Source organism: Chenopodium quinoa, unplaced genomic scaffold (genome assembly GCF_001683475.1).
Source record: "Chenopodium quinoa cultivar QQ74 unplaced genomic scaffold, ASM168347v1, whole genome shotgun sequence".
Classification (NCBI taxonomy): Eukaryota; Viridiplantae; Streptophyta; class Magnoliopsida; order Caryophyllales; family Amaranthaceae; genus Chenopodium; species Chenopodium quinoa.
In genome coordinates this window covers 617,423-689,511 of record NW_018742890.1, presented here as the reverse complement: position 1 = coordinate 689,511, position 72,089 = coordinate 617,423, and the positions used below count along the sequence as shown (strand labels likewise).

The following is a 72,089-nucleotide window of genomic DNA, read 5'->3' as shown; positions in this document are numbered from 1 at the left end:
AGCAGCTCCGAGAGCACCTGGCTAATCTCCCAACGCTGGCAAGACCAGCCGAAGGAGAAGTCTTGTACTTATACGTGGTAGTTAGCCCTGCCACGGTTAGTGCGGTGCTGCTAAAAGAAGAAAAGGTCCAGCAACCGATCTACTTCGTCAGTCATACTTTGACTGACGCCGAAACGCGCTACCCCTTGCTCGAAAAAGTTGCATATGCAGTGGTAGTAGCGGCTCGGAAGTTAAGGCCCTACTTTGATTCACTTCATATAGTGGTCTTGACAGATCAACCGCTGGAAAAAGTCCTCGGTAAGGTTGAAAAGTCAGGCAGACTAACAAAGTGGGCCTTCGAGCTCACTGAGTTCAACATAAGCTATCAGCCGAGGGCAGCTATTAAGGCCCAAGCCTTAGCAGACTTCCTGGCCGAATGTTCCTATCAAGAAACACTCGACGAGGGAAAGAAGATTTGGACTGTTTTCACGGACGGCTCAGCCACTGTGAATGGTTCGGGGGCGGGGGTGGTGATCACCTCTCCCAAAGGCAAAAACTTCGAATATGCACTGAAATTTTCATTCAAGGCCTCCAACAACGAAGCCGAATATGAATCAGCAATTTCTAGCTTAGAGTTGTGCATAGCCCTTGAAGCCGAACATGTCTGTTTAAAGACAGACTCTCAGCTAGTCACCAATCAGATCCGAGGCGAATACGAGGCTAAGGAACCCTCCATGATCTTCTATCTCGCCAAAATCAGAAAAGTTATGGCAAAGCTGAGAACCTTTGAAATTGAACTAATCCCAAGGGGTCAAAATGCTCAAGCCGATGCACTCTCAAAGCTGGCAAGTTCATCTCTCATCGAGGTGAACCGATCTGTATATGTGGAAGTGCGCCGAAACAGAAGCATCGACCAAGAGGCTGAGGTCCTATGTGTCGAGGCTGAACCAAGCTGGATGGATACCATCCTCGCTTATAAGATTCAGGGTGAACTTCCCGAAGACAGAATCCTGACCGCGAAACTGAAAAGAATCGGCTCAAGGTTCGTTGTCTATAATGGGGAACTCCTGAAGAAATCCTTTTCAGCCCCACTACTGAAATGTGTGGGTCAAATAGATGCAGATTATATCCTTCGGGAGATTCACTTCGGCATCTGCAGAAATCATATAGGGGGAAGGACCCTGGCCCACAAAGCATTAAGGGCAGGATATTACTGGCCAACCATGATCTTGGACGCCAAGGAGCTGGTGAGAAAATGTGAAAAATGCCAAAAATTCGCACGAGTCATCCATCGGTTGTCGCGGGACCTTCAGCCGATCTTGAACCCTCTTCCCTTTGCTCAATGGGGATTGGATATCTTGGGACCTTTTCCTGAAGCCCCTTACCCGAAAAAGTGGCTAATAGTCGGCGTTGACAATTTCAGCAAATGGATTGAAGCCGAAGCAGCTTCAAACATAACTGAGCAAACTGTCAGGAAATTTATCTGGCAAAGTATCATCACTCGCTTTGGCATTCCGAAGGTGTTTGTCTTTGATCATGGAAGACAATTCGACAACCTGCCGCTGAAGCGATACATGGATCAGTTCAGCATTAAGCTGGCGTATTCGGCAGTCTATCATCCTCAAAGTAATAGCCAAGCCGAAGCCGCAAATAAGCAAATACTCAATGCTCTCAAAAACAGAGTTGAGGATCAAAAGTCCAAGTGGATAGAGGAACTTCCCGGAACTCTATGGTCACTTCGGACAACTGAGAAAGAGGCGACGGGACATTCACCTTTTGAATTGGTGTATGGATCCGAAGCCGTCTTGCCAGTGGAAATAGGCTCAGAAAGTCTTCGGGTCAACCAGTTCTCAGCCGAAGAAAATGAGCATCTCATGAAAGAATCCCTCGATTTCCTAGACGAAATCCGGGATTTGGCAAGGGACAGAATGACAGCATACAAACAAAGAATCAGCAAGTTTTATAACCAAAGAGTCCAGACAAGGTTCCTTAAAGTTGAGGACCTTGTTCTTTGGAATGCTGCCGCTGTCTAGAAAAGTCGCATCCATGGAAAACTCTCGGCTAACTGGGAAGGGCCTTATGAAATATTGGTAGGCGTGTCGCGTACCTAACAAAATATAACCTAACTAACCACTACTATGTAGCAGGGCAAGCAAGGGTCGAATCCCAAGAGACTAAGGTTCAAAAAATAATTAAATAGACTCAAATTCCTACTAAGCAAGAATCAATAATGATCGATTAACTAAGGAACTAATGTATGGAAAATTCGAAAATAAACTAATTAAGATGATTAAATCAAGCAATTAAAAACATCCAAGATCTAGCTTCACCACAACTATTATCGATGCAATTGTAATTCTACCCTTAACATACGATTTCAATTGAACGGGGAAAAGTAAACCCTAATAATTACCAAGGATCTCTCTCGAGTATCAATGGCTTCCCTAACATACAATCAATCCTATTCTCATGGTATCATGCATATTAAAGACATTAAACACGTTACTCTCACTTCCCAATTATCAAACATAACTACTCTCGTGTTATGAATCAAACCCTAAATTAATTTACTCAAATCCGTTTATACCCAACTCTCGCTGTGATAAAAACAATGGAATAATCGCAATACTATAGTTACGTCTAACCTAGCATTGGCATAATCACAATCAATTTAGCAATTCAATTGTTAAAGTTATTAAAGAATTTAAAGATTTAATTCATGCATCAATAATATTTAGGCTACACTAGATCTTGAATTAAAGAAACTACGTACTCACACATGATTAAAGAAACAAAAAACAATAATAAATAATGAAAGCATAATTAAATAACAAAGGATGAAAAATAAATACCAAATCTTGAATAAAATTGAAAGTAGAAAGCTTGAATCTTGAATCTTGAATTACAAAAACTTAGAAAAGTAGATGGAGAACTAGTTCTTAGTAATAGGAATTGAAAAATAAAATAAACTTAATGAATGATCAAGAAAAACAATGCTAAAGAATATATATACAAGCCCAAAAAGATAAGAAAACCGGCTAAGCCTTGGCGCACAAGGATCCCAGGAGGCACGGACGTGCCTCTTCATAGGCACGGACGTGCCTCTAGGCGTATAGAATTGCTGCAGCTTCTGCCTTCCAGGCACGGACGTGCCTGGTTGCTGGGCACGGACGTGCCTCCCCTGCTGCGCGTATTACTCATCTTAAATCAGTCATAACTTCATATCCAGAGCTCCGTTTGAGGCGTGTAATATATCGTTGGAAAGGTCTTCAAGTCTACTTTCCAATGCAATTTGAATCACTCCATTATCATTTGTATGCCAAAAGTTATGAGCATAATAGTGAACAGGTTTCATATTTGTCAAGTATTTCATCAACGTTTTGCTTCATTTTCACTCAAGTTTGTCTCGAACACATGATTTGATATTCTTAAGCAATATATTTTCATACTCCATGATTATTATACTCAAGATTAGCCAACCATACTCCATTTGCATATAAATCACCTGAAATTCATCAAAAACAACGAAACTACCCATGAAAGCATCGAATCATCGAAACTAAACCAAAATACACCAAAATGGACTAAAACACTCGACTAAGCTAATAAAATCGACTAAAAATAAGCTAACAAATATGCACAAAACACGACTTATCAAATATACGACGAGCTCCAACCAGGAACTTATCGACTTCGGCAGTTAGATGGAACCGAATTGAAAACCACTGGAATGCTGATGTACTTAGGAAATTTCATGTGTAAAAGCACAATGTGGGAGAAAAGTCTATGTAAGTACGTCTTCTTCAAATCAATGAAAGGCCTTTGAGCCGCCATTATTCAAAGTTTTCATTTTGTCTTTATTATTTTTGTCTTCATCGTCTTTTGAAAAATTCAAGGTTTACACCCGGTGCTGTCCGAAGTATTGCATAGTGATGCACTGTACTTCGACAAGCCGAAGAACCTGCCGATATGGGAGTAACAAATAGAACCTCGAGGTATTGCATAGTGATGCACTGTACCTCAGACGGATTTGTTGCTCTCGGCGAAGAGGTCATAGGCTCATCTAAGACATAGCCGAAAATAGGAATCGATAAAAGGCCCGAAGCATGGCATAATGATGTCCTGTGCTTCGGCAAGTCAATTCCGGGTAATGATTACACCTCCGAAGTACTGCATAATGATGCCTTGTACTTAGGATGATCATTGCCCTGGCACTGTGTCCCAAATAGTCGTTCCCTCGGATGAATTAAAACCAGGCACAGTATAAGAAACAAACATAAGTGTTCAAACTATTAAGTTTCAAAAATGTTACTAAGCTCAAACCTTCGGCTACACCGAAGGAACGAAAGCAATAAACTCAAAACTCTGAAGTCCTTATCTTCAAAGTTCTGGGGGGGTAAGAAGTACTCACATATCAAGCTCCAAGCCGAAGCTCAATACTCGGGAAATTTTGAGCAAAATCCGAGTAAAAGGGGTAAGGCATAAAGGAATAAGAAAAATTCTCAGCTAAATATTTCCAAGCCGAATTTTGAAGAAATTCATGATAAAGCAATTAAGTTCAAAGCTATTCAAACAGGCAAAGTGAGAGGAAAGAGCTGAGATTCTACTTCATCCATTCAGAAAAACTAGAGCTACAAATGTTGAGTTAGAACTACAAATACCAGGTTCAGAATATCTTACAAAAATTCAAAGTCAGCAACCGCCCACAAAGCGGAAAACACAGCTGCTGAAAGTACACAAAAATAAGATTATAAAAGTTTGTACAAGGCAGACTGAAGCAAAAGACAGGCAAAAGCAGAAGCGGAGATCATCGGTTTAAGCGTAAGTCGATTCGCAGGACTCAGAGGACAGCTGCCCGAATTCCTATGCTTCGGCATCAGGCTGAGCACCTGAAGGGCCAGCCCCAATAGAAGAAGCAGAAGGCTTCTCAGTTTCCTTCGCGGTTCTTTCAGCTTCTTCAGCCTCGGCCTGACGAACAAGGAAGTCAATCTCAGCCTGGCTGGCCTCGTTGATCCGAGGGTTGTCGGGATCCATTGACCAAGCCTCAACCCGGTCCCAGTTGATATCTAGGGTAGCGTGGAGGGCCAAGAGTCGAGTTGACTTCCAGGCATTATCGAACCCTTCAGCATATTCTTCTTCGGTATAGATGCGGGTTTTGAGCAACTCCTTAGCAGACTCAAGTTCAGACTTCCGAGTCTCAAGTTCCTCTTTCAGCTGCTTGTTGGCTGCTTCCAAGTCTTCCTGCCTCTTCTGAGCCTCTTGTCTAACCTGAGCAAGCTGGCTCTCGTGATCTGAAATCAGAAGCTGCCGAGACTCAACATCCTCCTTCAGTTTCGCCTCGATACGGGCCTTGAATTCAGCAATGCTTTCGGCACCGTACTCCTGGAGAAGGGCATGGCCCTTCTCCAGCCAAGGAAAGATAGTCCGCTCTAGATTCTGGCAGACTAAGAGGAAGTTGGCCTCCATGTTTTGCATGTTCAGTCTCAGCTCAGACGCCTCCTCTTCAGCCCTAACTTGTTTCGGTTCAGCAAGTCGAGCTCGGGCCTCAACTTCTTCCGCCTTCTCGACCCTGGTTAACAGCTCGTCCTGCATTTCCATAGAGAGGAAATGATTATGCACGACCTGCAAAAAGTTAGCCGAAACCCAACACTTAGAAAAATTTTCTCAAAGGAAGAAAAAGAGAGTGAAGATGAGAGAGGAAGAAGTAAACAATCTGAGGAATGTTTAAAGTGATAGAAGATTACCTGCATCAGCAACCTCTGGTTTTCCAGAAGCGGATCTGGCACGCTAGCCGAAGGCTCAGCAGCCCCTGCAGCAGCACCCAGCATCCAAGCCCTGGCCCTGTCCAAGGCTGAAAGGTTGCCCAAATTGCCGAAATAGGCAACACCTGAATCATGCTTAGACTCAAAAACTTCTCGAGCATGTGCCGAAATAGGAACCATGGGCACCAAGCCGAAACCCATCTCAGCGGATTGAAAAGTTTTGAAAGAGTCCGCAGCCGAGCTGGAGGGGATATCCCTAGGCTTGAGCACTTCAGCTTCAGCTAGCTGAGGCTCATTCTCATTAACAACAAGCCCAGGATCTTCAACCTGGACACCTAACGCATCTTCCTCGTGCCGAACCTCCTCAAAAAATGGCTCGGCGACATGGTGAGGAGGCGAAGAGCTAGTTTGCAACTCGACCACCTCAACTACAACTTCCCGAGATGGGGAAGTGACTTTTGTGGTCGCCTCTTCCCGGACCTCCTCAAGCCGAGGCCGCTTAGCAGGTATCTCGGGCGCCTTGAATTGGCCGGGACGGACCAAGGGTCTCCTTCTCCCGCCGGCCATCGATTCTTCAGGAGCAGATTCGGGGACAGGGAAGGCTTCGGCCAAATCCTCTCTCTCTACTTCCTCTTCGTCGGACTGAAGCAGAAGAGATCAAAGGGGGGGCAGATACATGTGTGAGTAAAAAAAAAACGCATAAAGTATACACAGGTCTCACAGCCGAAGCCTTATACTTAGCAAATTTGCACAAGTCAGACAAATCACAACAAAAGATTGATAGAGATTCTACAATCGTTCAAGTCCTAACATGCTGAACAAATAGAATGAGACATGCATCCGAAGATTTGTACTCGGAAAAAATTCTTACAAGTTCAGAAATTTGGGTATAGCATGCATACTTAAGCTGAAGCTACACACTCAGAAAAATTGTAGAATTTCTTATGTAATAAAGTAGCCGAAGATCTGCACTTAAAGCAATTTCTGGCAAAATTAAGAGAGCAGTAGAAAACTCACCGAAGTATCCAGCAAATACTCGTCGTTGTTGGCTTCTTTCTTATTAGCCTCGTATCTTCCTGGCTCAGCAGCTGAGACAGAGGGCCCCGCTTCGGCTTGCGGAGTAGAAGCAGCTTCAACAGTAGCAACTTCTTCAGCCTGGTGAAGGAAGAAGGGGTCAATCTTTTGATGCCAGGCCTTCTGACTTTGATACTCTAAGGCGCTGACAATTTCAAGTTTCCTCGGCTGGAGGGCAAGTGGCCGATCTTTAACCTCTGTTATCTTCGGCGTATTAGTGAGTGGTACCTTCTCGTCGCTGATCCCGAGCACTTCGTAATCAATGCCCGAGTTCGCTTCGTACAACTCTGAAAAGTTAAAAGAAAACAAGGATGAGTTCAGCTGAAAAAAGTAAAGTTCGCAAGTCAGCAAGCAACAAAAAGGATAAAAGCAGTAAAAGACTTCGGCCCCAGCCGAATTCCCCTTACCGCCTTGGTATCTTCGACTGAGGCCGACGACAGCGAGCATCTTCTCCTGGAAGATGTAATGAAAACAGGGCAGCCAAGTGCTCGGCACGTTGGCCATTCGGCCAGTAACAGTCATTTTATTCCGGCCAAAAAACTCCATTTGGCTTTGATCAAGTTCATTGAACTCATCAGCACCGATGCTTGACATTCCGGGGTCAGGTTTTCTCAGGAAGCGGGGAGCCCCAAAATAATTTGGATGAGCTTCATCATAGGGTACTCGGATCCAGATCCACTGCCCTCTCCAATTTTTATCCGATGTGTCGTTCGGATAAGACGTGAGAAATCCCTTCTCATCTTCTATCTGCCACCACCCTAGGCCATGAAATCGGCTAGATTGGGTGTTCGACACAAGTTTTTGAATGCACCGAAAACAGTGAACGCTCGGTTCAAATCCACAAAATAAACAGACCCAAAGATAGGTCATGATCCTTCTGACACTCAAAGGGGTCAGCTGAGCCAGGGATATGTTGTATCCGTTCAGCAGTTTGATGACGAAAGAGTGGACAGGAAATCGAAGCCCGTTTTGCAATTGCCGGGTGTAGACCCCGATGTACCCAGGTGGGGGCCAATGAATCCTGTCATCGGCAACATGCATTTTGCACCAGTACCCATCCTCTTCCATGATGCCGTAATATATTTCGAGTTGTTCGGCGAAGTGATACTGGGCATCGTTTTCGATCCACCAAGAATAGGGCGCAGCCCTCATAATGCCCTCGTTATCCTGGACCGAGGTCCCCTCCCGTTCTTCGGGAGTCAGCGGCCTGGATGCCGAAGCCGCGCTTCAGCCAAAGGTACTGGCCTCAGCTGAATCCCTAGGTGGACGGCTGGACAAAGGCACTACCCTCAAGCCAGCGCCACTTGAAGTGGCGGCCTGCGCGGCCCCAACATTAGGGTTTTGGCCGCTAAGAGGAGGCATCATCGCCAAAGGGCGATTCCGCCTCAGAATTAGCTGCGGCACTTCCTCCTCTTCCTCCTCGGCACTCGACTCGGGCCTAATGGGCTCTTTTCCGCGGTCGCCGGACATTTTCAGTTGGCGGAGGTTCGAAAAGTGCGAAAAAAGGGAAAAAAGGAAAAATATTTCGAAAAGCAAAGAAAACCGAAGCGAATTGTTAGAAAATTACCTTCTTCAAACTCGGAATTCGCCGATCTACAAGTTTGGAGAATCGGATTTTGAGTTTAGGGCTTCGAATTGCAAGAAAACAGCGAAAGAAAAATTAAGGCGTTGCGCGAGTTTGGGAGACAATAGGATTTTGAGTAGCGAAATGAAGATTAAGGGAATTCGAAACACTCTTGAGTATGTTCTTGGATTCAGTTTCCGGAATTTAAGAGGTATTAACCACCCACTAAGCACTATTTCAACTCGTGGCTACTCAAATTCTTCCCACTTAATTGCAACCGCGAAAATTAACTTCCCATTAAATTCTTTCCACTTCCCCATTATTCTTAATTAATTGTCATTAAGGTTAGTTAAGTATAAATTAACCGTTAAAAACCGTGCAAATTCCTCAAACAAAATTCAAATTATTTTCATTTATTTCCCTCCAAGTCTCTCGGCAGCTGAAAACCCGACCCGTTATCCTCACGAATCGGATCTGGGGGGCAAGTTGTTTGGGGTCCAAATAACTTGTATTTGGGCCCACTCCACAAATGAAAATAAACAAAGCCCAATAGGCAAGGTCCAATCCTCTGGCCCATGTGCCAAGTTATGCCAACGAAGCCCAGTCAAATGGCAGCCCATTTGACTCCTCAAGCCCACTCCATTCAATTGGAGCAAGGTATAAAAGCTCACACTTATGCAAATTCACATTCATTCACTCATATTGCCTCAAGCAACTAAACTCTCTTGCATAGCTTTTCTCTCACCATTTGACAATTGTACTGACTTCGGCATCGGAGGGGCCTTCCTCGGACAACCCTAGAGGCCAGTTTACGTTTGTTTAGCTGTGCAGGAAATCCTCAGTTCGGTCATCACTCGAATTGGGCTTCGTCTCCACTCATCCGAAGGACCTGCCGAAGGTCCCATTGTTTTTACTGAAACATCATCTTTTAAATAATTTTTTTTCCCAATATTCTAAATTTCCAATTTTTTTTTCCTATGATCTAATTTTTTTTTTCCCAATGTTCTAATTTTCTATGTTCTAAATTTTTACTATGTTGCAAATCATTTTCTTATGTTCCAAATTTATCCTATGTTCTAAAGTTATTCGTTTATTCTACACCTATGTTCTAAAGTTTTTTCTACCTATATTCTAAAGTTTTTTTTTCCTATGTTCTAATTTTTTTCTACCTATGTTCTAAAGTTTTTTTTTCCTATGTTCTAAAGTTTTTTTTTTCCTATGTTCTAAATATTCTTTTACCTATGTTCTAAATTTTTTTTTCCTATGTTCTAAATTTAGTCTACTTATGTTCTAAAGTTTTTTTTTTCCTATGTTCTAAATTTAGCCACACTAACTACTCACAAACACTTATACAAATCAAATTGACTTGAGAATTTAATAACTCATCAATTAAATTTATATCTACAAATTTTTATTTAATATAATACTCCGTTAATGTAACTATGCAAATGAGGTTAGAGCTACCAATGGAAATCCACTGAAAGTCCTGTGCTCCATAACATCCATAGTGCTTGTTATGCCTTAATTTACTGTTTGGCATGATAATATAATACTGATTTGCAAATAGTTGGGATTTCCTTACCTATTTAGATGAATTCAAATTACAATAATACTTCATTACTTAAGCATTTAACTAGATATGCATGCTCTTCACTCCCTTTTTAGACAAATAATTCACTATGTTGCTTCAGGTCTCAGCTAAAGACACCCATATGGCAAACATGTTGTTGAACTATGTGCCCGTCTATGCAATGTAACCAGTAAGCCTTAATTAATCAGCATTCAGCACAAGCATTTCCTTAAGTAAGTCACACAACAAATTAAAGCAGCAGTGTAATGCCTAATTTATTTACTTGTTTTGTGGCAACAGTTGGGGGTAGTTACGCCAGATAACAACTTTTAGAATCAGGATGACATTAAGAGGCAATTATACAAGCTGGAAAACAATGGATTATATGATCATCACACAAAACCCTCGACAACTGCCAACATCACCAAGCTTTTCATTCCTCTGCCACCAATCACACCCAATAACAACCATAAATAACTAAAAAATGGCACAAAAATAGCACAACAACGACACCAACAATAAAAAAAAAATGGCTCAAAAATCGCCCAACAAAAAATCTTACATAAATCGCACAAAAAATGGTAAAATGAAAAAAAATTAAACAATAATAATCAAGAGTAGCGTGATAATAAACTTTAACTCATGCGAAATTTATGAGAATCAAATCAAAAAATCGCAAAAAACAAATCGCAAAAAATCAAACCACAAAAATCGAAATCGAAAAATCTGAAAATCGAAAAATGATAATAAACTATAACTCATGCGAAATTCATGAGAATCAAATCAGAAAATCGCAAAAATCGCAAAAAACAAATCACAAAAATCGCAAAAAATCAAACCACAAAAATCGCAAAAATGAAATCGAAAAATCTGAAAATCTACTTGAACATCATGCGAATTTCATACAAATCTGAGCAAAATCGAAAAAAAGAAACCATACCTGATTTGAAACTCCTTTAAATTGTAACTTCTATGAAGATTTTTGGGATGAAGAGAGAGAAAGTCATGAATGTATACGAAGAGAGAGAAAGTTAGAGTTGCTTTTTTTTAAGTGTAGGAAAGATTAAAATTCATTTTATTTTGTTTTATCCTAACAGCTCATCCTAATTTGATCCTACGGCTGAGATTGGTTCTTATATAACTAGGGTTCTTATATAAGGAGGGGTTCTTACCGAATCCCTCCCCTATATATATATATATATATATATATATATATATATATATATATATATATATATATATATATATATATATATATATATATATACTATATATATATAGTAAGAACCCTCCTTATATAAGAACCCTAGTGGGTACATAAGAACCAATCTTAGCCGTACGATTAGATTGAAATAGACGCTCTAGATTAAGAGAAAGCAAGTAATGGAATTATAGTAAACACGAAAACTGACAACCTACATATATATACCCCAAATTTTCTCTCTACTCAAACATAACCCTCTCTTCCTAGAGTTCCTACCACACTCTCTCTCCTAAAACCCCCAAATTTACTTCGAAAATTACCAAAATTGTTGCTATTTGAAGGAAATTCCAAGGATTTTTTATTATAATTTTCACTCAATTTCAACAAAAATTATTGTTCATAGCATAAACTTGCATTAAACAAGTTTAATTGAGCAATTGATTTGCAAATTTTGTAATTTCGAACCCTTGTTCGATGCATTAAACAAGTTTAATTCAGCGATTTTAATGTTCGAATTTCAGCAATTTTAGCGTTTGAATTTCAGCAATATGAGGTAATTTCACCGCTACTCTTTATTATTAGATAATTTCAGTCCATTTTTTTCGATTTTTTTTTGGCGTCATTTTTGGTGAGTGATGGTGGAGGTTGAGGGTGAGTAATGGTGGTGCGGTGGTTAAAAGCAGCGTGGGGTGCTGCTGAATGGTGATTTGGTGGTGCGCGGCTGAGTCTGAGTCTATTGAGGCACTACAAAGGGACAACCGTGTTGTTGTCCAGTGCCCAGTAGTGGAGGTACGATCAACTGGGCCAATGCTACGATTGTTTGGGTGGATATTGGTAAGCTCCAATTGTGATTAGTGCAAATGTGGTGGTCGAAGCGACGACCGGAAATGGATGTGGCAATGGGAAGAGGTTAAGGGAGGTGGAGTTGTTGACCATGGAGTCAAGTAACAAGAAGCAGATGGTGGTTGTTTCCTTGTGACATCTAATTAATTGATTTTGTTTGTTTTTTTAATTATTCTAGTTCATTAATTGTTTAATGTGGAGATACGTGTAGGATGCAGGTGGTGCAAGTTGCAATATGTAAATTAGTATAACAACCCACAAAAAAAAAACCATGAACAAGAAAGAAAAAATACAGCTGAAGAGAGCTGGTTATGTTTTTATGTAAACTTTGAAGAAAAAATTACAAAAAAAATAGTATGAAAGGAACGAAAGTTCAAAAACAATGGGAAAACTGTCCATCCTTCTTTATGTGCATGATATGTCAATCAAATTTTTAGATCATAGGAAAAAATTTAGAACATAGGCAAAAGAAAAAAAAAATTAGAACATAGGAAAAAAAAAAGTTTAGAACATAGGGAAAAGAATGTTTAAAACATAGGGAAAAAAAAAATTAGAACATAGGTAGATAAAATTTAGAACATAGGAAAAAATTATAACATAGGTTGAAAAAATTTAGAACATAAGTAGACTAAATTTAGAACATAGTGAAAAAAAAATTTAGAACATAGGTAAAAGAATATTTAGAACATAGAAAAAAAAAACTTTAGAATATAGGAAAAAAAAACTTTAGAACATAAGTAGACTAAATTTAGAACATAGGCAAAAGAATTTAGAACATAGGTAAAAGAATATTTAGAACATAGTAAAAAAAAACTTTAGAACATAGGTAGAAAAAATTTAGAACATAGGGAAAAAAAACTTTAGAATATAGGTACAAAAAACTTTAGAACATAGGTAGAAAAAACATTAAAACATAGGTGTAGAATATACAAACAACTTTAGAACATAGGAAATATTTGGAACCTTAGAAAATGATTTGCAATATAGTAAAAACTTAGAACATAGGAAATTAGAACATTGGGGAAAAAAATTAGATCATAGGAAAAAAAATTGGAACATATGAAAAAAAATTTAGAACTTAGATAGAAAAATTTACTACTACATTTTTTATCTAATGCAACGGCGAAGACGGAGCTAATACAACGGCTCTACTATTATTAGACAAGGCTAATACAACGGCATCATGTTAATATATCAAACACTGGGCTAATACAACGGTTTTAAAAAACCGTTACATTAGGCCAGCTAATCCAACGGCTCATTTTGGCTAATCCAATGGCAATATTGCCTAATCCAACGGCAAAATATCTAATACAACGGCACTGTTTTTGTATAGGCGCCAAAACGAAATTTCCATTTATTAACTTCCCTCCTCATTTTTCCCCAAATTCATCTCACTACGCTCGCAATTACCCAGAAGATAACTCATTTTCCCCTAATTTTCATTTTTAGCTAGCTCTGTCTATATTCCCACGCCCTTCAGTTCCTCATTTTTCCCAATTCAGTGCCCAGCTTTGTTCACAAATTCACATTTTTTTTTCCTAATTCTCTCTCTTCTTCCTCTTCAAATGGTAGATTAGGCGAATTGAAGGAAGGCGCTGGCGGTAGCGGTGGTGGTGGCTGATTGTTCGACTCTTGCATGTGACAAATTTCCTCGGATCTTTAAGGTATACCTCAATTTGCTCGAATCTCTGGTGCCTTTGTGATTAGGGTTTGTGTTAATTGAATTTTGTCTTTGTGTTTATGCCGGTGAATGGTTTGGTTTTACTTTTTTCGGGTTTATGTCAAATAATAGACAAAGGAGTATATAATGTGGGTTTGAAATTTTCTGGGTTTGAATTTTTGTACAGTATAATTGTGTCATTATTTATGCACCACTCTAATCTCCCTATTTTACTTATGAACCCTCCTCCTTCCCTTTCTTTACATAACAGATAATTTATAGTTTTTCAATTGATAACAATTGAATACTATTAACCTATGTAGAGAGGGTCCTGAAATATATACTTGCCCTTTATGGAATTTTCAGGAATCTAAAGCTTTGTTTTAAGCTTACACATGTCTGCTCTCTCATCTTCAAGCTTTAACTTTAGCACGACTTGAATCTATCTTCTCTAATTTTCATATTATTAATTTGAATCAAGGTCTTATGAATTTGCAGCGCTCAAATTAGGATTTTGAAAAAGGGACTGAATTGAACAACAGAAAAGGGATAGATTTTTTACTTTTCAAAATACCGAAGTATGGAACACTCTATCTGTTATCTACTGTACAACTTACTACTAATTAAAACTCGAGCTTCAATGCTAGCGCAAATACACTCTTGCTTGCATCTTCTGTTTTGGTTCAATTGATCCCACATTTGCAGGGTCATGTTACACCGATTAGCTTTTACCTCACACTTAGGCCAAAACAGTTAGGATATGCCAGCCTTGTTTCTAAACCTCAAGAGTGTATTATCAATCAGACGCTTATGCACAAGCAAAAAGGATCAGAAACTGTGTTACTTTTATGGCCAGTGATCAGCTTAACCAAAATTGATCACAAAACAATTTCAACCACACTAAATAGGTTCAATAGGATAATAATTCTATCAATGTGTTTATTGAGGGGTTCTTTCTCAAAAACTATTCCTCATCCTACTATAAATGTAACATTTTCAAAACAATGTTAATACTCCCTACACTAAGTTGATGACCCATTGATTTACTTTGATTTTATATAGATTTCTGGTTATAAATTTACACAATTGAAATATGGGTTTGAATTTTTGTAGGTGAAGATAAAAAAGGACTTAAGATAAATAGAATAAGGTGTTGAACAATTGCCGGCAGCACAAAGGGTTTTTTATCTTTAAGTTGCCTTGGTAAGCCTTTTTAAAATTTAATTATATCTAAAATTTTCATAATGTGAATTGGATATGATTTTCACAACCAAATTTTAGAAATTCTTCTCCCAATTTCTGCCAGAAATTAGTTAGGCTCTTATAATTAGTTTTCATTTTGGAAATTAATTTTGTTTTGATTGAAGGGTAGGGTAATGGGGGTAATTTGTTTGTGTTTTGGATCGATTATGTCTATGATCTCGTGTTCTTGTTAAGCCTTACAAGGAGAAGAGCAAAATTCCTAACAACAAGTAAATGTTTTGTTTCATGGTTATCGACTTATCAATGCTGAAAGTATGGGTGTTTAATCGAATTCCATTGTTTGTTTGATTGTATGTAGGAAGTAACATCAACAACAGATATAAAGGCGAGAGTTTTCGTAGTTTCCGAGCCCGTTTGGGCATGATTGTAGAGATCCTTATGAGTTTCAGCTTTGGTGAGTTGGTTTAACTGTTTAAGATATTGATATAACTTTGATTGTGGCAATGTATAGTAGCTTAGTTATAACTTTGATCTTTTAAGGTATACCTCAATTTGCTCGAATCTCTGGTGTCTTTGTGATTAGGGTTTGTGTTAATTGAATTTTGTCTTTGTGTTTATGCCGGTGAATGGTTTGGTTTTAATTTTTTCGGATTTATGTCAAATAATAGACAAAAGAGTAAATAATCTGGGTTTGAAATTTTCTAGGTTTGAATTCTTGGTTTGAATTTTTGTACAGTATAATTGTGTCATTATTTATGCATTTTTGAGGAGAAATCAGTTGGTATGGGTAAATTAGTTTATAGGTGTTTTTTTGTCAGTAATGGTGATGCTGTTCTCATTTAGTCCAGCAAATTTTCTGATTCTCCCACAAATTGGTTGCTTTAAATAAATTCCAGGAAAATTTAGCCATTGAATGGAATTGAAAGTTCTATTGTACCATTATTATGCTAAACCGAGATATTAAAACTTACTAGTGTTTTGTTTTAAAGGGAAATTTTTGTTAGTAAGAAGTGATACAATATCTAAAGTATGCTGCCCCTAAAACTTTAGGATACTTTAAGTTTGATTGACATGAATGTGTACAGTTGGCCTTTAGCTTTACATTATTATTAAGCTCTAATTTTTGTTTATTGTTTAGCTTTTATTAGGCAAACCTTTGGTGGTAGAAATTTTTTGTGATTATTAGTATGTTACAGCTAGTATGTTAGACAACCTGAGATTATAAACCTATTGGGTTTATTTCATAAGTAGAATTTGAAACAATGAATGGAATATATTATCCCATCTTATTTTAAATTACTAAATTATGTATTACTCTAGGCAGAATTATGAACATTAAAGTTACCAATTGTACTTGTAATGTGCTACTGAGTATTATACATCTTGTTTATCAATAATTGACAGGCCTTGTTCTTTTAGATGTTGGTGTTGTTGCTACTTGTGATGCCGCCACTCGTGCTGTTAATTGCTTGATACAAAAGTATATATTTTTATTTGCAAAAAAACATGTTTATTTATATTGGAGTCATTGAGATAAGCCTACAACTTGAAATGGAGCGTACCATAGCAAGGTTGAATGATGAGCTAGGATTTTCTACCCCAGTTATCTCTCTTTCTCTCTGCTCCCACTCTTTTTTCATATATAGTCCTGTTCAAAGTTCCACGTTCCTGGCTACCAATTGTACCTTGTTGATACATTTGACTTGCTTTAAGCCAATGATAATGCATACATCTATTCTAATGACTCTTTGGTATTATGGACAGTCTTGTCTCAGTTGGAAATTTAGAAGCTGCAGTTAGTTTATTACTATCCACTTCCCCTGAAAGCCATTACTTCTATGCAAACGCGCTGCGTGCAGTTGCCCTCGCTTCTGCTGTGTCAAAGTCTCTTCTTGAACTTGCTGTTAAGGTATAGCAACAGTTTCGCATTGAATTAAACTGTATGTTTCCTATGGGTCTATGTGTACTCTAATCACTGTCACCTTTATCTAGGTTGTTGCAGCTAAACTATTGTCTGGCACTCATCTTCTTTGTGCTGTTGGAAGGCATCAAGAAGCTTGTTCTCAGGCCAATTTTCTCCCCTTCTTAGGATAGCCATAGAAGGGTAAAAAGGAACAAAATTGTGTATTCAAATTAATTTAAACGAAACTCAGTCAAGAATAGTGGGATAGGGGAAGTAGGATGACCACTTATTGCGGTGCATAGGATGGGTGCTTCCTCATATTCGTCCCCCTAGGCTTCTATGTGACTCTCAGGTAGTCTGACTATTCTATGCTGTGTGGCTTCGGTCCATGAGACCATGATGATTTTGCTGTGCTTTGAGCAGTTAAAAATATAATTACCACTGTTATTTTACAGTGCTGCAGAAATACATTAAGTAGACTTCCGTTGCTGCATTTCCAGTAGGACTTGTGCAAAAACCACTTGGCCTCTAGTCTATTAAGTGCCTTAATCAAGAGGAGACAAGTGCTGCTCGAGTGTAGCTTATTGCAGTACTGTTTGTGCTCTGTGGCTGTTGATAAGTTTTATTTCAGACAAATATAATGGGTTGCTCTTAAAATTTGTGTGATGATCTACTAAAAATCTAAGCCAAATTGGAAGATTATGTGCGACTCATGTGGGATTTTGGTACTTTGCCAGGAAATTCTCAGTTTTCTCATCATTTTCTCAGCTTATAATCTCTATATATTGTGTATTAATTTCTTTTATTTTTACATATAGGTGCATGGCGAGCTAGATGGAGGTGAATGAAGTACAATGATTATATATTGTCATCCAACAAATGGAGCGTACACGTCGGTGACTAATTTTATTTAGTTCGAGCTTGTGAAGATTAGGATTTGTATTTTGGACGATTTTTAATTAGTAAACTTTTATTATTTATTATTAGTTAGTATCGGTAGTGTAACATATATATGGAAACAATATTTTGTAATGTAACGTACATATTATATATACTTCGTTTATTGTTATAAATATATTGATATATTTTATATTTATTGTTACCTTTTAAATTTAAACTAACTAATAAAATATATATGTATTCCCTCAAAAAAATATAATACACCGTTGCATTAGGTGAAAATACACCGTTGTATTAGGTGACATATACCGTTGTATTATGTGACATATACCGTTGTATTAGGTGACATATACCGTTGTAGTAGGTGGAAAATACCGTTACATTAGCCTTGTCGTTGGATTCGGTCTATAGATCATGATTTTGTTGCATATTCATCTAATACAACGACAGCCAAAATGCCGTTGGATTAGGTATCAAGCTAATACAACGGCATGTACCTAATCCAACGGCATATTGGCAGCCGTTGTATTAGATGCAATAAGCCGTTGTATTAGGCTTAATACAACACCAGCTGATGTAACGGTATACAGGCGTTGGATTAGGTCTAATACAACGGTTTTTAACACTTAATACAACGAAATTTGCCGTTAGATTAGATCAAAAATGTAGTAGTGTTAGAACATAGGGTGAAAAAGTTTAGAACGTAAGAAAACTATCTAGAATATTAGAAGAACAAAAATTAGAACACGGGTATAAATTGTTGAATTTACCAACTCTCCCACATTGGTGGGAGATTGGAAATCAAGGGTCCATTTCCCTATAAATACCAAGGCATGGGTATTAGGAATGGACACACTTGAGTGGAATTAAAAAGGCAACTCTTGATTTGAGTAAACCATAAATTCGTAAAACTCTTAGTTTTATTTGTTTGGGTCTCGACTAACCTTCGAGGCTTAGGACGCTCGGGTCGGGTTCGAGGGTGCGATCCCGTCGGAGACCTCGTATTTTCGGGGTTCAAGTAAGAGCTCATAGTTGAGCGAAGCACGCGTCAAAGGTATAATCTTTTATCCTTTCTTGTGTTTAATTATGTTTTGCTTGTTAATTACATTTATTATGGGGGCGGGTCTTGGCAGGTTTCATTCCGCATAGTGTGGGTCACTACGAAACCCTACAGGTACTGTTTGGAGGCGTCTGGTTTCAAAGGTTGGGGCTGCTTTAATTGGTCCGCGTCTGGGAAGCTATTTAGGAGGTCTTCAGTTTGGTGTTGGGGTGCCGGCGGGTGGTGAGGCTATTCTTCATGTTGTTAATCGATTAGTTGAGGCTCGTGGTGGTGATGTTGGCCTCTCAATGTTGCTGGTGGATTTCCAGAATGCCTTTAATTTTGTTGACCGTACGGTTTTGTTGCGTGAGGTTCTTCTCCGTTGCCCTGCTCTCTCACGATGGGTTAAATTCTATTACTCTACTCCAGCCAGACTGTTTTATGGGGAGCATATCTTAAGTTCATGTCAAGGAGTGCAGCAGGGTGATCCTCTTGGCCCTTTACTTTTTACTTTGGTACTCCATCCGTTAGTGTGCCCTATTAGGGATTCTTTCGACTTATATTTGCAGGATTGGTATTTGGATGACCGGCACTATTATTGGTGACACCTTGGTGGTAGGAAAGGTTATGGAGTTGATTTTGGTGGAGGGGCCTCGTCTCGGACTCCATGTAAACGTTGAGAAAATGGAAGTTTTCTGGCCCACGGAGGACCCTCGTAGCCGTCTGGTCGGTGTCTTTCATGCTGATATTGCTCGTCCTGTGCATGGAGTTAAGTTGCTTAGTGGTCCTGTCAGTGTGGATTCCTCTTTCTGTGGTGAGCTTGTTTCGCAGAGAATGTTAAGACCATTGTGCTAATGGATGTTGTTGCTAAGCTTGATGATCCCCAATGTGAGTTGTTACTACTTCGTGTGTGTATTGGGGTTTCAAAACTCTACTTTTCTATGCGCACTTGTTCTCCTCGTCTTTTTAAAGCGGCCCAGATTTCTTTTGATATGGCCCTTCGAGCTTCTTTGGAGCGCATTGTAACTGCTTCGGGGCCAGGTTTTGGTGATTGGCAATGGTGTCTTGCCACCTTACCTTTTTCTTATGGTGGATTGGGTGTCTATTCAGCGGGTGATGTTCGGCACTATGCTTTCCTTGCGTCGTGTTTGCAGTCTTCTAGTCTTCAGGCTACGCTTCTTTGCAATTCTGGTATTGTTGGTCCAGGACCGGCCTTCGATTTGGAGCTCTTAGTCTTTTTAATAGGACTGTGGAGACTGACCTTATGCGTAACCCTAGTGAGATCGTTGCCCCCAAACTCATGAAGAAATTGGCAGATATATATTTTACGAAGGTCATTGCATCTGTAGCATCCACTTTCTCCTTATCTCCACGTCAAGTTGCCTTATGGAAGTCCCAACAGGGGGATCACACTTCTGCCTGGTTGCGAACGGTCCCGATATCAGGTTTGGGTCAGACTATGAATGGTAAGACTATACCGTTGTGTTCTTTGCTACCGGTTGGGTGTTCCTTTGTTCTCCGTTTCGACACCGTGTTCTGCTTGTTCAAGGGTTTTTGATGGGGATATTTATAGGGATCATGCAGTGTCTTGTACTGGGATGGTGGGTATTAAATATCGGCACAACGTTCGTTGTTCGTGACACCCTTGTTGATATTTGTTTTTGGTCTAAGATTTTTGCACGAAAGGAGGTTAACGTTGGGTTGACTGGAGGGAACGACGGGGCTCTTCGACCAGCAAATGTGTTGCTTTATTACTGGGATAGAGGTCTTGATGTATGTGTTGACTTGACGGGGTCTTCTCCTTTGACTCAATCTGGGTTGTCTGACTTCGTTCCTAGTCGTGTTGTGTCGGCTGCGGCTCGGCGGAAGCAGGATAAGTATGGGGCGCATTGCAAGGCTATTGGCTATGGTTTTCTTCCTTTCTCCTTTTCTTCATTGGGGGAATTAGAGAAGGATGTTGTTGCGTTGCTGAAGCGGGTTCAGGCGTTCGCTAGGACTCAGGATATTGGTGCTCGTGCAGCTGCTCTCTCTTCAACAAGATCGGGTTCGTTATAGCTAAAAGGGTGGGGACCCAGGTTGTATCTCGGCTCCCCACTAATTTCTTGTAAATCGATTGACTTTGTAATAATAATAATAATATTGGAGAAGAATTAAATCAAGAAGAAATTCCTGAAAACAATTATGTTAATAATGTCGTTCCAAGGCAAAGGTATAGAGGAGAGTCAAGTTATAGAAGACCTAGATATATTGCAATAAGAGATATTCAATATGGTATTAAGGTCATGCCTAATGAAGTCCGAAAAAAAGAAGAAATCAATCTTGAACTTATAAGTCAAACTGGTTATAAGCTAAACTTTGATGGAGTAAGAAATAGAGTCGATGTCCTAGAACATTGGAAGAAAAGTATGAGCAGTATCCTTAATCTCAATACTGAATAGACATCAGAAAACTTTTTAAATTACATAGAATACAGTTTCTATGGATGTGTAGCTAATTAGTATGAGACCTTAGGCATAGAAATTAAACAAACACTAAGGCAACTAGAATTAGGCTATGTTTCTACAACTTGTCGATTCATAGAAATTGAATTTATTGGCTACAAAGCTGATGAAAATGAAAAGGTACTTGAATATCAAAGAAAGCTAGTTAACCTGACAATTTGTAATCTAAAATATGTTAAAGGTTATTTACTGAGTTTGAGACATATTATACAAAATTGGTGAAAATGGAGCCAATCTAGGAATGTTCTATGATAAACTACCTAGCCCCATTAATGAAGAAATAAGTGAAAAATATGAAGAATGGAAGACTGATCATGGTATTGTGGATAGTTTAGGTATAAGAATAACGTTTTTAAGAAAATGGATCGAAAAGAAATGCAGAGAAGTAACGGGAACACAACAAGTTAAGAGACAATTTTTAACTTATTGGGATATGCCTAGCCAATATGGTTGTTCAAAGAATAATTATGCTAAAAAGAAATTTCATAGAAGAACACAGTTTGATAAAAACAGAGGTGAGCAATATAAGAAAAGGCAGCGCATTAGAAGCACAAATATAAAAGCCCAAGTAGATTTTTCAGGAAATCTTCATATTGCCCTAAAAAGAAAAGAAACTGTAAATGTTGGTCATGTGGAAAAATAGGTCATTATGCTAACGAATGAAAAAAAGGAAACCTTAAGTTAATGCAAACCCTAGGAAGCTGGTATTACGTAATAATCACAGAATATGAGGCCTTAGAATTAGCATTAACTAATAATAAAGGGGTTGTAGAAGTCACTGAAGATGATGATGATGAGAGTAATGAAAAAATTACGATTATAACTCAAGAATAAAGTGAGCATGAAGAAATTAATGAGATGAGAGAAGAGTTTGATGATCTAGTAGAATCTGAAAATGAAGAAAACAGTGAAGGAAGAACAACACTAGGTCAATTACAAAATGCCGAATATACCATAAATGATAAAGACTTAGAAGAAGGAATAAAAATAAACAAGGATGAAACATCCCAACCATCACAAAAGAAAAAAACATTTGGAATATCACTTCTTAATCTAAAAATAAGGAAAAAATACGTTTGCGAAGAGATGGAAGGTAGCATGGTCATAGAAGACTGTGAAAAGAAAGCTAATCTTATTAATATGATAAATTTGAATAATATTGAAAAACATATTATGGAGAAAGACTCAAAAGGAGACCTAAAAGAATATATCATTTTATTTGTATTGGAGCAATACAAGTTTACATAACTCCATTACAAGATTTTGGCAAAAATATTCAATGTCTAAGTTTTGTATGTGATATGAGACATAAAAATTTTGAAGATCAGGTAATAATTGGTATAACTTGCAACCTTAGTTAGGGAATGGTAAGTTATATTTGTGAACCAAGGTTTTATGTGAGATTACAAGATGCACATATTGAAAGTCCATTAGGCATTAAAATTATGACAGAGGGAATAAATATGCAAAAGGGAAGTAGACCAATACAATTAAGGTGGAAGATCATATACAAATTATCTAGTACAATCGATGTTCATCAAAAGAAACAACAAGTTGTTGAGGCTCATTATTATGAGAATGGAGGAGCATTTGAACCAATCAAAGTTGATCTTAGTAACACAAAACTAAAAACATCTTGGCTCGAAGAACTAATGAACCCAACCGTAATAGATAAGTCAAGCAAATTGTTATCGATGAACAAGGACACCTACACATAGGAATCAGAAAGAATCCTAGACTTCAAAGAAGTATAAGTGTAAAGACTAACAGTCTAGGTAGACAAGATTCATCTTTAAAAAATATGGAATTAGGAAAGGGTAAAATAGATGAAACAGATGTTGATGAAGATGAGGAAGAAATATCAAGAATACTTGAAAGAATTAGAATTAAGAAAAGTAAGGCTTTTGAACCTTCAAGGCACGGTGTTGATATAGGGTCAAGTTCATCTATGAGTGATAAAAAAATATAATAATAGGAGAATAGTTGGATACATAACTAAAACTATCAACGAACCAGTTTATGAAGAGAATAGAAGGAGAAAGAGTTATCATGAAATAACAAGAAAAATATCCAAACATCATTTACATAAAGGTTAACATATGCTTTGGATGTTCAGTCTGCTTTGGAAAAAAGAGTACTATTTCCTAATTATATGTGGAAAAAAGCAGAAACTCTTATGCAGGTTAAAATCGCTGATGATAGTGTAATGCAACACTCAGAAATAATAGAAGATTTGGTTATTGAAATTAATGGTGTTCCATTTACAATTCCAGTATTGTGGACAACTGATCAGCCATCTCATGATATGATCATTGGAAATAATTTCCAAAGATTATATTCACCATGTACCCAAACTATTAGCCAAATAGTGTTTACCAATCAATGCACAAGAAGTTTTTGCAGATAAACTATAACAAGCTTATACTCATAAAAAAAATATGGAATTCTTGCACAGCAAGCATGGTGATTGGGTCACCCCTACACAACGTAAAATTGCTTTAAGAATTTCTGAAGACGAAAATAAGATTCAGGGAGAAATAATTAAACAACAAGAAAAATTATGTAAGGAATTATACTCCACATATCCATTTTAATATTGGAATAGGGATATGACCTATGCTAAAATCACATTAAAAGATCCCAATACCATTATTAGGGTACGCCAAATGATTTATACTTATCTAGATATTCATGAGTTTGATAAACAAATAGAAGAATTACTAGAAAATAAACTCATAAGAGATAGTGAAAGTCCTCAACAGTCTTGCTTTCATGGTAAGAAATCATGCCGAAGAAAAAAGAGGAAAAGTTAAAACGGTTATAAACTATAAAATGCTCAATGATAATACTATATTTGATGGATATTATATTCATAACAAAATGGTGTTATTTAATAACATTCAAGGAGCAACATGGTTTTCAAAAATGGATTGCAAGAGTGGATATTGGCAGGTAAAAATGGAAAAGGATAATATCCGATTAACAACATTTAGTGCACCTCAAGGACATTAAGAATGGTTAGTTATGCCACAAATATTTCAAAGAAGAATGGATAACATTTTCAAAGATCTTAAACATTGTTGTCTGGTATATATTGATGATATGTTAGTATTATCTAAAAGCTTGGAACAACATAAAAATGATATAAAAGTTGTAACACAAAGGTGTTTAAAACATGGAATAATATTAGGAAACGATAAATGTGATTTTGTAAAACAAGAAGTTGAGTTCCTGGGTTTAGAGATTAAAGCTCGACAAATCATCTTGCAGAAACATATCCTTGAAAAAGTAAAAAACTTTCCTGATGAAATAGAAGATAGGAAACAACTAGAAAGGTTTCTTGGTTGTTTGACTTATGCTTCTGATTTTTTAAAAAAATCTTGCTTTATTACGAAAACCTTTATAACAAAAACTGAAAAAAGAAATAACTTGGAATTGGTCGTCAAACAATTTCAAAGTTGTCCAAAATTCAAAAAAATTATGTAAAAATCTTCTAGTTTTGACATTGCTTAACAGTGAAGATGATTTGGTTCTTGAAACATATGCTAGTAATGAACATTGGAGCGTTGTATTAAAGGTAAAAAATGGGGACATGTTATGCAGATACAGGAGCAAAAGTTTTAACAATGCTTAATGTAATTATCCTACAATGCAGAAAGAAATCTTAGCAGTTATGAAAGGAATTTCAATTTTTTATAATATTTTTAGCTCCTAAGAATTTCTTGGTAAGAATGGATTATTGTAAAGAAATACTAGGATTTATTAAAAAGAATTTATATAATATGGAAGCGCAAGGGAGACTCCTGCGATGGCAATTATGGCTTAATCAATTTTCGTTTACTGTTGAACATATTCAAGGATCAAAGAATTCTTTAGCGGATAGCTTAACAAGAGAGCTTGCTAATGACATCACCAGTAATTGCTCTTGGCAAAAAGCCAAGAGAACAACAACCCTCTGCAAAGAAGATGAACATCTGGGTTCACCCACTACACAGGCATTGATGCAAGCCCTAATAACATCGGCAAGAACAAGGTCTAGAGATGGATTAATAAAAGGTTGCCACTTATCTTGGAACTACGTGATAATTTAAGAAATCTTGGTCCTGATTTGCAAGATATTATTTTAAGAAAAATAAGTGTTCATGATTTCAAGGCATGGTACTTTGAAGTGGTAACATGTAGTAAAAAGTTCTATGAAATTTTTGATCTCTAGGGAAGACATACAAAGTTTCCAAAAAATTCTGGAGTAGGTAGGATCAAGGGTAATAGATCCAAATCCTATTCTATATAATGGGAAAATCATAGAATATGCAAAAGAAAATGCCAAAGCGTGTAAGTATGGAATGGTCCATATGGGTTCCATGCTACTCCTCATCCTGATTCCTATCTTAGTTCTCAATTTACCAAATTTCAAAGATATGTCTTCAATAAAGTTAGGGAACATGGATTAACACCGGGATGACTACAAGTTGATGTAGTATGTGCAAATATTGAAGTAACTGAAAAGGGAATTAATCCAGATCTAATCATACTAGGATATGAAATCTTTAGGATAAATGAGCCAATATGCAGAAGACAAAGGTACGTAGTTGATCCAGTCCAAGCAAGAGCATTCAAATTCTTCTATATTTCCAGTTATATTAATCAAGCTTTAGCATTACAAAAGGGGGAGAATCTACTATTAATATTTCATGTGGGAAATACTACTGTTATAGCACCTGGACATACGCATGATTTCTCTTTGGAAGGGATAGAGCATAGTGAATCTGTCCATGATTACTTAGAAGAGATTGAAGCTGGAAAATTCCTATCTGAAGAAGGAGGGGATCATCTACTAGATACAATTTTGTCATGAGATGAATCATACACTTCAAGATACTTCAACAAATTATGGCAAGAGCAAAACATAGAAGATGATTCTTCTATCTATGACAATTGGGAAGCTAATGTTGGGGATGAAGGCATGTGGAACATAGGGATGGGCTAAAATGCATGAGAGACACTTGTAAAGTACCTTATTCATGCATGGGAGACACATGTAAAATACCCTACACATGCAAACTACCATATTTATGCATGAATCACTTACCACCTTATTCATGCATGAATAACACTTGTAAGCTTTGTTAGTTATGTTGTGTATTTGTATTTTCTTGAGATGCTTGTAAGCCCTCCTCTATATAAAGGGCACTAGAAGAGAGTAGAGGACACACAATTCTCAACTCAGACTAGATATTAGAAAGAGAAATTCAAGGTTTAGAAAAGCAATATTGTTTTAAGAGAAATTAAACATTGGAACTCCATCTCTCTAAGAGCAAATCAACTCTAGTAAACTCCCTGAGTATTTAAGTTTGTAAGCTTTCTTAATTTAATAAAAGTCTTTCTTTCAGAAGGGAACGTTATCCTTTTGAACTTTATACTCTATTTAGTTTCTTGTTTAACATTCCATTATCCAAACACAATATAATATAGAAACAGACTATGGTCTAAGGTAGGAAACGAATTAGATCTGTGTTGTGCTTGTTCTAAGGAAGGCGGGTTGGGATTAGCTACCTTTAGTAAAGCCGAAAGCTAAGAATGCCGGAGATTCCATTGCCAACTACGTTCAGGTATCGATCAAAACTCTTAATCTTTATTATCATTGCGGAGCATGGTGGGCTGTTAAGCATATAGATTAAAATTATTCATGATATAAGTAGTAGAACAATGATAATTAGTACCATTAAAGTCATTAAAAGTTAATCAAGTGTTAATTAATTTATTAACTAAGTTTAATTAGTGTGAATTCTTATTTTAATAATTGCATACTATTTTCTAACATTAATAATATCATTATGGTTTAATATTAAATTAATTATGATCATTTAAAGTCGTATTTACATAAAAATATATGAAGGGCTAAGTTGCAAAAGAACATAATACCCAAGGACTAAAAAGATATATGGTATAGACCTCCTGGTATGTGCCTATCATCCCTCTGGTCTCCTTCTCCAAACTTTATCCCTCTTACTTTTTATTGTTTTATGTTTCTCTCTCTCCTCAACACCAAAGGTTTGGACATTGATAAATATGACCTTAGGAAGTGAGTAGAAAACATTTCTACTCCCCGCGTGAAATTTAATTATGCTGATTATGTTTATGAGTGGTTGTTGTTCTAATAGTTGAGTACGGAGTAACTGATAAATGATGCTCCTTCACTAATATTACAGGCATTGTGTTATGAGTTACTAATTAGCAAATTGGTTTTCTAGAAGCGAGTTCTCCCTTAAGGTAAAAGTTTAGTGGGCTCATTATTATCATTTTTCTGAAAAGTAAGAATTATGTTAATTTACCACCCGGGTATAACTCAGTAGGTGAAGGCAAGGATGTGATTGCAGAATATGACCTCCCGCCCGGGTTCGAATCCTGATTCGAGCTTTGGTTGATTATCAGGAGCATCCTCTCCCTCTCCCAACTGAGGCACGTGCCGCGATTTACCTCTCACGTGTAGCCCTAGTGGTGGGGTGGCGTGGGCCCCTTGGGGATGGGGGAATAAACCTTTTGCAGAAGAATTATGTTAATTAGATGAATTGATGTACTGTATGCAATTTTTCAAGCATTACAATTCATGGTTGTGTATATCATAGAGGTATACTTTCTATAATTCAGTGAATTTGTGTTCTAATTAATTAATTTGTGTTGCAAGTTTACAAGGGCTTTGAAGATAAGCAGCATTCTAGCGTGAGAAATATGTAAGTTTCTTTATTTGTAGAATTTCCTCAGTTCAAAGTTGTGATTGAGCTTACTGTTAGTACCTTAAAAGCCTTATGCTTAAAGTTGTTACTCTGCATTGTATTTCAATACTATAATTACCAATGTATGTACTCATATGTGTTTTCTAGTTTGTCTTTATTTCAAATATTTATGTAAAATTTTTTTAATACTAAGAATTTTGGCAAGGATATAGATGTTATTAGAGGAAATTTAGTGCTAATTTTTTAGATTTAGAAAGTGTGACAATTTGGAAATTATTTTAGAACAAAAGCTTGTGCATGATCTATCCTCAGGTACACAAACAATTGGTGGCATGCATGCAGCTCTTTGTTAATTGGTTGGAAGGTTTGGAAAGTTCATGGACATATATGACCAGTCATGAAAGAATTGAACAAGATAAATATGATGCCTCACGGCAAAAGGTTTGATCATTTTCATTTCTGATTCATGATACTTTTTATAGAATTTCCCCCCCCCCCCCCCCATTTTCGTGTAATTGTGTTAAGGCTTATCTCAATACACTAGCATTGCTTTTGAGATTGCATATAGGCGAATTAAATATTTTTGAAAATTTTAGCCGAACTTTTAGATTACATTGCTTAGTTTCTTCAGTTTTGTAGGCAATTACAAAAATATCAATAATGTTTGTTAAGGCATATCTCAAAGATAATGCCTAACCTTCAATCTTTTTCATATTACTACTGAGAGTAAGAGAATGATATGGTGCTATAGAATTGTTCTTCATGTGATAGCGTTTTTTTTTTTTTTTTTTTTTTTTTATCTTCAAACTTTCTCAGAGCTACGTTGTATCTTCCTTGTACTTCCAACCTGTACATGTAGAGCATCTATCTTGAACTAGAAGCTAAAGTGTCTAAATTTCTTTTATGATTGATATGTCACTAATTTTGCATATTTTGTATTTCATACAGTTTCAAATCTGGCTCCTATTGAATTCCTTGAATGATGCACCCAAATATTTGGCTTCCCCTTCTATTTCAATGATTGATTATCTTGGCATTTTATCTATGATGATACCCGTTACTCGAATGGATTCTGGACACTATACTAAAGATAAACTTCTATTGGTGCAACAGGCATACACAATTCACTTAGATCACTATTGACAATGTTTCTTTGGGGTTAGTCTTATACTCCCTCCGTCCCAATAGGTTTGCAACATTTACCTTTTCACAGTCTCCAAGACACACATTTAACCATAAATATCTTCAATTTTGTGTTTGTAAAAATATAAAAGTTACATAATTAAAAATTACACGTTATGACGAATCAAACAAGATCTCAATTGATAGGGTTTTAACATATATATTAAAGAGGATTTGGGGTCAAAGTTTGCAAACTTTGACCCCAAAGTCAAAAATGGTGCAAACCTGCTGGGACGGAGGGAGTAACTTTTTATTTGTAAGTACGTTCATTTTTCTAACTATCAAAATCCGCATATCACAAGTGATCCTTGGTTTGAGACTTTTTAAAGTTGCTACCAAGCATTGTGATTCTGGTTGTGTATACATTGACATTTAGTTTTGTCAACGAATATGTACCTTATAATCGCAACATCAGCCAATGTCAGTGATTATAAGTCATTGTATGAATAGGACCTTTTTTTTCCTCCTTTTTTTGAAGCAATGAATGGGACCTAGTACACAACTCAACTTGGAAAGTGATTTTGTGCTTGTAGAGTGAAGGCACACATATAAGTCTATGACATTAACGGCCCGTTTGGTTGTTGGTAGTAAATGGTGGTAATGAGAATGATTTTGTGTGTAAATTTATGAAAAAATTTCATGTTCATTCCCATGGGAATGTCATTTCATCCCAAAAAGCCCATTTTTCTCCTTCAATTTTCATTCCCACACAATATCACTCCTCAAAATGGTAATGAGTGGTAATGAAACTTGAGGGGCAAAATTATGTCCCCATGGAGAAGTTTGAGGCAAGATTACTCCCCATGAAGAAAAACTTGTGAGCAAATTGACTCTCCATAGAGATTTCAAGAGTTCTTCCCTATATAAGATAAATTATAAGTTCATTCCCATTCCCACTATTTAATCCCAACAACCAAACGGGCCGTAAGTATTATGTTTCATAAAGAGGTCCTTGCCCCAGTATCCCCATGTGAAAAAAAAAAGAAAAAAAAAAAAAACTGATCCTTGACATGCCAGACAATCGGATATGTACAAACACTGGTAGGCTTGTAGCAGACACCTATAGCATCCATACCAACATAGCAGCAAGGAATACAAACCTCAATAGCATATTAGCATGACCAATTCTCTGTATTAATCGGTCAAAGATACTAGTTCGATCCACTTCAAACGATCTCCAATGAAGAAGGCATTTGTATATTATGCAAGCAGCTATAAGTCTGTCCACTGCAAAACCCAGAGGCAGTGCTATACATCGAATAAGCAATTCCTGATTCTCCTGTTGTTTCTCGTTAAGGAATTTTTGTGGCTTCTCTTCTACTTCGCCTTTTCTACGATTCATGGAGGGGCTATGCAAATCCTAGAGCATTGAGAGGAAGGACAAATATGTAAATAAATAAAAAGAAAGAAAGAAAGAAAGAAAGAAAGAAGAATAGTGTGAAGTGTAAACATGAGGCAAAGTTAGCTGACATGAAGACTTTAAGAAGCATAACCGAAGATGTGAGTCTGGAAAATGAGCACTCTCAGACCCCCTCTGCCAATTAACAGAATAAAGAAACAATAGTGAACATTCAGATTTGAAACTTTTTGGAATTGATTACATTCTTACTCCATTCACCCCAAAATAATTTTTTTTTCTTAATCATTATGAGACGCTCCAAAATAATCTTCAACTTCAAATGAGGAGAAATTTTTTCCCTCTTCATATGCACTAAGGGTTCCCACATTCTCTTACTCTTTTCTCTCACAATTCCAAAATTTTCTCTTACTACTCTCTCGAATTTATTTCAATCTCTTAAACATATTTGATAACCCTATCTCTGAGACAAACAATAACAGGAAGATTGTTTATAACAGCGGAAGATCTAACATCCATCACTGGACATACCTGAAGCATTGATCTTTGGCGACTGGACACAAACTTATTTGATGCCATTGAGACAGCTTGTTGGCGAAGAACTTGATTCTCTGATTCCAAATTCGCAATCTTCTCTTCCAGCCTAAATGGGAAGGTAAAAGAATGAGAAGAAATATATATGCAGGCTGAACCCATCATTTATAAAATGCTGCAAAAGTTCATATAAACAAAACTAAGTGAAGTAAACAAGAATAGATGCCCATTTTGAATATGGCAAAATAAACATGACGCAACTTGTTTCCTCGCTGGAAATGTTGATTTCAGGACTCTGGAGTTGACTTTCACCTTCTTTTGATTGGTAATATGACTAATATCTTTGACCTTTAACCAAACTGACTACCGGCAAATGTGATACAAACAAAGCAATCACGCCCTCAACATTGAAATCACATGTCGACTACATGAGGGCATAGATACAAAAAGAACATTACATTTGAATAAAATAAGTCATTTACCATTAAATATATCACTCAAGAGGATGGAGGCAGTTACAAAAGCATCATGCAGCAACATAAGCAAGCCAAATAACACTGACGTGGTGGTACCTTCACCCACATCCAAAGAGGTCAAGATATACACAATCTCATCTCCTAAACACTAGACTGGCATGAAGGCTCTTTCTCTGACGCCAAACAGTCCAACAGGACTTCAGTTTTTTTATAGCTTTGGGGGGGTGGTGAGAGAAGATGAAAAGGTGTAAAAATAAGGAATCATTGATTCACATTGTCGGAGAATAATTTCTGAATATAAACAGTGAATTACAGTAGTGTATTGCATTCTGCAGTCACAATCATGACTGAGTTGAAGAAAAAAGAAAAACATATGCAAAAAGGGGCAGATATCCCTCTTGTATAACTATAATTTCTTACATCACGGACATGAGACACCAGATCTAACTACTGACCAATGGCCATAGACGAACTGATAATCCAAAGAAGTTAACAGCAACATCAAAAAGACAATTCTAATAATGAGCAAATTCTGTAAACAACAGCTTCTATCATTCAAAGAAGAATTGATTGGTTTGGTTTATGGTTTACGAATTAACTAATTTTACAACTACAGATTCATAAGTCCTTACAAGTATGGCTGTGCAGAACATGAACACACCGCATCAGTTTGCAAGTTGAGAAAGAAACATCCAACAACACATCAAAAAAAATCCACATTGATTGTATGACCCCCGACAAAGCAGCCACTGCAACCTTTTCCACTTTTTTTTTCACATGCTTTTGTTGGTTACTCGACTGGTGGTGTCTCTAGCTTCTTAATTCCAATGTTAGTTATCATCAACCTAGTTGACGCCTGCAAACCCATTAATATATCCTTTCTAAGGGATGAGGTGAGTTTGAGACACTCAAGTAATGTCATAAATATCGATTTTCAAATTTGCATTACCTATCGGAACTTTGGTTCTGTGGTAGTTCTTTCTCCACTTCATCTTAATTATGATCACCTTGGCATCTCATGTCAGCGAATAAACAACAGTAAAAATAAAGACCAAGTTGGAAGTATTCAATATCGAAGTTTCTAAATCAAAATATTACTCCTAAATCTTGTCCAGGTTCAGCATTTCATGACTAACACATTTAAAAATTGGACAGTAACTACAGAAGACTCATGTTATTAGCTATCACCAATGTCTTATGCAATAGTATCCTTTATTAGACTTATATATTGATACATATATAGAAAATTCTAACTACATGTGAATAGTATCAAAAAATCCAAATGCACAAGTCAATATGGTCCGGAGGAAGTAATAGGTAGTGGTCGCTCTCTCTACGAAGAACAGATGGCTGCAAGCTCCGCCTTCGAATCAGCAATAGCCTGCCATAGCTAAGCTCTACAGTGGTTTGCTTGATCAACCTTTCTCATGTATACGTCTAAGCACTCTTGCTCCAGCTCAAGTAACATCTTATCCCTTGTCGTTTTAGATACACCAACCTCATCCCGTATCATCTGAATACATATAGAAAATGAAATCAATCAGACATTAGACTAAACCAGTCATCCTTACATCAATGTCAACTCGATGTGAATACCAACAGGCTATATTGGTAGAAGTCTTAGAAGATGGCACCTAAGACCTGAGATTAAATCCCGCACATGCTACTTATACACCCCACTTAAATATTAAAAATTAGCTCAGTCTATATACTTGAAGTTCATATAAAGAGAGCCACAGGTTGTTTCCACTTGTGTAACACACCACAAAGTGTTAACCTACACAACAATCAAGGATAGAATTAATGAAGTAACGAACCTGCATTATCACTCACGTCTGTCCAAGTCGATCACCAATGCAAAACCAGGAAACTCACGCCATTGAGATTTTAGTGTTTTATTTATTTTCCATCAAAGGTGGATTTTGTAGAGGCATGAAATCATACTTAATTTCATTCAACAGTAATTAATAAACCCACTTGAATAAAGAACCTATATGAGTAACCAAAAATTATTCATACCTGATATTCCCATCTAAACTATTGAAAACTTCAATTGTACCATAAACAAGGAAAGTCATAACATAATTAAGAATAAGTCAAATAAATCTCAAACTAACTGCATTAATTCACACTTGGAATTTCTCTTAAACAAGTATACTCAGTTGCTTTCCACCATGGAGAATCATAACAAAGACCAAACTACTGTTAAACATCAAAAGCTTTAGCAAAATTTAATTATACACCTGATTTACAACAATTCGTTATCTAATTCAGACATAAAGACAAATACAACAACAACAACAAAGCCATAGTCCCAAAATAATTTGGGGACATAAAAGACATATAATCAACTAATATCCCACATCTTTAGATTTCATTCTCACCCCTAAATCAAACTCCTGATTTCCAAACATACTTAAATTGAGTGCATTTTTTGCCCCACTTAAATAAAACTTTAAATGTCACTAACTTTCCAAACAGATTTAGTCAGCTAACCCTTAAAATTGGATATTTGATGTGTTAAAGCACAGATATAGCACACCATGGAAATGCGACTCACCATTCTTGAAGGCCAAAACGTTAAACAAAGAATGAAAGAGCGAGACAACCATTGTGATTCCAAGAAAGTAAGGATTCCCTTTCCAAGAAAACCGTCTGCAAAGAACATCAAATAGATTGTGATGAGACACAACAAGATGCAATCAAATCAAATACAAATCATAATAAACAAACTGCAAAAGACAAATTCAAAACTCTACTTCCTGGAGCTCCAATTACAAAAGCATATAGACATCCATATGTAAATAGTACTACTCACATTTGCTTTTCCCTTCAGATCACCCCCCAGATGAAGAAGTGTGGGAAGCAGCAGCTGCATCAGGTACATCCGCAAGAACAATCTGCAACGATGGTGGACACAAAGTGCTCGTTGCTGCAGCGGCTACAGCTGATAGCACAGGATGATCATCTCTGTCACGACCATCATCATCGTCGTCACTTCCAACTGAAATGTTCAGGTTACCTATAGTGGCAGTAGCAAGAGATAGATCCTCCTCAATAATGTGCAGCACCCTCCTGATAATATTACCAACAACAAGCTATGCAATTCAACTTAAATGAGACTTGTTAAAGACTCTCGATAAATGTAAAAGGCCACCCCTTGCACCAAGGTGCAAGGAGGTGATGAAAATGAAAATCACAGAATGCACATGACCAAATAATTTACACTCAGAGTCAATTTTTTGCTCAGCCACAACAAATACAAAAGTTTTTCACCAAAAACCACCAAACTCATTCAAAAAATTTACACTTCCATGAACACAGCACAATGAGTTAGCCTAGTTTTAGATTAACTACAGACCCAGAAAATCCTTAAAAAAAAAAAAAAAACAGTAATACTAGATCATTGAGAAGTTAGTTCTGCAGCTTTGTTCATCATCTACATCTTTGTCCCAAAATCTGCCAAAAATGGACCAAGACTCCAACGATGGGTTGTCTGGCTTTGATGACCAGTTCATGGAAGATGTTGTTGTGGCTTCATCCATACTCAGATCTGATGACAATTGGGCAAAAGACTTGGTTAGAAAAGAGGGAGGGGAGTTATCAGATGATCAAAGAAGACTCCTAGTGTATCAACTTCTAGGCATCATCCATCACATTATCACAACACACTCAAGCATAAGCTACATCCATCATCCATCACATTATCACAACACACTCAAGCATAAGCTACATCCATAGTAACCTGTACATCATCAACCAACACATTCATGAAAACAAACCAGCATCAACCAAAATCCACTAACATCTATCTAAACCACAAAATTACCGGAATGCATACCAACCTTAAGTGCTAGAACTCACATAACCTCCAATTTAAGGCTTCATAGTCGTCAAAAGGATCATCGGTATATTCCAGTGATGCCTCATTGGGGCCAGGCATACTCTTAGAACTACTTCCTGAGGCATCAGGAGCATAATCCTCCAACTTCCTCTTTCTCTCAGAACTATTTCTTTCAAGAGAGTCGTTTGCAAGGGGAACACACTCGAGAAACCCCCCCACGTAAATTGGTTTCCATGTTTTGGGCTGTATAGGATAAGGGTTTGTTTTATACTTGTGGTAAGGCAGATAACTTACTAAACAAGGCCAGTTGGTGGGTACAATTTCCTCAGGACCTGCAATTATGCGGCTTTCCTTGGCTTTAGAGTCAAACTCAATGAGCACATAAGTGTTATCTTTGAAGAAGTAAAACTGTTTAAATTTGTGCGAAGCAAAGGCAGATCCAATATCACTTTCAAACGGTGTGTTGCGCAAGCAAGTGAACTCGTCTGTTATGCGACCTTCTTTGATGAGGGTTAACTGAGACTGATTAGAGTAATTAACGAGGGCATAGTCAGAGCCCTTAAACAAGTAAGCTTCATTAGGCACGGTGGATTCACAAGCAGCATCCAAGAATCCCTGAGAAAACTTTGTATCCTCTGGAGACATAAACCACCATCTCATAGCTTTAAGTTCAAGAACCTGACCCTCATTGTTAGAGTCATATTCTATCTTTGCACCCCATCTCCTCGAAAAGAGAAACGCTTTATTAGTACCGTAACAACCAAAAGCAGCATCGACTCCACCATCACAAAATCCAGGACAACCATAAAGTTTATAAAAACCATCAATGAGCAAGAGTGGGGATTTGGTGATGACATGATTCTCATTCGCTTCTCTTTGTGAGTAGGACTGGGCATCATACTTGACAACAAAGTAATGAAAACCAGTGAACATAAAGACTTCATTGGTGCGGCTGGAGCGGAATGCAGCATCAATGTAGGATTCATCTCGTGGTTTCCTAAGCATGTAACGCCCACTATCCTTGTGCCAAGGAGGAGTGAGAATTCCATCTGAATAAGGTGGAGACTGTTTTCCATTTTTAACAGCAAATGATCTGAGCCTTTCTGTATAAAGCTTCAATATCCTACTCTCAGAACTCTCAGAACTCTTACTCTCAGCACTCTTCTGTTCATGAGCAGCAGCATCATCATGTGCAGTCCCTGACATTATTAAGGGATGGATCAAGTTCCTGCAAGATGAATTATAAAGTTTTTAAGGATGGGTTATGAAATTAAATAAATAAAATAAACACACGAACAAGATACTAAGAATGTATGTTTGATCAATGAATATCGACAAAACATGAAAGAAATTAAAAACACAAACAACATTTAAACCAAACATGCCCACATTCAGTGGCGGGTCACTACCGTATACTAATCAATAATGCAAGAATATTAAAAAAGCTAATAAGTTGTGGTGGAGGAGGTGGATAAGAAGGATTTTGTGGTGAAAGAGGTGGATCTTGCAGAGGAAGAGGTGGAGGAGAAGGATTTTGTGAAGGAGGAGGATTTTGTGGAGGAGGGATTTTCGGACCAAAGAATTGTGATATCACACAATTTTTCCTTTTCATTCAGAAAATTAAGCTACATTATCAATTAGATTAAGAAAACCAGAATTGCTTCAAAAATCCAAGTTAATTATACACACTAACTTGATAATAAAGTATGCTAAAAGCCTAAAACACTAATAGTGAGCTTACCACTGAACATATACAAATTCAAGGCAATTATTCAAAATCACTAATCACTATATCCAATTGACCAATTCTAATATCAATTTCAAAAAATCAGAAATGCAATTATCCAAACTAATCAATTCCAAAAAAAAATCAGAAACCCTAAGTTCTTAACCCCCCTAATTTCATAGATTAAATATGAAATCATCAATTTTACTAGCCCATTGTCAATTTATAATATCAATTTCAAAGAGAGAAAAAATCAGAAATTCAATATCATCAATTCTTAAAAAATCAGAAACCCTAACTCCCAAATTTGATAAATTTAACAACAAATCAACAATTTCAAAGAACATACACACTAATTGACTAGATTAAATAACATAAACAACTCAATTAAGCGCAAAATCAACCTAAAAAGTCAACAATTAGTGTATAATACGAAATTAAAAACTTGAAAAATCAATTAAATTACCTAGATCTAGAAGGCTGTAGGAGTGAAGTGCGGCTGTGCGGACGTGCGGTGGGCCACTGGGCTGTGGGCGGTGGCTGGAAGGTGCGGCGGCAACGGTGTGCCGGTGTGGGCGTGTGACGATTTCCGTGAGAGTGTGAGACAGTGACTTTGAATTTGTCGATGAGAGAGAAAGTAATGTCACTGTTTTGTTTTTTTTTTTCCCTTTCAAATTTATTTTTCCCTTGCAATTTCGTTCGGCCTTCACGTTGTTTTGTTTTTATTTTAATTTTATTTTATTTTTTTTGCTAGGTCACGTGACCCACCGTGACCAAGGGTGGGTCCACTGCCCACATTATTTATTTTTAATCTAACAGATTCATCAAGAAGTAAGTATTCAACCTTAAATTGACAAAGGTGCTAACAAATGACTATCGAAAAAAGACACTTCACTAACAGCAGCTGCACAGGATGGATGAAATACAATAATAATCATCGTAGTGAAGAAACAGAACAAAAAACCAAATGTAATACACAAGCAACTAAAATTGAAAAAATTCACCAACGAGAACAGAAAAACGTTTAAGAAAATTCGAGAAGATAGAAACAAGAAACAAAAAAGCAACCTGGGGGAAAGGGGGCAATCGAAAAATGTTAAGCTGGACCAGACATAAGCGAGTGACCTTAGATCATCGAAGGCAGGCATTAACATGTCACACACACTTAATAATAATAATTATTATCTATTACTATATTTAATAACAGGGTGTTTGCATACATTGTTGACACATGGCACTTCCATACTATTTTTATTAAATTATTTTTTAAAAAATCCCTAAAATTTTATTTATTCAATGAACAAATGCGATTTGCAAAGAAAAAAAAAATACTTTTACATAGTAATTTACAATTTATATACTTCCTCCGTTACGTATTATCTGCAACAAACATTGTTGCACGTTTCCCAAGACAAAATTTGTTAATGGTTGATTAACAAACTGAAGGGTGTGTGATTAAGGGTAAGAGAGAGAAAGGGGGATAATTAATTAATGGCCACCACTACCAACTGCCATGGCCTCCCTGACACCACCTACCAGCAGCAACATCCACCACCACCCATATCCACCTACTCGTTGCTACCCCGTAACCACCACCACCACCATGCTCCGAAACCTCACAAGCCTAATCGCGAAACCCCACCATCTGAGCGAAATCCTGGAATCCCACCATCAGTATAATACCGAAACCCCAACGGCCACCACATGAAACCCCACCACCAGCGAATTCCCGAAACCCCACCACCAGCACAATCCCGAAACCCCACCCTAGCTTGCATTCACCCTCCTCGCAGCAAATTGAAAGCCACCTTGCAGCAGGAACCCAACCCACCTCACTCACTGTCCTTGTAGGCCGCAGCGGATCGAAATCCACCACGAACAACCAACCCTTAGCTTTACATCTGAATTCAGTCGATTTTCTAACATCGCACACCATTTCTCTCTCTATAATTCGATCTGAGATCCTTATATTGAGACGAAGAAGAATGCGGCTGATGGTGGTGGCGGCGGCAATAAAGAAGATGAAACCTAGAAGAAGAAGATGAAGAAGATGGTGTTGGTGGTTGTAATGGTGGCCTTGGTTTCGGTGGTCTGGTGTCGAAGGTGTTCGTGGTCGATCTGGTGCGATTGTAACACCCCCAAATCTCCCTCTACATAAATACTATATTTATACGTATAAAATACCGTAGAGATAGACTTGGGCGTATTACCGCCACGTGATAACGTAAGGCTTACTTAACTACTAAAAATGGCAGCGGAAAATAACTGACTTTATTAATGTTATATTAATCATAATATATAGTTTGAAAATACTCCAAATAAAAACATGTCTGACTCATGAATGAGTAAATTCCTAACTAGGTGATCCCAATCCCGACTCAAGTATGCGCACGATCAACTCCACACCTGACATCAAAACTGCTTACAAATAATGGTAAACAGGGCGAACCAAAACAAAAAGGAAAACGGATTAGCAAAAACGCTAAGTACATATAAGTGCAAGGCATGTAAATACTTTTATTACGTAAACATGCTTTCGAAAATAATTTAATTTCTTAAATGTAAACATGCCAAAAAATATGACTTTCTCAAAATTCAACACTTTCCAAAAATTAGACTTATTTCCAAAACCGATTTTCCTCACCTAACTGTGCACACCACCCAAACAAGTTAAACTATACTCGAGGAAAGACCAGATCATACAAAGTTCATGGTCTTACTTAACTAGTCCCGGGTAGAGGGCAATAAATATCAAATACTCAGGGCCATAGTGAGCTGTAGATTCAATTCAATTAACTTGTAACCAGTAATTTATAAACAACTTTTATTAAACTAATCAAACTTTAAAGTCGTAAAAAAATATATTTTTAACTCATCACGAAAATTATTAACTCAAATCTTGATACGAACATTTACTTAAACAATTATAAACATTCACCAAAACATGCATTCAAAACTTATATTAAGGACCTAGCCACCTATACGTACCTTGATCACGAGAAATAAAGGTACGACTACACTTGGTCACGATCAAAAGAATCCTCCTACAATTTAAACAACATTAATTAATATACGGTTAACAAATAATCCAAAATTATAAACAATACACTACTTGTGCATGAATTACCGAAACTATTAACCTTATATTAAATCAAACTTTAATAGTTTATGTTAGTATCAAAACTAGTGATATTAGTATAAAAAAAAATGTAATGTTAGTATCAATATAGCATTAGTATTATACATTAATGATATTAGTAATTAGTAATGATACTCATAATGATAATAAGATAGGAAGCAATTATTATTTTGTTATTGTTCTAGTTTCTTGCGGCAAAATAAAAGAAGGTTGAAAGAAAGAAAGTGCCATTGCACCTTAGCTTGCTGGCAGCAAGTTACATCAACAGTGAGGTGGCGGAAGGCAGTGGTGAAATGAATGGTGTTAGGGCGACAGTATTATGGTGGCAGTTGGCGGCAGCAATGGTGGTGCGGTTGCGGTGTTTATTTGAGCAAACAAGAAATGATAATAGAAGGAGAAGGAGAGGGTCGTAAGTTGAGAAATAAAGTAGAGAATATTCTGTTTTTTTATGTGAGTAAATGGGAGTAACTAAGGGTCTATTTACAAGTGTTTAAGGGTAGGAAGATAGAGTTCAAGGGAGTGTGGGATTAGTACGAAAACAAGATAAGTTTAGGTTAGTTAAATTAATTTGAATGTAATTTGACCTAGGTTAAGTTACGTGAGAAATCAAATGAAAAAGATGAGAAAATAAAATAAGATTAATATTGATTTAGTTGGAGGAGTAAGGATAGAAATCAAAGTAATCTAGAAATTAACTACTTAAAGGTTAAGAAATATGATATCATTCCCAAAACATATGACCAACAAGTTTTTTTTGTTTTTTTGTTTTTTTTTTTTTTATTAACGAAAATCAGATTTTAATTAATAAAATAAATGATTTTCATAAAAATACAAATGTATTAAATATTTTAGATAATATCAAAACTAAAAGTAGTTGTAAATAATAAGATGATAATTAAAATTGTTAAATATTATTAATTGATAATTCAAAAAATAATATAGTTAAGTCCAAATTAAAAGTACGTACAACATAAATTTTGAAATTAATAAAATATGGACCGACAAAGATAATTAATTATTGTTAATTTAGAAATACAAAAAAAAAATTAATTGTTCAAATAATTAAATACTTATATTTTGGCTCCAAATTCAAATAATCAAAGGAATAATTAAGAAAGTATTTCTCAAAATTCGGGGGTATTACAGCGGTGGTTCTCATGGTCGTCGATGATGATGGTGGTGGTCGATGGTGATGGTGGCAGCAATAGGCAGGGAGAGGAGTTGTTTAATTATTAATGTTAATTAATCTAATTAATTTAAATTAGCAACTAAAATTATGCTTTTCGTTCTTAAACAGGGGGTATTATGGGTACTATAGTAATTTCATTTAAAAAAAGTTACCAAAAAAGGAAAGAAAAAGTTTGTTGCACATAATGTGTAGTTTCCCTTTTTGGGAAATGTTGCAAATAATATGTGACGGAGGAAGTATATATAGTAAATAAAAAACAGTTAATATTCCCATCCAAAAAAAAAAAAGTTGATATTACTCTTAAACCGGGTATGTTTTTCGCTTCCTCTTTCCTTTGCCTTTCACACTTCGAATCACATTGATGTGTTTGTAACAATATGGTTACTTAATTTTGCAGTGTGTTATGCTAAATTTTTTTAGGTTGTTGTTTAATTATATCTATTTGTTATCTTTAATTAATGTTAGTAGAAAGTAATAGATTTCTACAAGTCTAATTTGTAATTTGCGAGAAAAATCGTTTTCTTTTTAATTAAAGGATTTAATCATTTCGTTATTGTTACCAAGATTTTTTCATCATTGTATACCTATCATTACATCTTTTCATTATAAAATCAAAGTTAAATATTGTTGCTTTAATTTAATTGGAATAGAAACATATTGAGACATACGAGGCAGAAACAACACAACAACAACCACCACCCAAATTCAGCCCCAAAATTCTGCAAAACTACAGCCAATTCTGCCCCAAAACCACTGAAACCCAAACACCAATAACCTCCCAAATCGCAGCACTTAAAACACCCAAACAATAGAACACAAAACTCAAACAAAAATCCAATGAAACTCAGGATTTCAACAAAATCAGAACAAAATTATAAATACATAAACAATTCTATACAAAATTGCGAGGAAAAAGAGGAGAGAAGAAGAAGAATACCTTATAAAACCGAAACCCTAGCAATGGTTTAAGAACAGCCACAACGCAGAAACCACGCAACAAAAATAGCGGTGTCGATTGGGGTCGCAACGCAACAACAACAGCAACGCAACAAGAGATCGAAGAGAGAGAGAGAGAGAGAGACATCGTCGCCTAGGGCTATATAAGGAGAGAGGTGGGTCAAACGACTAGAATGAACAAAGGGTTTTTTTTAAGAAAAAATTATTATTATTGTTAGACTGTAAAGTTGGTAAATTATATCATACAAATTTGCCAAAATAAATAAATTATATCATACAATCGATTGTATATGCTATCGTATACACTCTAGGCAAAACGTAATATTTTGGCTTTTTTTTATTTTTTAAAAGAAACTGCATAACGTTATTTTTCAGAGTTGGCAGTTAGAAGACTAGATTTGAAACATTACCTTGAAACCGATTGTATGAAGATGTATACACAGCTGCAGCAAGGGTCGAGTGATAATTCAAGCTTTGGAATAATTATTTGGGATCCTCTCCCCTGTAATTTTCCAATCAACAATCAACAATAAAACGGAATTTTCACCATATACCACTGAGTTAAAATTTAATTCACCATATACCACCAAAAACTTTCTAATACACCAAATACCATCCAATTTTATGAAAATGTCACAACATGCCATTAATGACTAATAGACGTTAACACCGTTAGTCATTATGGCTAATAAGACCACGTAGCAACATATAATTGGTTCCTTTTTAAAAAAGTTTAATTTAATTAACAAAAAATTAAAAAAAAAAACAACCACCCACGTCCACCCAGCCAGCCACCACCCTGTTTTGACAACGCCTGCCGGCGCCGAAGCCGACTAGCCAGCCAGTAGGGAATCTGACCAGCCGGCGCGGAATCCGCTCAGCAAGCCACCACCACTATCCCACCACCATAAAACCCTCTCCCTCCCTTAAAAACTCTCGCTCCCCAACGACCGACGCACAAACCGCCGTGCCCAAACCCCTTCCCCGTGCCGACAAACCTACGTCACCCCTCCCTCTTCCAACTCCTGCCCTTTCCCCCCTTTAATCCACCACCCAAAAACCCTAAAATTAAAATCTAGGGTTTCGATTTTGGGTTTTGGGGTTTTAGGTTGGTTGTATGTAGCTAAATCGGGTGGCGACAACGTGAGGGCGGGGGATCTAGGTGCCGGCGTTGAGTTTTGACATGCTGGTTTTCGGCAAAGGTATTTTGGTTGGCTGGTTGTTTGTTCGCCAGGAAGGGAGGGGCCGGGATTCGAGTTGGGTATGGTGGTTTAGTGGAGGAACGCGGGCACCGACGTAGGATAGGGAGGTTGTGTGGCGCCAGCGCGGTGGGGAGAGGAGTATGGAGCCGGCGACAATGAGTAAGGCTAGGTGGCGGTTATGGGTGGTCGGGATGGTGGCTGGGCAGTAAGTGGTGGTGGTTTTTTTTTATGTTAATAAGTTTTGTAAAAAGTTTTTTTAAAATTAATTAATTAAAATAAGAGTCAATTAGAGGCTGCCACGTGGCTTAATTAACTAAGAATGACTAACGGAGTTAAGGAAAATGGCATGTTGTGACATTTATGTTAAACTCAGTGGTACATGGTGTATTAGAAAGTTTTTGGTGGTATATGGTGAATTAAGCTTTAACTCAGTGGTATAGGTGAAAAATCCGACAACAAAATAATAAGGAGATTTATCTATTCTATTACTGTATTTAATAACAGGGAATTAAAGGGAAATGGTGACAATGCCATGTTCACCCTTTTTGAATAAAAATGTCACGTAACATTTTTGTTTTTTCTTTTTTTTTACATGAGAATCGAAATGACATGTAATACTTCTCTTTTTCCATTATTTTTTTAAAGGAAGGATATCACATGACATTTTTTTCTATTTTAACATTTCTCTACACCTACTTAATAAATAGGGCCTATAGAGGAATTGAAAGGAATGATCCATGTATTTATTTTTTTTTCATCTTTTTGGTTTATTGAATTATTTAATTAATTGTTTTTTTCTTTCTCAAAAATTCTTAAGTAATTTTTTTATAAGGTAAAACAATTTATTCAATTTTTTACTTATTCGTATTGTTTTTTATGTTTTAAACAAATTCTCCGTATTATTTACAAAAGACATTATTGTCAATTTATTACTTAGACGAAATCTTAAGTGTCACGGTATTTCTCCACAGTATTCTCAAAAGAAGTTATTCTCCTTTATTCCCTTTGTTACTTCTATTAAACATTATAACAATGTCACGTGACCTCTTTATATTTTATTTTTCTTTAATTAATCCATTACTTCTACCAAACTTTATAATCAGGTCGTATTATTTCTACACTTCTCATCACCATTATAAAATTAAGGAATCATTTCATTTGAACCAAGCATTGCAACTTCAAAAATTAAATAAAAATTTAGCTCATGCAGTGCACGAGCTAAAAAATAATACTCCCTCCATTCCACAAACTAGGAAATTTATGTAACTTCTACTTTATTCCATTTTGGGACATGTTAATTTCAATTTTTATTATTGGTGGTTTGCTATATAGGGTCTATTTATACCATTTGCAACACACATGTGCAATTGTTAATGCAATTTATTGGTTTCCATCTCTAATCTAAATTGTTTTTTACCATATACTCAATTTATTTAATTAGTTTTCAAATTTTTGCACCAAATAATGTATGGCATTTCATGAAATAGAGGCAGTGCTCTATTTAATAACAGAGGAATTGAAATTAAGGTGCCACATGGCACCCTTTTTTTTTCTTTTTTTTTAATGAATTTTTAACTTTTGTTTTTAATTTTTTTTATAAAAATCCATTAATTATTTATTTAATAAATACAACATTTCATTATATCTATTTTTTTTATTCTTTTTTTCTTTTTCATTTTTTGATAGATTCTATGTCTTTTAGTTCCTTAAACGAAACCTTAAGTGTCATATGACATTTTTAAATTTTCTTTTAGAAAAACACCTATTATTCATTTAATTTTCTCTCCAAAACATAGTTTTTTTTTTTTTTTTTTTGTAATTTTTTAATACGTTTTCCGCAGTATTCTAAAAGACATTATTCTACTTTCGTTCATCTATTACTTCTACCAATAAACATCATAACAAAGGTCCAAAAATAAAACCGAATGAAAGTAAAAATTTATCAGTTATATACATATAGTACTTTAAGAAATTAATAATAAAATTATCTTATATTGAAAATACACTTTTATTATATTTAATTTATTTCATTTTAACCTCCATTATATTATCTGATTAATAATTTTACTTTCTATATATTTACATTCTATATATTAGTTAACACAATATATTTTCTATATATTAATAAACACAATATATATTTACTTTATCTTTATTGACATCTTATTTTTAATTAAATAATTTGTAGTTTTATTATAAAATAAACTACAATTTTTTTAATACTAATCAATGTATTGAAAAATAAAATATTCGGGGCATCGCACAGGCCCAAATACTAGTTAAAATTAAATCAAAAGGAAAATGATTTACAAGCCCTTTCCTTGAGAGTTTTATGTATCTACTATTTATGTATGAAACAGAATTAAAAATAATTATTAAATAAATAAAGTGCTACGAAAAATCTTTGATCGAAGTTCTCGCGATTAGGAAGCTAGAAAACACAATTAAGGGATTGAAAGAAAACTTACGGTTGGGGGATCGCAAAACAGAGACGATACCGGGAGATTCGACAAAACGACGAAATCGATGAGAAGTTAAGAGAGATCTAGGGTTTGTTTTCTTATTCATACGGAAGAGACTCAAGAGAGTACTCTAGTAAAATCATGTTGAGGAGAGAGAATTAGGGAGGGAACATAATAAAAGGGTCTTAACCAAACCATGCCCAATCACTCAATCAATTTTTCCACACCAAATCGAATATCATTGTAGTAATTAGTAAATACATGTAGCATTTTTTATTCACAACTTTGCCATTTATCTTTTATTTTTATTATTATTATTATTTAGGGTGAGTTTATCCCTAAAACTCAAGACTCCTCTTCATACTCTGCCACATAAGCTTTTCACTAATTCAAACTCACTTCAAACTCTTTATACTTTTACACTTTGTCCCCAGCCTCTAATTCAGACTCACTTGTTCATTAAAAATAATAAATTTTTTTAATCAATATTGGTTTTGGTGGGCCTATTTGAACCAGTATATAATTGACACATATTTGGTAGAGTCTTGTATAGAGTTTGTAAATTAAAGACCCACCTCAAGACTAGGTAAAATCTTGGAGAAGAATATTGGCAAGCCTCTAAAAAGACTAACCCCGAGACTCATTTCAAGATTCCAATAAACACACCATTATTGTACATATTTGCCATTCGATTTGGTCTCTGATATGTAGGCCCCAACATTTCTTTAATTTGGTATGAACTGAACCTAAACTGAATTGAAGTTGTCTGAATTTCAGACCAAAAAATCACGGATTTAGAGTACCAATCTAGTCCGAATATTTATTTGATCCAATTTGTTTGGATTTTGCATTTGATATTTTGGGTCTCAGACTGATCCTACTTATGGGCCTTTTTGGTTATGTAGTAGGGGTCATTATGGCAATTTATCATATGGTGTTGGGTAACGCTATTTTATTTTACATACCAAACTATTTTCGTAAAAGAAATGTTATTTTACACCTAAATTATCAAAATTACGCTTTTAAATTATATATCTAATGAATATATTCCCTCCGTTCTTTGAAATTGTGTGTATTTCTTTTCTTTTTTTTCCACTATTCACGAGTGAAAAGGTTCTTCTCAATAACTTTCGATATGTAAGAAAAAATATAGTCGTATGTGGCCTTGTTTGATTCGTCTTATTGAGTACATTGTTTAAATTCAATCATTATAATTTTTAGAGCTATATGATTATCTATATTACCCAGACTCTTTCATTTACTTGACGTGTCTGTGTCGACACAACACGTATTGGACACCGACACTTGGATTTTTAACTAAAAATTCGACTTTTTCAAGAAAATGGGCGAGTCCAATGACACCCGTGTCCAATTGGACATTTTATTCGAGTCTAGGTAACTAAGTTAATTATAGATATTTATGACACAAAATGTGCATTTTTGAAGCGTATGAACAGTAAATGTACAGAATATTAAAATACGGACAAAGCACAATAGATGTTCATATTTATTAGAAGTGATGTTTCACGTTTTAAAGGTTGTTTTGAGCCTAATTTCATCAAATAAATCACAATTTTATGCCCAAAGCCATACTTACATATTGTTTATCATATCCTCAAAAATTTGAAAATTTAAACTAATTAATTAGGCATGCTAACATACATAAATTCATGCATATGACACATGCTATTACATTAATCATGTACATAAATTCTAAGGTTTAAAACACAATTAAACTACTATAAATCCAATTTAAAAATCTGCAAATTTAAATAAACATAATAAAACTTAAAAACCAAATTATTGTGATGATAATATACATATCATGATGCTTATATAATTGTATAATATTAGAGTTGGAATAATTATCGTATGAACAAGAGAAATAATAACAATATATATATATATAACGAGAAGGGAGAGGAAGAGCCACCGGCTGCTGCTGGCTCCGGCTGTGTTCTGCTGGTGGTGGTCGCCGGCTGGTGGTGAGGAGAGGGGAGAGAATGCAAAGGTGAGTAAGGAAGAGAGAGAGTGAAATTTTTATTTATTTAATTTAATTTTTTATTTTTATTTTTGTAAGAGTGAATGTTTACAATTAGAAAGGAGAGAGAGAGAGAGAGAGAGAGAGAGAGAGAGAGCGAGAGAGAGAGAGAGAGAGAGAGATTGAACTTGATTGTAATAATATAATATAATCAAGGTGAGTAATAACTTAATCTGGGTATGTAATAATATTTAGGGGAAAAAAAGTATGGCAAGATTATGGAACAATATCAAGGAAAATAATATGAAAATAGAATAGGGAATGTTTTGAAAAAATAGGGACTAGGATTTTGGCTAGATGATTGGGAACCAATTTAAAAATTTAGTAAGGAAGATCATGACATAAAAAGAAAAGATAATAATTTATGGGTAATTTAATTTTATAATAATAATCCTTCAGAAAATAATCTATAACATAATACAATATACAAAATAATTTAATTTTGTTTTTATAATATTGGATATTATGGGGGATTACAGTATAATTGTAAATGGAGGAAAATAGTTTTCATAAAAAATGTTTTGCATCCTACCAAACAGAGCCTTAGGATCACCAGGGTTTGATTTTCATATCAAAATTACTTTCACTTGACATACATGATACATCCGATATTTCCTAAAAAATAATACATGCAAGGCCCAGTATTTGTAAATACAAATGCCATGAACATTGTTAGTTCGATGTCTACTACAAGAGGGGGGGGGGTTGAATTGTAGACTATAGAAAATAGTGATCTTTATGCGGAATTAAACAATGTAAGATAAGAGAGAACACACGAGATAGAATTTTCGAATATTTTCACTATGCAAAAACTCTTTTACAAATGTGAAGATTCAGCCTACATTAAGTTCCTCTAGGAACTCAAGTATCCCATCTACGGTCCATCTACCGCAGCTTAACTCTCTTACTTGATTCGACTCTGAATCACTTACAACTCTGTAACAAACTCACTCAAGTCTCTCAATTACAATTCTCTGAAACTCCAATCCCAAATTACAAAAGTAATTACAAGATTTTTCCTAATGCATTAGAGAATATTAAGACAGAAAGGAACTCAACACTCTTTTATATTGAACGTGAATGCTCTTTAGAAAACTTAAGCTCTAAAACTAAATGTTGTTTTCTTTTAATTCAACTCAAAATGTTGCACGCCTTTTATAGAGAGATGGGAAGCCTCAATCATATTTCTCACTCCTCCCATACCCCACGTACACCTTAGCTTGGGGAGCAAGCTGAAAGTGGACGTTGATCAGAGAGTGGGAAATATGATCTCCCTGGCTTTTCTCTCAAGCATCCAACGTGCTCCTAAAAAGTAGGTAACCAATTTTACTTGGTCAAATAAAATCAGTTAAAAGATATTTATTATTTAAAAAGATAAAACTTTAAATAATTATTTAATTTAAACATAACAAACTTATCTTTTAATTAAACAATTATTTATCTTTTATTTAGTTACAGAAAATATATCTAATTGAAAACTGATTTTATTTTATCCTTTATTAAGGAATAAATTAAAACTGATTTTATATTTTACGTTGAAATATTTAGTTCCTTATTGAGTTCCTCTCTACACATAAAACTCTAGTGCTTATAGTGAATTCTAAGGACTGGAATTTTCTCTTCTTCTTCTTGAAAGCTTGCATACGAATATCAAGGCTCCCAATTCAATTGCTCCTACTTGGGAACAGTTAATAGTTCTTGCCTGAATCTTTTCGTTCTACCAAAGACTATCAAATTCGTTCTACCAAAGACTATCAAACACCATTAGTCAAAGTTTGTTTGTTTGTCAATCATCAAAATACCAAGAGGGTCAACAAACATGCATGTATAATGCAGAGTATTAATTATACTCCATATTGTTGACATGTGTGTCACATATTAGTTTTGATGATGACAATAAAACAAACAAGCTTGACTAATTGTGTTTTTAAATTCCATGCGAGTACAGGGATTAAGAGCACAATGGACAGATGCTAGGAACTTGTAGAGTCACAAGAAATCCAAGCATCACAATAGCAAGTTCCAAGAGATGAAAGCTGTAATATCTTAAGGATCTGAAGTAATCAAGAAGCTTCAGAGTCGAAGTAACTTGATAGAATCCTAGAGGAACTCGAGGCATTTCATGATTAGTTCCTAAAGGCACAAGCTGCTAGTATATCAAGTTCCAGCAGGAACAAGCCAAAATAATTCGAAGTTCCAAAGGAGTTCAGAGGCAAGAAGTTCCAGAGTCGAAGCACCTTGCAGATGGAAAAGTCCATGAAAATTATGAGTTTAATTTTCAAGGATCTTTGTAAGTATGTATAATTCATTTTACAAGTCTGGAACATGGTCAGTGGAACAAAGTCAGTGTCGGATAAGTCAGAGTTTTAAGTAGTTCCTTAAAAATAGGCAATTTTTTATATGAATCTAAATTAGTTTTTCCCAAATGAATAAAGCCTGATTTTTAAGTAGGTTAATTTGGAATAATCTGAATTAATAAATTATCGAATAAAGTCTAGATTCTAAGCTGTTAGAGTTGGAATAATAGCTCAAAATAATTAGGATAATGATTACATATTCCTACTTGAAAAATAGGAACTGACAGCAGACTCAGTAAGTTTCTATTGTGTTTTGAATTTAAATACCTGAAAAAATTAGGAACTTAACACGGTTTAGGGTTTTGTAGGTTATATGTGTGTCATACTATAAACAAGAAAATCTAAGCATCATTATGTACGTCCATAAGAGAGATATTAGAGAGTTGAAGTGTGAAAAAATTCATAAAGTAAAGATCTCAAGTTGAGTCGTGTTCCATTGTTCCAAATACAGAATTGTTCTTTGTTTTCTACATATTTGAGTCATTTGAGTTATAACTTTTCAAATTTTGGGGAGTGATTAGAGTTATCTTGAGTAAGATCAAAAAGAAAGTGAGAACTAGAGTCAGATCTTTGTATGTGTGGAGAGAAACAAAGAGAGAGAGAGAGAGAGATAGAGAGAGAGAGCAAGTGCATGTGTGAGAGTTTAGCAGTTTGAGGGAAATGGAAGAGTCAAGTTCCTAGTGGAACTGAGTGGTCCGAATAGAGTATAGGTTGTAATGAGTGTTGCAGGCCTATAATAAAAAAGAGAGTTTTTCTTCCTGTTTGGGCCCAGGAAGTTTTTCTTAAGGAAACACTTGTTTCCATGTTTACTTCCTTGTAGATTTATTTTTAGTTCCGCGAAAATTGTCTGCAAGTTCCACACAACAATTCACCCCCCTCTCTTGCTGTGTCCATTCTAACTAACAATTGGTATCAGAGCAGGTTCTCACAAAATTCAAGCAACCTTGAAGAGACATCCTGATAGAATGAAAACGCACGAGAAGCTTGAAGAAGGTTACTCAACTCAAGGACCTCCTATGTTCAATGGGAAATTCTATTCCTATTGGAAAAAACGAAAGGAGATCTTTATCAAGGCTGAGAATTATCAAGTTTGGAGAGTCATAGAGGTTGGTGATTATGAAGTTACCACAACCACTAGTGACAACAAGGTAGTTCCAAAGCCTGTGTCAGAATTCGAAAAGGAATACTATGAAAAGATGGAACTCAATGCTCGAACCGTAAAATTGCTTCACTATGGCCTTGGTCCTCATGAACCCAACCGTGTTATGGGATGCAAGACTGCTAAACATGAAGGAACAAGTGAAGTAAAACATTCCAAGATAGATCTTTTGATGTCTAAATATGAGAGATTTGAGATGGGATATAAGGAAACTATTCAAGAGATGTTGACTCGATTTACCAACATCATCAATGAATTAGTTTCTCTTGGAAAGATCATTCTAATAGATGAACAAGTGGGGAAGGTCTTAAGAAGTCTACCACAAGATGAAAGATGGAGAGACAAGGTGACAACATTATAAGAAACCAAAGATTTCACTAAGTTCAACATAGAATAACTTACAGGTTCCTTGTTAACACATGAGTTACATCTAGGAACAAGCAGTGGTAAAAGCCTCAAGAACCGAGGAGTGGCTTTGAAGGCAGAAGCAGATGAAGATGAATCTGATGATGTTAGTAATGATGATGAGGAACCCTTCTAGTCAAGAGGTTCAAGAAAGCAGTCAACAAAAGCAGGAACTTTAGAAGGAACACAAGCAAAAAGACTGTAAGTTCCAAGAAGAATGTTGGCTGTCACAAGTATGGATCTCTGGAACATTTCATCAAGGAATGTCCTTAATGGGATGTTAAGAAGGGTAAGGCAAAGAACAAAGAGCAAGGAAAGTAAAAGTACAACAAGTACTCAAAATCCAACATGAAGAAAGCTATGATAACAGCATGGGAGATTCTGTGTTGGATGAAGAGGTGAAACAGCCAAAAGAGGAAACAACACACCTCTACTTGGTGGTTAACACTGATCATGACCAGTTCATTGAGGAACTCGAATCTGAGGTAATTCATACTCCTAAGCATCTTATTATTCTTCCTAAAGAAAGACTGATTGACTTAGTTGTAGAATATTATGGTAAATGGAAACATTTGAACAATCTGAAAGATAATCCTTAAAGGAACACATGGAATACATTGATTGGTTGAACTCAATTAGATCAGATTTTTAAGGCCGCTTCTTTGAGCTTTTTGATAAAAATATTTCTTTGAAAGAAGCAGTTGAACATTTGAAAGATGAGTTGTTCCAAGCCAATATGGAACTCAACAAATATAGGTTGGCTAACACTTGTATCAATTCTGTTAATTCTGAAGTTCCTTACAAAAGACTTGAGTTTGATTTTGAAAAACTTAAAACTGATTTTGAGAAACTCAAGATTGAAAAAGACGGTTTACAAAAGGAACTTGAATAATCAGAAAGGGTAAAAGTGATAGACCAAGGGAAGTTCCTAAGTGGATTTTGAATGCCTAAACTAAAAGGACTAAAGGTCTTGGTTTTGATTACAAAAAGAGAAAGGGAAAGCAGAACACTTATGTGGATCTTCCAAGTAGCAACGTGTGTACCTTCTGTGGGAACACAGGACACTTAAATGGGTCACGTTCCACAAGGAACAACTTTGTGAAAAAGAATGAGGGACATGTAAAAATGGCTGGATTAAAAAAAATGAATGTCTGTGTATCAACAGAGGAACCCAAGCAGGATTGGGTTCCTACCCTTGATAACTAGCTTGTAATGCAGGTGCGAGTGAGGAGGAACAACCAGTGGTACCTTGACAATGGTTGCTCCAAGCACATGACAAGAGCCAAATCTAAGTTTATCTCACTTGCATCTTGTGAAGGGGGAACTGTGACTTTTGGTGATAATAAGAAAGGTGAAATAATCGCCATAGGTAAGGTTGGTAAGTCAAGTTCCCGTGTAATAGATAATGTTTTTCTTGTTGAAGGTTTAAAGCACAATTTGTTTAGTATGTCTCAATTCTATGTTAAAGGGAACTCTGTATGCTTTACTAATGAACATTGTCAAATTGTCAACAATAGCACTGAAAAAGTTATACTTGAGGGACAACACAAAGGGAACATATACATTGTGGATCTCAATGCAGTTCCAAGGACAAGTTTGACATGTTTAAGTGTTATTGAGGATGATCCTCTACTTAGGCACAAACGGTTTGGGCATGCTAGCCTTTCACTGCTTAACAAACTTAAGTCCAAGGAACTTGTTTCTTGTTTACCGGCTGTCAAGTTCCACAATGACAAAGTTTGTAATGCTGTGCAAAAGGAAAGCATGTTAGATCTTCATTTAAATCTAAAAATATGGTGAACACTACAAAACCATAGGAACTTGTTCACATGGATTTGTATGGTCCTATGAGATTGCAAAATAGAAGTGGAAAGCGTCATGATGTGTAATCCCCCATAATTTTGTGACTTTTTATAATTAATTTTTATATTAAAACTATTTATTTAAATTATTTTGCTAAGAAAATTATTATTTTTATTATTACTAGTAAATGTTTTAAATTATTTTTAAAGCCCAAATTTATATGAGCATTTATTAAAGGGCCAAATACTTTGTTCATCAATTATTTTTCATAAGCCCAATTATTTTCATGTCATCAAATGATTTTAATGGTCCAACTTAAATATAGAGCCTACGTTAATTCTATGGGCCATATTATTAATAGTCCATTAACCTTTACTTATTCTCCAAGTTTTCCACTTAACCTAATCACTCCTCTATAAATACTCATTATACCCAATAAAAATCAACCCTAGTTTTCATTACATAAGGAGCAAAAATTTTTCTCTCTCCTCCCTACTTTGATCGACATCTTCAATAGAAAAAAAAAATTTATTTTCTTCCATTCTCCTCCTTGTAGCGGTGGCCATAGGGGACTTTATGACTCTTTCTGGCGATGCCCAAATCCGACCACCAGCACCACACGGTGCTCCATGATGGCAGTAGCCTAGTCGCGCCTTTGGTTAGCCTTAACACCTTTTCTTTATTTTCATTTTAATTGTTTTCCGAATAGTTGCCAGTTCTGGTTTTGATTTTTAATTATTTTTCTATAAGTAGGAATTTCACGAAATTTTATATGTATATTCTAGAAATTATTATAAACTTTGTGTAAGAATTCATAATTTTTATAGTAGTTTTACTATTTTAATAAATTGCTACTTTGAATTGACAATTTACTATTTAGAATTTTTTTTTGTGTTTAAATGAATTAACCCAATTATGCACGAAAATCTATGTTAATTATCATATTTTCAGAGTGTTTTATAACCCTAATTTTTATGAAAAATATTTTCAGAATTAATAAAGTATTTTCAGATTTTAATATTTTGTAGTTTATAAACCCTAGTATTGTAAATTATGATTTAAAACTTAAAATAGTTTAATGTGTGAATATGATCTATGATTTTAGACTATAAAATCATGTTATTATTATGTAATATTATTTTCGGAATTTATTTCATATTTTCAGAAATTATTATTTAGTATATAGAGTAGTAGAAATTGTTTTAAGAGTAGAACTCATTATAGATTATTACGAATTATTGTTTGATGATTCTAAAGTAAAATTTTGAAGTATTTTGATATTATCTACTCCCTCCGTTCTGTATTGTTCTGTGCATTTACTGTTTATATGCTTCCCAATGCACATTTTATATCCATAATATCTATAATTGTATATTTGTAAAAATTATAATACTTGAACATTAATATTGTACTTATTAAGACGAATCAAATAAGACCCAACATGACTATATTTATTCTTATATATTCACGTATATATAGAAAATTCTCTCTACACGTGAATAGTGAAAAAAACTCAAATGCACAGAACAATACAAAACGAAGGGAGTAACATGTATTAAAATTTCCAGAATATTAGAAGTATTTTTAATGGCATTTTTAAGTGTTTTAATGGGGTTTTAAGCCTCAAAACTAGTTTTCTACACTACTAGCTTTGTCTACAAGTGATTTACTAAATATTTTAATAAAAAGTAGTTTGTTATAAAGTGTTCAAAATTTCCAGAATATTTATTTATATTTAAAAGGGTTTTTTTAAGATTACTAAAAGTGTTTTTTAAAGACATAGATTGTCTATACTTAATCCTAGTGGATATATTTACTAGATTAGCATTAATTGATTTTTTAGACACGTTTTAGAGTAGATAAATTATGGTAGACGCGGTTGTAATTTTGTGGAATTAATATTAATTAGTTCCATTTTGATTTCTTAGGAGAAGAATATTATTTAAGTGCTTTTGAGGCATTGTCCATTCGTTCGCAATGAGTATACAAGTTTGCTCAAGGTACGTCAATTTGCAAAGCTTGGCGTAGTATTTGATTAAGCAAGTATATAATAGTATCATGTTCAAGTGGAATATATATATATATATATATATATATATATATATATATATATAAATATATATATATATATATATATATATATATATATATATATATATATATATATATATATAGTGCTAAAAAATGGTCTCCCCAAAATGAGGGGTACTCTTGTATCTTCTTCCATCTCCATTACCACAAAATCACATGGCACAAATACTCTTCCAACTTGAACTGACACATCTTCAAGAATTCCCAAAGGTAGCCTAACCATGCGGTCGGCTAGTTGTAAGGACATTATAGTTGGTTTCAAGTCTCCAACATTCAAGCTTCTTGCAATAGAATAGGTATCAATCTCACACATGCCCCAAGATCACAGAAAGCATTCATGGCTTCCAAATCTCCAATCTTCATCGGTATTGGATAGCTACCGGGGTCACCAAGCTTTTGGGGAAGCTTGTTTTGAATGATTGCACTCACCTCCTTAGGAAGGGAGATGGTTGCACTCTCTTCAAGCCTACTCTTGTTGGATAGAAGATCTTTCAAGAATTTTGCATAAGTAGGCATTTGTGACATAGCATGAAGAAAGGGAATGTTCACTTGAAGTCCTCTCATGACTTCAAGAAATTTTGAAAACTATTCATTCAACTTTTTCTCTACAATTCTATGAGGAAATGGAATGGGGCTTATATACTCTCATGGGGGGCTTTCTATTCTTTCTTCATCTCCCTCATCTTTCTTTGTGGCTTCCTCATCACTCTTTTGGTGCTCTTTTCTATCAAGTTCAACAACTTCATTCTCAATATCATCCTCACTTCTCACCACAAATCCCTCATCTCTCTTTTGTGGCTCCTTTTCACTCATAACCAGACCCTCAAAACCTCTTCTCGATTTCAAAGTAATAGCCTTAGCTTGATTCTTTGGGTTCACTACCGTTGAGCTTGGAAAATGACCACTATGATTGGAGGATGAACTTCCAGCATGTTGTGCAATTTGAGCCAATTGGCTCTCAATTATCTTATTGTGCGCTTGAAGTTGTTGGATGTTTGCATTCATATCCGCATTGTTCCTTACTTGTTGTGTCATGAAAGTTTCAAGAATGGATTCAAGGCTAGTCTTTTGAGGAGGTGGAGGAGGAGGAGTGGGTTGGTTATATTGTGGTCTTTGTTGGTTTTGATCCTTTTGGTTAGGATGGCGATACAGAGCTTGTTGGTTTTGAGAATGGGGTTGGTTGTAGTGGTTTTGAGGTTGGTTTTGATTTTGGTTGTAGTTGTTTTGTGGGGGGCCTTGGTGGTGTTGCTTCCTTCCCGTGTTTTGTTGGGGTTTCCAAATTTGGTTGTAGGATTGGGAGTACAGCTCATTTCTTTGCCCAAGTGCCGCTTGCTCTTGATTTGTTGAGTTGCAATAAGTGGACAAGTGAGCATTTCCTCCACAAGTCATATATATATGTGTGTGTATATATATATATATATTTGTATATATACATATATATACATATATATATACATATACATATATATACATATACATATATATATATATACATATATATATATACATATACATATATATATATACATATATATATATATACATATATATATATATATACATATACATATATATATATATATATACATATACATATATATACATACACTAGTAGAAAAAACTAAATAGGCACCCCCCTATAGCACCGGTTCTTGAAAACCGGTGCCAAAAAAATGAGCGGGAATAAAAAATTTAGGAGTTGGCACCGGTTCTAACTTAAACCGGTGCCAATTATGTAATTAGCACCGGTTCAAACCGATGCCAACTGTTTTTTTTTTTTTAAAAAAAAAAAAAAAAGGAAAGGGAAAGAGTTCGCACCGGTTTAAGGAGAACCGGTGTCAACTATGTTGTTTTGCACCGGTTCAAACCGGTGCCATGTTTAAAAAAAAAACCCGGGTTAATAACGTTCTTCTTTTTGCTCTAATTCTTCACTTCACGCACTGTGCCATTGAATTAAGTCGATATTTCTCTTCAATTTTTCCCTCTTCTCTTCTCTTCTCCTGCTAGCTTCTTCATTCAACGGTCTTCGTTTTCCATTGAAGGGCTGCGAGCTTTCTCATCCTCCATTGAAGTAGTACTCCATATGCATCCCTCCATTGAAACAACTTCAAGCTAATTAAGGTAAGTTTTTTTTTAGGTTTTACTTACTCCATTGTTCAATTCCTTCGTACTCTTGAGTTTTTGGTGGATTTCCTGTACAATTTAGTAATTACAAGTTTCTTGTAATCTAGGGTTTGTCAATAGACGCGCATTGCCTCCCCTCCACAACTACGTTCTTGCTCTCACAGTTGGTTAAGGCGCGAGTTTCAGGTACTGTGCATCTTTTTGGATTTGCCCTTGGCTGTTTGTATATTGTTTGCTGTGCGTGGGTTGTATAGGTGTTGGGCTGCTGTTTATTTTTGGTTGTTTGTGGTTTGGTTTGCATTGTTCTGGTAAGGTGCTGGGCGTCAGTGTTTTGGTTTGCATTGTGTTTTGGCTAATTAAGGTTAGGTGCTGGGCGTTAGTGTTTAGGTGCTGCTGTGTGGTGCATGGTGCAGCTCAATGAGGCTGTTTTTCTTGGATGGCTGTTGCTATAACTTGGTAGTGATAGTTGAATACTATACCTTTATTGGTGAAATATTCTGTCTCCATTAGTTCAGCATAACAATATGCCTATTCCGATTGAATCTACCGACTTAAAACTAATTTAATCATGTTGCTAATCTAGACGAATCGTTTGCCACCTTTGTTATTTAGTGACTTAATATATACACTACATCCATTTAATAGTGTTCTTATTATTTGATATTTGCAAAAAGATTAGGAAAAATGAGGTAGAGTACAGTGTATAATAATTAAGATCGGTGGTATATATATAACCAAATAAAGTGGATTAAGTAAGAGACAAATAGTTCAAACTACAAAGGTAGGCAAGTGTAGAAAGAAGGTGAATAATTAAAGTAAGAAATAGTAAGCGAAAAATATATAATTGTAGGGTAAGAGGGGTAACCTAATAGAAATGGTTTTCGAAAAATTGGATTAAGTAAAACTATTGAGAATTAGTTAAAACGTCTGAAAATAGAAAGTGTAATAGCTACCCACATATTGTGGGTGGGCACTTAAGAATTGGAGGTAATATGATGCAAGCTACAAAAGAGACCATTTTATTGTTATTTATAAGCTTTTTTTGTTTGTTTTTATAGGTTCATATGTGAATTTAAGTTCAAGTTTAGCTTGAAGATTATACATATTTAGCTCAAGTGGGAAGTATTGGTATGAATTATAAACTTCTCTAAGCTATAAATATTTCTTTCTCTTTATTATTGTTTTAATAAAAGTTTTTTCATGCTAGCTATTAGACTTGTGTATTATATAATGACAAACTAAATACAACAATAAATATATGAAATGCTTGCATCATCATATGCCTAGATACCCGTTCAAGGCTTTCTCATTAGGAGAAAGTCTTGAATAGTCCCCGGTTGGGACTGTTCTCGAACGTTTACTCTCACTTAGGTGGTGAATGTATGTCTATTTTTTTTCGATTTTAAGGAACATCTTGGCTTACCATTTCCTCGAACACCATGTTCTCTGGGTACATATGTGGGTAACTTATTGCCTACATCGTGTACTTGGAGAACTGGGGGGAAATGCTGCCGGATTTTCCTTAAAATTGGAAAGTCGACATACATTCACTAGTGAGAGTAAACGTTCAAGGATAGGTTAGGTTGGAGTGATAAGGACCCTTTGGAAGCATATATGCATTTTTGTATCTATATGAATGTTATATGCATGTTGTGTGTTTGAATTTGATTTACATATATAATAGATGGTAGCAATTATACATGATTCGTAATATATTGCCATGTTTAGAGACAATTTACTTAATGGAGAAGGATCATGGCTGGATGTATGGTAGATGTGATACATTGGAATTCTTTAATGGGGTTCAAGAGTTTTGCGAGAGGGCTTCATCTTACAAACGCAGAATGGGTTTCGATTGCCTTTATTGTCCTTGTTTTGATTGTAATAATGTGAAGGTGGTCAATAGTGTTGATATCATTAGAGATCATGTAGTTTGTCGTGGGTTTAGGCTTAAATACCATGTGTGGATTTGGCACGGTGAAGAAGGAGAGTACAGTGGGGATGTTATTGGGAATGATGTGCATGATGATAGAAGCAATGACATTTGTGTGGACGAGGAGTACAAGAATAATGATGAACATATTGTTGATCATGGTGCTGAGGATGGATTTGAGGATGATCATGTGGATGAGGTCGAGGATGAAGGGGTGGATGAGATGATGCGTGGTTTTGAAGGTGACGTGTTTAAGTCATTATCGAAGGCTTCTAAAAAGCCTTTGTATCCTGGGTGCAAAAAATACTCCAAACTATCAGCCGTGCTAACACTTTTTAACATTAAGTCGAAGCATGGGTGGACGGACAGTAGTTTTACTTCTTTGTTGACCGTGTTAAGTGAGATCACTAGGCGAAAATACGCATTCCCCACCGGTTCAAACCCCCCATTTCGCACCGATTTTGAACCGGTCTAGCTTTGGGGGGTGCTAAAACCCCATAGATTTCGCACCGGTTCAAAACCGGTGCCAAAAGTCCCCAAATAATTTCAAAAAAAACTTTTAGCACCGGTTCTGGGTGAAAACCGGTGCCAAAAGTCCCCAAAAAAATTTTAAAAAAAGATTTTTAGCACCGGTTCTTTCCAAAACCGGTGCCAAAAATGGCCAAAATAAATAAAAAAAAAACTTTTTTTTTTTGCATTTTTTTCACTTAAATTGATATATAAACACTAACATATATATAAAATTACATATTTTCATTAAAAAAAAGCCGTAATATTACAATTTTCATCTAAAAAATAAAATAAAATTTTGTATATGAAATTACTCTTTAATTTGTTCAAAAATGCCTTCATGGTGATGGATGAGTTGTTGTGGGGTGCTGGGTGGGGTGCTAGCTGCTGTTTGTTTTTCTTTTGTGGTGCTGCTGCTGTACTGTTGTTGTTGCTTTGGTTATGCAGCTGGTGCCTGGTTGTGTGTTGCTGCTGCCATTGCTGGTTTGTATTGTTGGCTGAATCAACATGCAGAAATCTGGAGGGCAGTGTGAGTTTGATGAGCCTAATAGTCAATTCAATTGTTAGAACTCATGCTCTTCAATGTATGGAGCCTATACAATCTGCCCAAGTGCTCCGCTTGTTCATAAACTTCTGTCAGGTCATCATTGTACTTGGCAGAATGACGACGATCTTTAATTAGGGTTACCGATAACTCATGCTGTGAGACCCCATTAGATGTGTATATATAGCAATACATGTCATCATTCACAAGGATAAAGGGTTGAGCAAAAACACAATACAACTCCAAATGAGAAGCCACAAAATGCTATAATGAAACTTACGGTTTTCTGCGTGAAGCACAACCAGCATGTGCCTTAAATTGCGAAGCACTAACCTGAATAATATTTCATGTGAAAAAACAAGCTTCAAAGTAAATGACAATATTGAAGGTCAAATTAAAGGCAGACAACCCACCACCGTATCACAACAATTACAAAGAATTCCAGAACCCTTGTGCACCACCGTATCACAGCAATTACAAAAAATTCACATTTGGTTAGTAATGAATCCTAAATTTCTGTTATGCCCAGACAGCTGAGGAGCAAGCATAAATTCAATAAAATCAGGAGAGGGCTCTTTCTTTTGTTTTCTTTTCTTCTTTTTTTTTTTTTTTTTTTTTTTTTTTTTTTTTTTGTGCAGCCTAGGACTACAAGTCCCAAGGAAGGATTAGAAAGTCAAAGTAAATAATCTCATCACACTAAAGTTAGGGTTAGGGACTAGGGTCGTAGGGATAAAGATTGGTTTGATGTGCAACACTGTAAGACAGTATGTAGCTAGGCTTAAAGTCCTTCCTAGAAAGTTTGATATGCACTAGAAGGCATTATAAATTAGTTTGTGTAGTTAATACAATATCTTACGCTTGCTTACAAGAAATTATATTAATAAAATTACATGATTTACATCCATAGCAAGTTAAAGATTAAAGATATCATTGTATTCAAATATTGGATCAATAAGAGGTAGCATAGGCAGAAGATAAATAGCAATGCTATCAACCAGTACTTGTGGAGGGTGGAATATCATATCTCTCTGTGTGTGGAATCTTGCTGCAATCTGTAAAGTTCTCTGGGATATCACTCACAAATCTGACTCTCTATGGGTCAAATGGGTACATGTATACTATTTCAAATTTGCCAATTTTTGGGATGCTGCTATTCCTAAGAAGTGTTCCTGGGTTCTCAGGAGAATTATGAAGTGCAGGAGCTTGATTGATAATATTGGGGGTTGAAGCTCTATGATGAAGAACAGTAGGGTTCAAATCAGGAAGATTTATGCTAAGATCAGGGCTCAAGGTCCTAAAGTTTCCTGGAAACGGATCATCTGTAATAATCATGCAACCCCAAGAAGTTTTTTTGTCTTATGGCTTGCCAATTAGAATAGGTTACTTACAAAGGATAGAATCCTTAAATGGAATCCTGTCTGTGACCCTGTTTGTTTACTGTGTTTGCAGGATAATGAATCTGTGTAGCATCTTTTCTTTTGGTGCAACTATTCTAGTGTAATCTGGAAGAAAGTGTTACACCTCCTGAGATGCCAAAAAACTGTTCAAGATTTCAACCATGAAGTTGACTGGGCAATTAAAAATTGTAGAAGGTCAAATTCTAACAGCAAGCTTCATCTGATGTTTCTGGCAGAAGCTGTTTACAGCATTTGGACCCAGAGAAATAATACTATGTTCAATGGAGTCTGTGAGCCTGCTGATACTGTGTTCAGGAATATAGTTTATAGAGTCTCTTGTAGATGCTCTGAACCTGAGAGACAAAAACTGATTTTCTGAGTTTTAAGGTTAATGGTTGCTGTCAGGTTATGTTTATTGAGTATTTAGCCTTGAAGGCTAGTTGAGTTGTGGTTTGTTTGTTTTGTCCTGCTCCTCTGATCTGGTTCAACCCTCCTAGAGGGTAGTTCCTCTCCACTGAGTGCAGAAGAGCCCCTGTTTGGTTCATCCTTTCTAGAACCCTTCCTAGAAGGTGGCTAGATTGTTTGTTCCTTGGCTTGTGTTCTTTGGTTTGTTTGGTTTTTGGTTGTTGTGTTGGCCATTGGCTTTTGATGTACCCTCATGCTTTGAAGTCTTTTGGTAATAAAATTTTACTTTCCAAAAAAAAAAAAAAATGCTATCAACCAGTACTTTTCATATTCAAGAAAGAACAAGCTAATTTCAGGAACCTGAAGGAAAAATTACCAAGATGGTTAGTAGGAGAGCTTCCAATACGGCCAAGAGCAAACCTAAGGCCACTTCGTGGCTGATCCTTATCTATTTGTGCAGCTGATTCAAACCGCTCCTCAGTTTTCTTGGCAGGAAGAAGAATTTCATCCATAAGCGTGCATAAATCTTTTATTTGAGAATGAATATTCTCTTGAACTTGCTTTTGTTGGCCAGCCAAGGAAGCTTTGTTGGCCAAATCAATTATTTCCTCCACATCTGCCTCGTCAGCATCTTTTCCTATGCGGTTATAGCTGCAAGCAGAAAACATTCGTGAGCAAATGATTTGATACTTTTGTCTCGAATTCTTCACGCTTGAAGACAATGTTGTTTGCTTCCCCGAGTAGAGAGGGATCGGTCACACTTGAAAATCTTATCATTTCCTAGCTTCCATAATTGCTGAGGTCTGCATATTTGGAGTAGTTTCACCTAGAGGAAAAAAATCAGGAAAAAAAAAACAAAACAATTGTATCAGGCAATTACGTAGACATTGCTGTCAATTACGTAGCATATTAGATGGTATAACTACCATCACAGAATTAAATGTTGAGTAAACTGATAAAAAGATATGAAGTCGACCATATCTGCTGTAAATGCCAGACAGCAAAATGGGGAATAAGTTGATTCAGTTAATTGTTGCCTGAAGTTAATTGTTGATTCCAAATTTATATATGAATGATATAGGGTATACTATTGCTTACGAAGGATGAATTACCATAAAAACGAGATATCAAAGGAAGAAATACAATGAAGGAAATCTAATCCATACAAGAATCAAGTACTAATTTATCTAAAGCTTTTCCTGATTAGAGATGGCAATAGCCATAGAGGGTATACTACTACTTACTGAGTTAGCAAAGATACTTTTTGAAGATATTAAAACGATACACTAGTCTTTAGTATATGCATTTCGGCTGTCAAAATTTGTTTAGAATAACTATATGCATGAAAAAATTTAGTAATCATGCAAATGCAGAAGGGGATTGCCATATTCGTCAATCTGTAGGAAGTAAAAGGTCAATTCACATATTGGCTACAAAAAGATCAAAGAGCAAAAACATAGCTTATGCAAGTAACAGAACATAATCATTGAGATATTTCTCGGAGATCTCTCAGGTGTATTGCACTACCCTCAAAGGCATAAATAATGTGAGGTTAACCAATAGAGATTTTATGCACAATGGGATCCAATCTGACAGATAGTCAGTGATGTCTCCCACTCTGGAATCCAGCAAATTCAACAATTACAGAAGCATATACTTATTCCGACAGAAAGATTCATGGGCAAACCTTCTTTGCCTGTTGCATTGTATCAGGAGGTGGCACAGCTAAATAACGAGGAAGATGAGCTTGAAACCATGTATGTTGACGGATCTCTAGGATTGTAATCCTCTTCATAGGATCAACTACAAGCATCCTGGGAATCAGATCTCTAGCTCCAGGTGATAGATGACTTGGAAGGGTGTATATCCTACCCTACACAAAAAAAAAATCACATGATACCGCGATTACTCTTCATGATATAACATAAGCTTGATTAAAAAAAAAAACCTTTTGTCCCCAGCTCATTACTGAAAATGTACACAGTACACTCAGTTCAATTGATAATAAACCTCATAGTATTATGTAATTTATGGGCAAACAACCATGCCATGACCCAACTTCCCCAACCACTCAACAATTTTAAATAAAATGAACAATTAAAGCAGGAAGAAGAAAAAAAAATAATTCTACACATAATATATTGTATATACTCCAGATAAGCTTGTGCAGTAACATTGACTAGTAGATTTCGTTACATCATTCTACTTCAACCCCATTATACAAATTTGATTATAAAGGAAAAAATCTCTAATGAAGAACAACTATCCCCAAAAAAAAGGTAAGCAATTAGAGAAAGAGATTATAAATAAATAAAAACATGTTAAAAAAGACTTTGTGACTCTGAAAAGGTTCGTGCTGCTTGCCCTTATTCTTCTCCAAAAATTAAATCCCTCATCTTCCTTTCAGATGAATTAACAACTATAACAAAACACCTCCCTCTTGTATTTGATTCTCAATTTGATATGCATGAACAGTATTCTACCACACAATATGTAATAAGCGTAGATAGTTAAATGAACCATAGGATTCATATTTCCATTATAGCAGTTTAGTACAGTTAGAACACCTCAGGACTTTCAAATCAAAGATGTGGATATGAAACATAGGGCTCCTGCTCTCATCTTCTCTCAAAAGATAGGCCATTCAGCAATGTCAAAATAATAAGTATCCAATCAAAGTCGAAACTTTTCTTTAACCCCAAATTATCAATATTCATCTCCATCCTCTAAAGAACTGGTAAGACTAACATCATGTCATGTACCAAAATTATTAACCTAAGACGTATTTCCTTAATCACTAAAATGACACTTAGAACATTGGATCTACTATCCCCCATTCCTCCGTCATAGATTTGGTATCCTCAATACCCAGAATAAAGTATCAGACTGTCCTTACACACATTTCAGCTCCAAATCAATTTTGAGAGAAGAAAAAACAGAGCACATTGAAGTTTATGAAACCATATTAATGGTAATCTGGGCTTCAAGCCTTCAACACAGTGAGCTCATGTGCAATTTACCTTTGGAAAGCCTAACTATGGTTAATCTTTGTAGTGCTGCACAGGTAGCATTGAGAGCCATCAAGTTCATAAACAAATGCGCAAACGAGAACCATCAAGTTCATAAACAACAGCAACAATCAAAACCCTAAAACAATTTACTATTGTTGAATGCACAACTCGAAATTAAAGTCACAACAGCAAACCACAAAGAACAGAAAACCCTAAATCAACGAATAACCCTAGATTTCGAAGGAATTCAATAGATTAGAAAGACCACGAAACAAATCTTACCTTGAAGCTGCTACAATGGAGTTGGAAAGCTCAGAATGCGCTTCAATGGAGGTGAGAAAGCTCAGCAGAATGCGCTTCAATGGAGGAGAGCTATGGAGAAAAAGAGACGAGTTGCGGCAATGGAGGTGAGAAAGCCCAGAATGCGCTTCGATGGAGGACGTACAACTATGGGGAAGGTAGGCGACAACGAGGGGGTTGCGAATTGAAAGCGGAAAAGCTAGAAGGGGAATGAAAACTGAATTGAAGGAAGAAGAAGATTGAATTTCACGATTAAGTGGTTTTTTTGTTTAATTTACAGCACCGGTTCGAACCGGTTGTAAATGAATTTTCTCACCGGTTTGGGCTGAACCGGTGCGAAATCCTTCTCTCCCTCTTTTTTTTTTAATAAAACATTTAGCACCGGTTCAAACCGGTGCGAAAACCAAGATTTGGCACCGGTTTATAAGGAACCGGTGCGAAAAGTAATTATCCAAATCCCGCCCAATTTTTTTCCCACCGGTTTTTAAGAACCGGTGCGAAAAGGGGGGTGCTTTTTTCATTTTTTCTACTAGTGGATGTTTCCCGATGGGAATAAAATTCCTAAGTCTTACTATTACGCAAAGAAGCTCATGTGTCCATTTGGTTTGGAGTATAAGAAGATACATGCATGTCCTAATGATTGTATTCTTTATCGAAATGAATATGAAAAATTGGAGGAGTGTCCACGATGTAAGAAGTCGCGCTACAAGCGCATGAGTTGCAATGCTGGTACGAAGGGACCGCCTGCTAAGGTGTTGTGGTATCTTCCCATTATTCCAAGGTTTAAGCGTCTGTTCTCTTTACCACTAGACGCTAAAAACTTGAGGTGGCATGCAGAGGGAAAAAAGAAAAACAGAATGCTGAAGCACCCAGCCAACTCCTCGCAATGGAAGAACATTGATATGAAGTTTGGGGAATTTGGTGATGAAGTCAGAAATTTAAGGCTTGGTTTGTGCACGGACGAGATGAATCCATTTGGCACTCTTAGTACCCAGCACAACACATAGCCGGTACTTTTAGTGATCTACAATTTGCCTCCTTGGTTGTGCATGAAACGGAAATACGTAATGCTTTCACTTTTGATATCGGGACCAAGGCAACCAGGAAACGACATAGATGTTTATCTTGCGCCACTTGTTGATGATTTGAGAAAGATGTGGGACGAAGGGGTTTCCGTGTTTGATGCTCATAAGAATGAGATGTTCACATTGCGTGCAACTCTTATGTGGACTGTTAATGATTTTCCTGCATATGGCAACTTGTCTGGGTATAAGAACAAAGGGAAAAAACCATGCCCCATTTGTATTGATGATACGCCAAGCAGACGCCTTGATCATTCTCACAAAGAGGTGTATTTGCGGACCAGAAGGTTGCTCAGGCGCGATCACCCGTACCGTAGGCAGAAAAAGGCTTTTGATGGGACAGCGGAAGAGGGGACTGCGCCTAGGCCGTTGACTGGTGAGGAGGTTTACGCTCGAGTTAAGGGTGTACGAACAGTCTTTGGGAAATCAGAAAAAGCAGCGGAGTCAACTGCTCTCTTTGAAAAAGAATCAATCTTTTGGTTGCTCCCGTACTGGAAAGAACATGACGTTAGGCACTGTCTTGATGTAATGCATATAGAGAAGAATGTGTGTGATGCTCTTGTGGGAACGCTGATGAATATTCAAAGCAAGACAAAGGACGGAAAGGGTGCACGAGACGATTTGAAAAAGATGGGGGTGCGTCCAGAATTGTGGGTTCAACAAAGGGTTAGTAAGGGAAAGGAACAGGAAAAGGAAAATGAATTGAGTTCGAAAACAGGAAAAGGGAAGAGCAAGGGAAAGGGAAAGGACACGGATGCGTCGAAGAAGAAAAATGAGGGAAAATCCAAGGAGTGTAAGGCCTATTTACCTTCGGCTTGCTACACATTGTCAAGAGTAGAAAAACGGATGTTTTGTGCATGTCTGTATGGAATTAAGGTTCCATCAGGGTACGCATCTAACATGAAGAGATTTGTATCCTTAAATGGAGAATTGAAGCTGACAAGTATGAAATCCCATGATTGTCATGTTCTGATGCAAGTTTTCCTACCAATTGCAATACGTGGTATTTTACCAAAGGACGTGAGGGAAGCTATTACAAGCCTCTATTCGTTTTTCAATACAATATGCAGCAAAGTGCTTGATCTTTGTACACTTGATGCTTTACAGGCGGATGTGGTTGTGACTTTATGCAAATTTGAGATGTACTTCCCACCCTCGTTTTTCGACATAATGGTGCATTTGATTCTTCATTTGGTGCGTGAGATTAAGTTGTGCGGTCCAGTGTTCATGCGGTGGTGCTATCCTTTTGAAAGACATATGGGTACATTGCAAGATAAAGTGAGGAATCGGGCTCACCCGGAAGGAAGTATTATTCAAGGGACCGTGGCTGAGGAGGTCGGTAATTTTGTGGCCGACTATATAGCCGTTGCTAAACCTATTGGTATTCCTACTTCTCGACACGAAGGGAGACTTGATGGTCATGGCACAATCGGGTCGGAAAGAATGTCACTTGATCGAGATAAGTTCTTACAAGCGCACCTTTATGTGTTGCACCATGTTGCAGATGTTCACCCATATTTAGATGAGCACATGGCTAGTTTGCGTGATGAATTTCCATCGAAAGGTGAACGGGCACTGATGCAGTTGCATAATAAGAAATTTGTGAGTTGGTTTCGTGATTGAGTGATGGTTGGAAAGTATGAGAGTGTCATAGATACAATAAGGTGGCTTGCTTATGGTCCTAGGGATGACATTCACTCATTTGAGGGATATGACATAAATGGGTACACATTTTGGACTGAGCGTCAGGATTTGAAATCATCCTCGACCCAAAACAGTGGTGTAACGCTTGTGGAATCATCAAGGGAGTTTGCAAGTGCTAAGGATAAATCACCTATTGATGCAGAGTTGTCATACTACGGTCGAATTCAAGAAATATGGGAGCTTGATTATTGTGACTTCACGATTGCTCTTTTCCGGTGTAAGTGGGTTGATAATATCAGGCGTAACGTCAAACATGATAACTTTACTCTTGTAGATCTTGGCCACCTGAATGATAGTGCTGAACCATTCATCCATGCATCTCAAGCCAAGCAAGTGTTTTACGTAAGTGACCCAGCCGACTCAAACTGGTTTATTGTGCTAGCCGGCATAAGAAGAATCCTTAGTGTTGGAGATGTCGAGGATGAGGAAGAATATGATGCGTTTGATGACTCGACACCTTTCACTGTTCCTAGACCTGTTGTACCAAATGAGATAGACGACCAAGCCAATTACATGCGATCAGACCACGACGAAGGAATATTAGATTGAGGTACTATTTTTTGTTAGTTTGAAATTGTAGGCGTCGAAAGTATTATTAAATCACATTTTTAGGTGAAAATGAATGAAATTGTTAACTTACTTGCCCATTTTTCGTATTTTCTTTTAAATGAATGAAGTAACTTAGTTCCGCATTTTCTATGTTAATTTGTATTATAATTCAACAATTTATATTTAATTATAAGTTTACCTTACAAATTTATTTATATTACAACTAATAAAGTGTTATGTTTGTAATGACAGGTTTTACATCTCATGGCGGATGATCACTACCGTATTGGAGTGGAGGATGTAGAGGATGATGATGATGATTCATCTGGGGATGGGGACGAGTTGTATAATGTGAACAAGGAGCCTGATTTGGGTGAGGCAGAAGATCAGGCTCAAGATGTTTTGGATCGTATGCTTAATGAGTTTGAAATTACAGCTGAACAAGCGCCTCCTATCGAAAATGCAATGTCTGAGTCGTTTGATGAGAATCCTAGTGGAGGGGGGGGGGGTAAAGGCACCAGCGAACAAAAAGCTGAGGGGTCCGATGACAAGCTTCAAGAAACCTGTCAGTCCAATGGTCCTGGAGTATGACAGGGTAGGCCAACCTACAGGCAAATGACGTCGTCAGTATACTGTTTAAGTTGGGATTTGTGCGCGCAAAATTCCCATTACTCTTCGTTTGAGCGAAGTACCTACAGGCTTGATTGACACGTTTTGGAATGATACTAGGGCAAGTGTTTTTTTGCACATTTACAAATTCCTTCAATTTATTGTTATTAAATGGGCAAACTAATAATAAATGTTATTTGTGCTTGCAGAGTCTATTTAACATTCCAAATGAGTACACCAAGCGAAGGGTGTTTGAATCCTTACTTGCGGCAAGATTCAGAGGCTTCAAGACCACCTTAGTTCGTCGGTTTATCACAAAGAAACTTGTGAGAAAACCAAAGAACAAGAAAGGAGGTGGCAATGATGATGAAGTCATCGATGAAGAGAAACTCCTATGGAAAATATGGCCTAGCGTATCAAAGGAAGATTGGGATGCTTTCGTTCTTCAAAAAAGCAAAAAAGAAGCAATTGTAAGTTCAAGTAACTCTGATGACAATTGTATAATATATTTAATATTTTGGTAGTTTTGAAACTAATATGTCTAATTATGTAGGAAATAAGGGAGCAGAGTTTCAAGAATGCATTGCAGAAGCAATACCACCGTCGTATGGGGTGTATGACGTTTGATGAATGGAGGGAGACGTGGGTGAGTGAGGGAGTATACCCCACTGCGCTTCTAGGGTCCTCCACAGTGCCCTCTGACTCCACGATCAGTACTTTGGTGAGTCGTGCCGGAGATTTCTTTTGTTCTTTGCATTCTCGTGACAAGAAAATCGGAAAATGGTCCATCAAGGCTCCGATAACGAAAGAAATGGCAGATAAACTTGTAAGCAACTATGACTTGTGAACTGCATGAATATTTTGCATATATATCACTTTACATAAACACTAACTTGGTGTTGCCTTTTTGGTTTTGCTACAGCTTGAGTACACTGGAGAGCTTGTTGAAGGCAAGCTCGTCCCAACAGTGGAGAAGGACCCTTTCACCTTGGCTTTGGGAAAGCCCTACCATCCAGGACGCGTATTGGGTGCGGGGGGGGGGGGGGGAGCTTGCTAGGATGGGAGAAGGTGATGGGTCTGGAATATACCAAATCATGGAGATCCCGGGCAAGTGTGAACTCACCGGTCAACTTGGATGCCATGGTGGCATCAATTAAGGAACAAGTGCGTAACGAGATGCGAGAAGAGTTCAATGCATAGGCAAAGCAAATGAACTTGCCGAGCTTGCCTTTCTCCTCGGCTACACCAGTCGACTCTTCGAGTCACCCACGAAAACAAGGAGAAGATGAGATACATGCAGACGAGGAGGTACATGATCAACTGGTTTCTAATGTATAAGTTTTGACTTTTTGAGTTACGTGGGTTCTAATTAGCCTCGCACTATCAATACACTTTTGCAGGTTAGTAATCCTGCACAAGTGTACTTGAGGGAGCCTGAAAATCCAACACCTCATGACTTTCCAGTTCTACAGGTGAGTTGTTTAGTTATTTCTTTGGATGGTGATATTGGTTCTTTGATTCTGCTGTGAATTTGTGAAGTTTGTTGTGTTATTTCTTTATATTGGATGAAGTTTGCGGTTTTATGTGCTGTAAATGTTCTTCGTTTCTTCGTTTGCGTCGTGTTTCTTCGTTCTTGTAAAGACCGGTTTCTGTGCTGTTTCTGTGCTATTGTTGTCGTGTTTCTGTGCTGTTATGTTGTTTCTGTCATGCTTTTTCTGTGCCTGCTGCCTTCCTACTGTGATGCTATGAGTTATGTTGTTTCTGTTTTGTGAACTGTGCTGTGAACTGTGCTGAGTTGTGCTATGAGCTGTGAACTGTGCTGAGTTGTGCTGTGAGCTGTGAACTGTGCTGAGTTGTGCTGTGAGCTGTGCTGAATTGTGCTGTGAGTTGTGCTGCCTGCCTGTGACCTGTGCAGCAGCTGTGCAGGCAGCAGGCAGCAGGCAACATCTGTGCAGCAGTTGTGCGGTCAGCAGGCAGCAGTTGTGCAGCAGCAGGCAGCAACAGTGCCGGCAGTGCATCTGTTGTTCTGTTGCTGCGCTGTTCCGCTGTTTTGCTGTT

At 36.3% G+C, this 72,089-nt stretch overlaps 1 protein-coding gene and 2 long non-coding RNA genes across 7 annotated transcripts; 1 reads left to right on the top strand and 2 right to left on the bottom strand.

Annotated features, from left to right (window-relative positions):
* Positions 1–12,977: 12,977 nt before the first annotated feature.
* LOC110726920 lies at positions 12,978–17,861 on the top strand. Of its 2 annotated transcripts, XR_002512424.1 has the most exons (7): positions 12,978–13,663; positions 14,773–14,862; positions 15,221–15,316; positions 16,627–16,771; positions 16,855–17,117; positions 17,221–17,490; positions 17,584–17,861. It is a non-coding gene; the product is annotated as an uncharacterized LOC110726920 (long non-coding RNA). The 2 variants fall into 2 exon arrangements; XR_002512425.1 differs by lacking the exon at positions 14,773–14,862.
* A 14,692-nt stretch (positions 17,862–32,553) lies between these two features.
* Positions 32,554–37,908, bottom strand: LOC110726919 (albumin-2-like). Of its 3 annotated transcripts, none has more exons than XM_021906452.1 (5): positions 37,525–37,908; positions 35,334–36,560; positions 34,307–34,563; positions 34,049–34,143; positions 32,554–33,001 (listed from the first exon to the last, which is right to left on the bottom strand). In XM_021906452.1, the coding sequence occupies exon 2, from the start codon at positions 36,536–36,538 to the stop codon at positions 35,342–35,344; it is 1,197 nt and encodes a 398-aa protein (XP_021762144.1). In that variant the 5' UTR covers positions 36,539–36,560; positions 37,525–37,908; the 3' UTR covers positions 32,554–33,001; positions 34,049–34,143; positions 34,307–34,563; positions 35,334–35,341. The 3 variants fall into 3 exon arrangements, with proteins under 3 accessions (XP_021762144.1, XP_021762142.1, XP_021762143.1); XM_021906450.1 differs by having other exon boundaries at positions 34,307–35,041; positions 37,525–37,906; XM_021906451.1 differs by having other exon boundaries at positions 34,307–36,560.
* Positions 37,909–60,663: 22,755 nt separating this feature from the next.
* On the bottom strand, positions 60,664–66,575 carry LOC110726917. Of its 2 annotated transcripts, XR_002512423.1 has the most exons (4): positions 66,070–66,575; positions 64,464–64,649; positions 61,255–63,602; positions 60,664–61,130 (listed from the first exon to the last, which is right to left on the bottom strand). It is a non-coding gene; the product is annotated as an uncharacterized LOC110726917 (long non-coding RNA). The 2 variants fall into 2 exon arrangements; XR_002512422.1 differs by lacking the exon at positions 66,070–66,575 and having other exon boundaries at positions 64,464–65,605.
* Between the last annotated feature and the right edge of the window lie 5,514 nt (positions 66,576–72,089).

Excerpts from the sequence above, each read along its gene's own strand:
- LOC110726919 (XM_021906451.1), bottom strand. The coding sequence starts at position 36,538 with ATGTCAGGGACTGCACATGATGATGCTGCTGCTCATGAACAGAAGAGT.